At 40.1% G+C, this 72,089-nt stretch overlaps 2 pseudogenes; one reads left to right on the top strand and one right to left on the bottom strand.

Moving 5' to 3' along the window:
* Positions 1–14,642: 14,642 nt before the first annotated feature.
* Positions 14,643–16,652, bottom strand: LOC101426332 (alpha-internexin pseudogene; annotated as a pseudogene).
* An 11,645-nt stretch (positions 16,653–28,297) lies between these two features.
* LOC101425900 (translocon-associated protein subunit alpha-like) lies at positions 28,298–29,192 on the top strand (annotated as a pseudogene).
* Positions 29,193–72,089: the final 42,897 nt, after the last annotated feature.

The raw sequence follows: 72,089 nt of genomic DNA, 5'->3' as shown, positions 1-72,089 counted from the left end.
AGCTTTGATATAGCTGAGAAGTCCTGGAACAAGATCTTGGAGTCATTTCCTTTAAAATCACTTATGGTGATTTGGCTGACTCACATTGAACTTTGAAAGCTATTGTAATTTCTTGTCTGGCCTGAAACTTTGATCTTAATATAGTTATACATGTAAAATTCCATCATCTAAATATAATAACTAAAAATATATGGATGTATATCATTTTATATTTTTTCTCTTTATTTATTTTTAACTGTTACATTCAAAACATATATGAGGTTCCCATATACCCCCCATCCCCCCTCACCCTACACCTCCCACATCAAAATCTCTTTTATCATTGTGGCACATTCATTGCATTTGGTGAATACATTTTGGAGCATTGCTGTACCACATGGATAATAGTTTATATTGCAGTTGATACTCTCCCCCAGCCCCTTCAGTGGGTTATGGCAGGATATATAATGTCCAGCATCTGTCCCTGCAGTATCATTTAGGACAACACCAAATCCTGAAAATGCCCCCACATCACCTCTTTTCTTCCCTCTCTGTGCCCTCAGCAACTACCGTGGCCACTGTCTCCACATCCATGCTACAATTTCTCCCATTACTAGTCACAATAGTTCTATAGTAGAATATCAGTAAATCCACTCTAATCCATATTTTATTCCTCCATCCTGTGGACTCTGGGATAGTGATGTCATTTTATATTTTTAAAGTATATTTTTCTTAACAAAATGGAATTTTTTAACATGAATTTTTAAAAACTAACAATATGTTCTGAACATATTTCCCTGTCAATAAATATCTACATCAACATTTTTAACAGTTAAAACTATCCCATTGCATGGACTCTACCATTATTTATTCAATTGTTTCTTAATACAGATTTTGGTTGTTTCTTTTTTCTATTGTGATAAATGATCCTGTGAAAGACATCTTTATTTATATACTTCAATTCACTCAAGTATAACTAATATTTATTGAGCACCTATTATAAAAGATTACTATGATTTCCTTGTAATAAATTTCTAGATGCAGAATAGTAGAGTCAAATTTTATGCATGTTTTAAGGAATTTGATATTTAATTGCAAATTGTCCTGCAGCTATGTGTTTGTGTATGTGTGTGTGTTTGGGTGTCACTGAGAGAGTTCATTTAGTCCCTGGAGAAGACAAGTATTGGAAATTATACTTTTCTTTTTGGAGACTTCTGCACCATTTGAGAGAATTAATGTAATACAATTAACACAACTCACAAATGTATTTATTTAAATCTAACAAGCTATTGGAAATGCCTTCTCTTATTCTAACCTAATTGTAGACTTACAGAAAAGTTTCAAAAATAGTACAAAGAGTTCCTTTATATCCCTCTCCCACTTCTCCTAATGCTTACATCTTAACCAGAGCACAATTATCAAGAACAGGAAATTAATACTGAAACAAGATTATTCATGCAACTATAGAACATATTGAGGTTTTACCAGTTTTTCCTTTATTTTATTTTATTTTTTTCCATGGCTATACATTTTTTTATATTTTTTTAAAATTCATTTTTAAAAATATTACATTCACCCCCCCACCCCCCTCACCCCACTACTCCCCGCATAGCAACATTCTCCTCCATCATCATGGCACATTCATCGCATTTAGTGAATACATCTCTGAGCATCGCTGCACCTCATGGTCAATGGTCCACATCATAGCCCACACTCTCCCACGTTCCATCCAGCGGGCCATGGGAGGATCTACAGTGTCCAGTAATTGTCCCTGCAGCACCACCCAGGACAACTCCAAGTCCCGAAAACGCCTCCACATCTCATCTCTTCCTCCCATTCCCCACACCCAGCAGCCACCATGTCCACTTTTTCCACACCAATGCCATATTTTCTTCGATTATTAACTACAATAGTTCATGAATAGAATATCAGTTAAGTCCACTCTAATCCATATTCTATTCCTCCATCCTGTGGACCTTGGATTGGTTGTGTCCATTCCACATCTATGTCAAGAGGGGGCTTAGATTCCACATGGATGCTGGATGCAATCCTCCTGCTTTCAGTTGTAGGTACTCTTGGCTCCCTGGTGTGGTGGTTGACCTTCTTCAACTCCATGTTAGCTGAGTGGGGTAAATCCAATAAACCAGAGTGTAGGAGCTGAAGTCTGTTGAGGCTCAAGGCCTGGCTATCATATGATCAGTCCAGAGATTCAGATCCCCTAGATATATCTTAAACCCCAGCACCCAGTTTTTCCTTTAATGCAGGGGTTCTTAACCTTTTTTGTTCCACGGACCCCTTTGCCAGTCAGGTGAAAACCACGGACCCCTTACTAAGTCCACACTACACTGTGCATTATTTAATAAATAGATCACACCCACACCAACTTGTCCCCACAAGAATAATGCTTTTTTTTAATTTTAATTTGAATTCAAGCTCACAGATCTCTGGTTAAGAACCCCTGCCCTAATGTCTTTTTTTCTGTAGGAGCTTATCTAAGGTCACACTTTGTATCTGGTTATTATTTCCCCTTGGCCTCCTCTAGTCTATAATAGTTCTTCAGTTTTTCCTTGTCTTTCATGACCTTGACACTTCTGAAGAGTACTGATTGGTTATTTTGTAGAATGTTCGTCAATCGGGGGTTTGTCTGATGTTTCTAATGATTGGAATGAAGTTATGCATCTTTGGTAAAAGTGCATCATATCAAGGGGTCCGTGATATGCCTTATTACTGGGATGCTTACCTTGATCACTTGGAATTGTAGCCATTCCAATGCTGTGGAAGGAGAGTGCAGATGGCATGTGTTGGGCATCAACCATATAATGTGTGTATTGCCTTCATTCTTTCTATGATCCTCATAAAAACTCTGCAAAGTAAATCTCATTATCTCCATTTTATTGAGTCTCATGGAGATTATGTAGCTCATGCACAGCCATGAAAGACCTGTTCAACTCCAAAGCCAGTGCTTTTTCCAGCACAGGATAAGCATTTCTTCGGTGTGGGAAACCATTAACAGCAAACCTGAGCATGTGGTTATGAGTTGGTATACTTCTAGGCTCCATTTTGTTATATCCATTTTGATATCCTCTGTAGAGTCACATTTTCAGAAATAGTCTTTTGTTGTGGATTAATAAGATCAAGTATTTAGTATTAAAATTTGTGGACTATGCCTCCATCTTACACCAAATCACAGTGCCTTTGCCTATGCAAGATTTGTGATGTTATTGTCTTTTAAGTTATGGTAATTGTATTAGTCAGCAAAAGGGGTGCTTATGCAAAATACCAGAAATTGGTTGGTTTTTATAAAGGGTATTTATTTGGGGTAGGAGCTTACAGATACCAGGCTATAACGCATAAGTTACTTTCCTCACCAAAGTCTGTTTTCACGTATTGGAGCAAGATGGCTACCAACATCTGCAAGGGTTCAGGCTTCCTGGGTTCCTCCCTTCCAGGGTCTTGCTTATCTCTGGGTTCAGGGTTCCTCTCTTCCCAGGGCTTGCTTCTTCCTGGGCTCCGAGTTCCTCTCTTCCTGGGGCTTACTTCTCTTTCCTCTGAGAGCCTACTTCCTGGGGCTCCAGCTTAAGGCCTCAGCATCAAACTCCAACATCAAAACTCCAACATTAAGAACCTCCAACTCTGTCCTTTGACATGCCCTTTGGTGGGTGGGGACTCAACGCCCTATTGACACAAGAGGTTTATCTGATTATGTAATCAAGTAAACCCCTGAATCTGATATAATCTAATATGCTCAGACGAAAAGATCAGTTCACAAATATAATCCAATATTTCTTTTTGGAATTCATAACTATATGAAACTGCTACAGTAATATAGAAGCCAAAAAGCAAGAACAAAGTACTTTCCTAAATTCAATATTGTGAGATGTTTTTGTTATTCCTCAGTCAATGTAGGCAATACTTGCATCAGGCTGAACGACTGCAGGTCAATGATTTATTTCTCCCTTCAGATAATTTGTTTTCTATAGAACACAAAATGCATAATACTTGTGTTGCACTTACCATTCCTGACAATTAATGCCCATGATTTCTGAATGTACCTACACTACCGTTTAAAAGGTCAACATGTCAACCTAATCAGATATGATGGCTGAAACGAAAGAAGAAAATAAAAAGTTGAAACTCTTAAGAAAGACAAAACGAGATAATGCATGGAAAGTACTTAGCATAGTATGTGGTACACAGTGAGCACTCCATAAACTTCAACTCTTCCATCCAAGATGTCTCTGTTTTTTAACCTGGGGAAAAAACATGTAGCTTTCTTATCCCCTGCTCTCTGAGGCAGAAGATGATATTGCTATAAATTTAGAAGTGAAGATGGCTGGTCTTTGACCAGTTTTGCAACTGTTCATCTTCTGTAAGCCCTCATTGTACTGTTCTCTTTTTATATTGCTAACTTTTTTTAGCTATTTTATTGAGATGTATTCATATACCATACAAACCATCCAAAATGTACATTCAATGGGTTTTGGTATAATCACCAAGTTGTGCATTCATCACCACAATCAATATTAGAGCATTTTTCTTACTCAAAAAAAAAGACCCCCCTGCACCCCTTAGCAGTTACCTTTGAATCCTTCTATCCATCCCCTGCCATATATATCTGCTAGTCTATTTTCATCTATGTAAATATATTTATATGTACAATTTATATAAATGGAGTCAAACACAATTCAGCATTTGTTTTTGGTGTCTGTCACTTAAGATAATTCTCTTTTTAAAATTGATGAAAAAATATTAATATATTACTGTTCACTAGAGTCCATAGTTTGCTTAAGGTGCATTTTAGTTCAGATACTACTTTATTATTAACATCTTGTAATATTAATCTGTATTTGTTCTGGTTCATCGAAGAACATTCTTATATTTATATTGTTAAATATACTCATCATCCACAACAGGGTTCACTATGCTATACAGTCCCAGGTTTCATTCTTTAGCTTTTCTTCTAGTGACATTCACGACTCTAAACTTTCAACCACAATCCTACCCCCATATTGGCGCTGCTAATTACATTCACTGTAGTGTGCTACTGTTCTCTTGAAGTACCATTATGAACTCCCATTTAGGAGCAAGGGTGAGAGTTAAACCAAGTTGACATGTCAAGGAGTTGGTTAACACAGGTAAACTGCTTTTGCAATTATTTCCCTTTTGGCTTCCATTCTGAGAAAGTGGCTTTAGCATCCAAGTCATCACAATGCCCCCTAGCTATGTGGCAGGGTTTCTCAGCCTCTGCACTATTGATGTCTGGGGTCTGATCTTTCTTTGTTTCTTTGTTTTGGGGGGACTATCTTGTGGACTGTAGAATATTTAGCTACACAGTATGTTTAGCAGTATCCCTGGTTTCTACCCACCAGATGCCACAACCAAAAATATTTCCAGACATTGTCAAGTGTCCCCAGGAGAGCAAAGTAACCACCATTGAGAACCACTGCTAAAAGTTCATGAGTAATTCCATACTCAAGATAATGATCAGTGATTCAAACTGGAAATACTTGGGTGATGGGAAAGAATAATTATTAAGCAGCAAGGGCTTTAACAGATATTACCTCATGTATTTCATGTAGTTTTCACAATAGCTCTATGAGATGGTTATTAGTCTCCATTCATGGATGATAAAACAGAGGCTCATAGGAATCAGGTGATTTGCCTAATCTCCAACAGAACTGCTCAGTGGGGAGATAGAGATTTGACAACAAAGTCTGTGTTCCTTCTGTTATGCCCTCATGACTCTCAGCCCAAATGGAAAAGACAGGAGGATTTTCTAGCCTCATGCAATTTTTTTCCTGCTCAGGGATAGGAGAATTACATTTACTAAGTACAAATGATTTTTAAGCTATTGAATCTCAGCTCTAAATCCACTAGTCTTGTTCTGGTTGTGAAACTGAGGCTGGGATTTTGTTAAACTACATTTATACTTTACCAGTTAGCTTTTTATTTTATTTTGCCAAGAAGGGGAACTAGAGCGAGATTGTCAGGTAGGAGAAGGGGAGAAAGACTTCCTTCTTTCGGTTTGCTAGTTGTTCCTGTCACCAGGCTTGATTTGGTGACTGCCCCTGCTGAGTGCCTAAACTACTAACAGCAGAGACCAACACTACATCCCCATCATGGCACCATTCTCCCAGGGGACCAGCCAGCCACCTGGTGGCAGGTTGATTACATTAGACCTTGTCCATCATTGATGGCGTAGGGATCTCTCTTCACATGGTGTAGACATGTTTTCCAGATATGGATTTGGCTTCCCTGCTTATAATGCTTCTGCCAGCACCACCATCTGTGGACTTGTGGAATGTTTTATTCATCATGATGATGTCCCCCAAATCACTGCTTATAACCAAAAAACTCAGTGCACAGAAAAAAAGAAGTGTGGTGATGAGTGGTGTATGCTTATGGAAATCACTGTTACTATTAATACATACTCCAACACCCAGAAGTAGCTGGCCTAATAGAAGAAAGGAATGCCCGACTGAAGGTTTAGTTATGATCAGCTGGGAGTCAGATAAGACAAAAAGATTGAGTTCTATCTCACAGGTGGTGGAATATGCTTTGAATGAGCAACTAATATTTATTTCTGGCTCCCATAGGCAGAAATCATGATTCCGAGAAGCAAGGGGTATAAGTGGGAGTGGCTCCTCTCAATATCACTCCTAACATCCTATTCAGAGAATACTTGCTTTAAAGCCCATTATTTTAGTTCTGCTGGTTTGTAGGACTTAGTTCCAAGCAAGGAACAGACCCATGGTTCCATTGGATTGGAAGTTGAGACTGACGTGGGCCATTCTGGCTCCCCTGAATCTAGAGGCAAAGAATAGTAAAACTTTGTACTGTTTGAGATTATTGATCTTGATTACTAAGAGGAAATTGAGTTGCTGCTACTGAGTGGGGTCGAAGTGGAATACATCTGGAATCTAAGAGATTCTCTGGGGATCCTTTTGGCAGTTTCTATGTCTGGTAGTAAAAGTTAATGAAAACCTTCAGCAACCATAAAAAATGTGACCATTTATCAGCCTTCAGCTTTCATCCTTGCCTGCTGCTTTGTGTGTATATACATGTATATGCATATATAGGTATATGTGTGTATTTAACTTTTTTCTCTCTTCCCCTTTTCCCTTATTATTTTATACAAGTATGGTTAGTACCTTCAAAATTTAGTCTTTTTCTGTAAATTGGAAGTAATTTAGACAGACTTAGAGGTTGCAAAAATAGTTACAATTTAGTCTTTAGGTTGTAGAAAAATCAAGTGTGATTGTGACTAAACTCAAGAATAAACATTCTCCAGAAAGAGAAACAGTATTGCTAACCAGAGATGACCACCATGATGATTGGAACTTTGTCTCACACTCATTAGATAATATTAGAACATTTTTGTTTATGCACAGGATAGCTGTATATTGTTCGGTGGAATAATAAATGTATTGCTTTTGTTGAATGGAATTTACAATATGTGTAAAAGAGTGTGCATGGATCCTGAGGTGTCAGAGGTCTGGATTTTGTCAGTTATTAGGCCATTAATAACTCACACCTTCTGTTCTATACTCTGCTTTGGGGCTGGAATTCAGCAAATGGCATTTACCTTTTGTCATCTGGCTTCTTTGATTGTCCAAAGATAGGGGAAGCTAGACAGAGATTGGAAGGCTGCTTTTACTGTGTCATCCCAACAGCAATGGACCTTTATTCCAGCAGTGCCATTGGTTTCAATCTCCAGCTTTTCTTTTCCATCCCAGAATCAGCTTTATCATATCTCCTCAGAGATACCAGAAACTGCCAGGTTGGCCCATTCATCAGTGGTGTGCACCCTAGCTCCATAGAGCCCCTCTTGCAAGCTCCTATTGTCACGGCTTTATTAGTATATAATCCACACGTCATTGAATTCCCCCACTGAAAGTATATAGTTCAGTGGTTTTCAGTATATCCAGAGTTCTTCAATCATCAATACAGTCTAATTTTAGAACATTCTCATCATCCCCCCTCAAAAAAAAAACCTTGAACCCAGTAGTCACTTCTCATTTTCTACCCCCTTCTAGCCCTAGGTAAACAAGAATCTACTTTCTGTCTCTGTGGATTTGCTTATTCTGGACAGTTCATAAAAGTGAAATCATACAATGGGCGATCTTTTTCTTTTTTTTTTTTCTTTTTTTTGACTGTTTTTTTCCTCCACTTACCATAAGGTTTCCAAGGTTTATCCATATTGTAACCTGCATCAGTACTTCATTCGTTTTTATGGCTGAATAGTATTTCATTGTAGGGATAGACCATATTTTGTTTAACCATTCATCAGTTGATATTTCAGTTATTTCCACTTTTTGGTTATTATGAATAAATCCACAATGAACATTTGTGTACAAGTTTTGTATGGACACATATTTTCATTTTTCTGGGTATAAACCTCAGAGAAAACTGCTGGGTCATATGTTATATTCCAAGCTTATGACTTCTGATAATCCCTAATGTTTCATTTTATTTCCCCAACTTCAGACATACCAGCTCTGCCCAGCAGTAATAATCTTTGGATTACCTTAACATTCCCTTTTAGATCTTTCAACATTTCATAACCATCAGATCAATTTCCTGAATTAAATTTCAGTTGAACTACCTAGTATGGCTTCTGATTTTCAGACCAAACCCTGGATAACATAATCATATGAAGGATTATAACCATTTTTATCCATCTTCACTGAGCAAGGAACAGAAACCTCTGTGACCCTCAGCATGTCAGGTAAAAACAACTTTCTCACAGTAAAGGCAGTTAAAATTTGACATATATCCTGCTAGTTAGTACCTGAGGATTCATTAGGAGTCCACTATTAAATTTTGGAGGAAAACTCATTCCTTCATCCCTTCTCTCCTTCCTTCATTCATTCATTCATTATGTATTGATCACTTAATCTGTGCCAGTCACTGTTGTAGGTGCTGGTGATAGAGTGGCAAATAAAATAGATAAAAGTCTTACTACACGTAATATTTATAATACAGTGGAAAAGAGAGGCAGTAAGTGTGTAAGTGTAAATGTCAGATGGTGATTAGTGATATGGAGAATTTTAAAGCATGCAAGGAAGATGGGGAGGACTGGGCTTGGAGATGCATTTTTAAATGGGTTAATCACGAAAGGCTTCAAACCGTAAGGTAACACTTAATCGAACTCTCAGGGTAGATGAGGGAGAAGGCATGTGGCTATCTGGGGAAAGAGTGTTTCAGTCAGAGGGAATAACAAGGGTTCCCTCTCAAGACCTTGATTTGGGAGGATGCCTTCTTTGTTCAAGGAATAGGAAGAGGCCAGTGTGGCTGAACTTGAGGGAACAAGTGGGAAAGATAGAGAAGAGGAGGTGAACGAGGCAGTGAAAGGTCGATTTTGTAGGGTCTTGTACAGATCGTTATAAGGACTTAAGATTTTAGTGTGAGTGGGAAAGAACATCAGTGGAGGATTTTAAACAGGGGAGAGACATGGAATGACAAATTTTCACCTGGTTACTACAGCTTCTGTGCTGAGAATTGATTGTGGGAGGTCAGAGAGAAGGCAATAATTTAAAAGAAAGAACATAGTGACTTGAACTAGTATGGAAGCAGTGGGGAAATAAGTAGTTGGATTCTGAATTTGCTGACAGATTGAATGCACAAGTTGAGAGAGGAGCCAATGATGATTCCAAGGATTTTAGCCAGAGGAACTGGCAAAATGAAATTGCTCATTACTGAGACAAGAAAGACTGAAGGAGGAGAGGGTTTCCAGGAGAATGATTGTGAATTCAGTTTTGCTTATGCTAAGTTTGACGTATCTGTTCAACATCCAAACAGAGATGTCAAAAAGGCAGCTCGATATACAAATCTGGAATTCAGGGGAAAATCATAGCTAGAGATAAGAATTTTGGAGTTGGAAATGTATATATGCTATTTATAACCATGAAAATAAATTAAAAGATCAGGTGAGGGGTTTATGTAGAAAAGAGAACAGAGTTAAGGATGGAGCCCTGGAGCATCCAGAACTTCAGAGTTCAAGGAGATGAGAAGAAACCAGTAAAAGAGACTTACAATGAATGGCTACTGAGTGTGCAGGAAAAGAAGAATGTGGTGTTCTGGAAATGAAGTGACAAGCGTTTTAAAAAGAGTTACCAGATATGGTGGTACCTTCCATCCCAGGGCCTCATGAAGCTATGGATATATAGCAATATGCATGGAGCAATTACATCTCTTTTTGGGGTCTACAAGGATTTGCTATGGGCAAGCATGCATGGCATAAAATAGGTCAATTACTCATTTCCTGTAGAGTCACTATAAATATGATAAACTAGAATGATGTCATAGGAATATTACATAGATGATTATAATTACATCCTTGTACAGTAAAAGATTTTTGTTTATTTGTCTTCAGGTGGTTGTACATTATACTTTGTATTGTTCTCTTAATTATATCTCAGAGCAAAATATAAAGAAAATAATAGAAATGAGTTGTATTAATTGAATAGCTAGGCTAGGTTATGGTGACCAAAAAACTCAATGGTTTAACCAAGGTGTATTTCTTCCTCACATTACAAGTGCAACACAGATGGTCAGGGAGGCTCTTCTCCACACAGTCATTCAGAGAGTCATGCTGATGGAGTCCCCACTATCTTAGAGCTGCACCATCTGGAGCACATGGCCTCGAAGATGGTGACAGCAGAAGAGAAGACTGGACAACTGGAGAACTGGGCTGGATGCTTCTAAGGACTTGACTTAGGAATGGCTCAGACCGCTTCCACTAACATGTAACTGGTCAGAACCCAGTTATATGGTTTCAACTGAATGGCAAAGGAGCCAGGAAAATGAGTCTTCCTGTTTGCCCAGGAAGAGGAAAACAAAACAGAGTTCGGTGAACATGTAGTTTTATCTCTGCTACAGGAGTGGAGAACAAGGAAAAGAAAGATGTCAGTAAAATAGATTTCTCTGAGATTTCTGATTATTTTGGTTTGCAACTGAGCCTTATATTTCATCTAGTGAATTCCCTTCCTACTTTCTAAAGAACTTGAGAGAAACTTTCTTTTCAAACCATATGACTTGAAGAGACTTAAGAAGAATTCTGACATTATTCACAAATACAGAATTATTTGAGCAAAAGGAATTTTCCATACAAAATTCTTAGGCATACATAAATTATTTATAGTTTTGCATATATTCAGACACAATCAGGCATGGCCCTGGAAACTGCAGCATAATCAAATAGCTTGAGAAAGACTGGTGGCCTGGAACTAGAACTGCCATCAGGATTGAGAAAGGTGCTGGGAAGGTAGGCCAGGGCTGAAAGGCAGAGTATGATAGCCTGTGTGCTAATGGGCAAAATAATCGGTGCCACTCAGGCAACACTGCAACATTGTATGTGATATGTGTGTGTATGTGTGTGATTCGTGTGACTTTTAATTCTTATTTTACTAATGTCTTACAGCAAGTGTGAGGAGTAAAGGCAGGGATGGGGTAAGGGAGAGTAGGAAAAGAAAAGTCTCTTTTGAGTTTCTTGAACTATTGAGGCATGTGATAGAATAAGTTCAGGAAAAGCAACATGTCCTCATCACTCCAGAGCTCTCAATGGGGATGTGTAAGAGAGACATGGGACACTCTTTAGCTCTGGTGGAAGTGGCTGCTGACAGAATAAATCCTGTGTCAAACGTGGCACACGTGGAGGACTGTGCAATACAAATGCTACACAGTTAGGCAGATGAAAAGGTGGCTCCCCAGAATCTACTTCCTAGCAAATGACTAGGGGCATGAATTACCTTTCTTTGGGCTAAGTGTTTCTTCCTCTCTAGTAGGAGAGAAAGACTACACCAATGGTGCAGCAATTTGGAAAATGTTGTGGCAGAGTCTCTTAGAAAAGAGAAAAAAATATATATATATAGATATGTATATCTGCTGGTGGTGTGGATTGACCAGATGCCACTTCTTTTACTTTGGGAAAGTAGCATTGTGTCCTAATGATAAAATATCCTCCATTTAGCACTCTTAAAAGACATAAGAAAGTGAAAACAAGGCCTCTTTAGGAACTAGACTAGTGGGAAGGGGGAAATGTGGATTCTGAGGGTGGGGCATGAAAAAGCTCATTCTGTGTCACCACAAATGAATGAACACACATGAGACTTTGGCTTTTTCTATTCATAGAATTACTGACCTCTTCTAGCTTATACTACTAAATCTAAGGTCACCTGAAAACAGTTTGGGTAACTATTACTGTACTTCTAAAGTTAAGGTGATTTTGGATCACAGAGTGGTTCAACAATGGCGGCGGAGGAATACTGGTATGGGATGTTATTGACAGGCTATATAGGGTTGACAGGGAGTTATACAGGGCATATGTCCAGGGTACATGGTAATGTTTGGATATACTCATAGTGGAAACAATTAAAAACAACAGCTGGGGGGGGTACTGGGTTCCTGGCTAGGGGGGCTATGTCATGGTCCCTAGGGGAGCAGCAGCAGTCCCCCAGGTGCAACGGTAAGAACCAAGAAGGAATGAGGGTCCAACAGTGGGCTCCTGATACTAATGACTATGCTTGTGAGCCTATACGCCTGCAATAAGAACAAGGCCTAGAGCAGCATTGTGCCTGGGAGTTTCCTCCTGATAGCCTTCATGTTACTCAAATGTGGCCAGTCTCGAAGCCAAACTCAGCATGTAGATGCAGTGCATTCCCCCCAGCGTGGGACATGACACCCGGGGATGAGCCTCCCTGGAGCCGAGGGATCACTACCAAATATCAGCTGAAGATGCAACTAGAAAATGACCTTGAATTAAAGGTTCAATGTGGATCAGCAGAATATCCCTGTCTACATATAATAACATGACTTTAAAATGCTGTTTGACCTAATATAAGGGGGAAATGGAAAGGAGAAATGAGTTTATATGGCTATGAGTCTCTAAAAAAGAGTCTGGAGGTGGTCAGAAGGATTGCCCTTATGCACACCTGAGCAGAGTCTCAGAGACAGATAAAGTAGATACAACCCCAGGTATTGGTTCTTTTGAGGGCTAAAGAGACCCACAGGTTCTATGGTCATGGCAGATGGGGTTCACTGCCATGTCAGATGGCCCTTCTTTGGAGCTGGTGTTTCTGTGTGATGGAACTGGACTCAGATGGGATCTCTTTTCACAAGACTTTCATGCTCCTTTACTGGAATTGTAGTTGGTGTTGGGGTTTAAGATATATTTAGGGGATTTGAATCTCTGGACTGACAATATAATAGCCAGGCCCTGAGCCTCAACAGACTTCAGCTCCTACACTCTGATTTACTGGACTTACCCCACTCAGCTAACATGGAGTTGAAGAAGGTCAACCACCACACCATGGAGCCTAGAGTGCCTACAACTGAAAGCAGGAGGATTGCATCCAGTATCCATGTGGAATCTAAGCCCCCCACTTGACATAGATGTGCAATGGACACAACCAATCCAATGTCCACAGAGAAAATGTGGCATTGGTGTGGGAAGGATGGCCATGGTAGCTGCTGGGTGCAGGGAATGGGAGGAAGAGATGAGATGGGGAGGCGTTTTCGGGACTTGGAGTTGTCCTGGGTGGTGCTTCACAGACAACTACGGGACACTGTAGATCCCCCCAGGGCCCACTGTATGGAACGTGGGAGAGTGTGGGCTATGATGTGGACCATTGACTATGGGGTGCAGCGATGCCCAGAGATGCACTTACCAAATGCAATGGATGTGTCGTGATGATGGGAGAGAGTGTTGCTGTGGGGGGAGTGGGTGGTGGGGGCAGTGGGGTTGAATGGGACTTCATATTTTTTGAATGTAATATTTTTTAAAAAATGAATAAAAAACAAAGTTAAAAAAATTTAAAAAAAAATAAAGTTAAGGTGAAAAGCCACATTCCTAGTTAAGTCATTTTTTCCCTCTGATTAAATGGACTTGGAAAAGGTGAAAGCCTAAAATCTAGGAACTCTGGCATTTTATTTTTTGAGGGCAACTCTTAAAACTCATCATTTTTTAACTACAAAATTGGTAGGTTATGAAATAAGCAGAGATAAGTCATTGCACCAATCATAGAAATGGTTAACATGCATCTGATTTTACCCATTGCTGAGGAGAGCTCAAGGGATAAGCTTTTTTTTTTGAGAAGAACCTAAACATTTAAACGTTTAAAAGGAACGTTTAAAAGGAACGAATATTATGCTAGCCTTTTTCTTTTCATGGATGGAAGAAAAGAATGTATGGAATTTAGGGGGATGAGAGGGAAGGTGTCCATTAAGCAAACACCTCTCATTTATGAATCAGTTCTATCAGAATGGGGACAGATGTGGACGATTGATTTGTCTTTGGCAGTGAGTGTATGTTTAGTTATCTAGGGTCCAATTATATAGCTGGGTATAGGGAGCAAAATAGGTTTTAATATTAATTCTCAGCAAAATGATGAGCACAGATTTAGCACCTTAGTTTGTCCTTCCTCTGCACCTGAATCATCTGCTGCTGTGAAGTCAGCTTTAGGTGAGAAGGCTATATTCTTAAATAAATCCTCCCTGATTTCTCCATGACAGCTATTTGCTCCAGTCTAAAGGGTGGTTCTCTTATTAGAGTAGGTATTCAACACTAAACATAAGACTGAAGCCTTGAAGATATTTTACAGTGGTGGCAGGTGTTTTGGTTCAGGAATAGACTGTTTCCCAAGTCAAATACATATTATTTCCTCTTAAGTATTAACTTTTTTTAAGCAACAGAATTGTATTTTTTGGCTTGAAATAGTGCTTTCTTCTATATTTGATTTCTCAGTTTTCTTAGTAGATATTACTCTCTCCTCCAATATTTCTTCAAAACTTTTCTCTATCTGGTATGCATTTTTAGCTTAAAAAAATTCTTTTAGAGTCATCTTAGAAGCCTCCTCCTCCTCTTTCTTAAGTGACAGCCCAGTCTCTCAGACTTTGGAGGCCATAAAACTGAGGATTCTAGGTGGGAACATATGGTCCAGACTGGGAAGTAGATTCAGGCCTAAAATGCTTAAATCCATTGGTGCTGAACTCTCCACCTTCCAGCAGTTTCCTATTAACTACCATCTTAATGTCAAGAGCCATTTTGACATTGTGCAAGCCCTGGTATTCCCAAAGATGGTGCCTCATCTCACTTTGGTGTTCCTCAATCATTCTCTAGCTGCCCAAGGCTATCCTGATAGCCAGCCAGCTCAGCACTGTGCCACTCCTTTAGCTCCAGGGAAGATAGCTCAGGAGTTTTGTGTCTTGCCAGTGTGCCCTACTTTGGAATTTATGCTCCCCAGAGTGACAGAGTTGGACTCAGTTGTGGTTTCCCTACACATGGCTCTTCTATCCTTCTATTTGAACCTAAAATTAGTGCTAGAGTTGGTAGGCACTTTGGGACTTGGGATTGTCTTGAATGACACTGCAACAACAGATACAGGCCATTATAAATCTTGTCATAACCTACAGAATTGTGTGGGAGAGAGTATAAACTACAATGTAAACTGTAATCCATGCTTAGCGGCAATGCTCCAAAATGTGTTCATCAATTGCAATGAATGTACCACACTAATGAAGGATGTTGTTAATGTGGGAAAATGTGGGAGGTGTGGGAAGCGGGGCATATGGGAACCCCTATATTTTTTATGTGACATTCGTATTAAGTATCTTAAAAAAAAAAAAAATCCTTGCACCATGGCTGTTGAGATCCCTCGCAGCCTCAGTCTCACAGGTGCAGGCCTGCGGCTGCCATGGGTATCAGTGAATCTCCTCATGGAGGGCCCAGATGGCCTCAGTGCTGTGCGCCCGCCTGCTCATTCAGTTGGGGAACTTGGGCTTGTACCATTCCTCAGCTGTCTGCAGGTTCTAAGCTGCCAGGAACTCATACTGGGCACGGATCTCCCTCAATGCTCAATGCAGATCTGGCTTAGCCACAGTCACATCCACCTAAGTCACGGCCTGTGAGGACGCCTGCAGAGTGGCCAGCAGCTCGGCCATCTCCTCGTCCTGCACCTGGCGCACGAAGGCCAGCTCGTCCAACAGCGCCGCCGCCTTCTTCTCCAGGTCCCGGCGGGTCACAGTGGCGCCATGCAGGTCCTGCTCCTGCGCCTTCAGGGTGCGCTCTAGGCCTTCTCGCCCAGCCTCGCGCAACAGCGGACCTGCGCACGCGCAGAGCATGCCCCTTCCAGCTGCGTGCGCAGCTCGCGCCGGAAGTGCTGGCCGAGGTGCGAAGGCTGACGTGGCATGCTGCCACCGGCCCGCTTGGCCTCGAGCGCGCGCTTCCGCGTCTCTAGCTGGTGCACCTTCTGGAGGAATACGGTGAAGCAGTTTCTGAGGCCCTGATTCTCATTGGTGCACGCCACCGCCTGACTCAGGTCCAGCCCATCGATGTTGGTCGTAGGGGTGGCCGAGGAGGCCACATAGCAGTGGGACAGTGATTGCTGGATAGGCACAAACAAGCAGGAGCCGTCCCGGAACACCTTGCGGTAGGAGAAGGCGGTGCACAGGTAGTTTTCGGAAGTGCACCGTGTGGGGCCCAGGCACGAGACTGTGACTGGAGCTACAGAGGAGAGGGGAGGTGCACCTATCTGAGCCAGGAGGATATTTTCACAGATAGGTCCAGCAAAGACTCCACGAACAGCCCAAACTCAAACTGTAGGCAGATAGCATGATGGTTGACAAGCAAGTGAATGACCTCAGCCAAAAGACCGCTTGCCTTTGTACAAGGCCATGTCCCAGTCCTAGAAGGACCTTTGTAGTGGGTGGGTGGAAGCAAAAGGGTTTTGATCAGAAGGCCAGGATATCCAAACAAGACATCAGGTAAAGGTTTTCAACCTTGTTTACATATTAGAATCATCCGAGGAGCTTATAAGAGGAAGCCAAGACCAATTAAATAATCTGGGGGTGGGTCAAGCCACCAATGATAGTTCACACCCGCCAGGTGTTTCCATTGTTAACCAAGCCTGAGGACCAGTAAGCAGGTGAGCAGTTGGAGTGATGATACCTTGTACATCCGTGATCTTCCTAAATAAAGCCAGAACTAGTTTAAAGATTGGGGGTCTGGAGATTCCACAGGGGAATTTAAAAGTCCCTAGGTACTATTAGCACAGCCCTTAACTGTGCAGATGTACATATGTATAAAATATCCAATATTCAGAGAAACTGGTATGTTATTTGGCAGCTCTTCTGTGGTCCAGTAATTGCTACGGAATCATGTTAATGGGGGAAAATACAATAGAAGTTGCATAGTTTCTTTCCACCCTTGATATCACTTTTAAAATCTCAACTATTTCAAAACATTTAAAAAATATTGTTATTCAAAGGCAGGACTAAATGCTGAGTGTTTCTAAAATAGGGGAGTTTGGTTTCTAAGACATTCAGTATAAAGTAATAGGGAAGCCTTGGAATATAAAGCTTTGGCGCTGTTTGACTTCTCCATAATGAAATTCAGGTGTGAGCCCTACTGCAAGCATAGCTGCCATTCCCAAGGCATCAGTCTTGGTGCCTGGAGCAATCCAAGAAGACGAAACAACATTACCATCTTTAGTATTTATACCTCCCCAGTTTCCCCTTCAGTTAACACCAGTAATACCATAAACACAGTTACCATGGAAACTACAGTCGCTGCTGAGTTTTTGAGAACTTTACTACTGTGACTGTAAATAAGAATGGTGAGAATTTTCCAAGTGAGGCCTAAGGAAATGAAATGGGCATTGGGTCTTACCCTGATTTAAGGGTGTCATATAAATTGCTTTTACCAGTATCCTGAAAGAAACTAATTCATTAACAAAGGCTATTATATCCATGATAAAGTATGCATGATGACTTTATAGTAGCTAAGCCTAGGTATAATCTCAATTGTATGATGGTTAAGATTTCTATGGCGATTCCTTCCTACTTTTATTCATTCTCTTGTTCATTTCTTTAACAAATATTTATTGATTATAACTTCATGTCAAACATATACTAGATGCTGGATGCACAAATTTGAATAAAATACCAATGTCTTGGTATAGAACATATTACCCTAGACCAGTAAATGCATAATGGCCTTCTTTGTACATGTACACTTGTGTTCTACTTTTTCAAAAATTTGCCATATGAAAATCTAAAATTATGAAAGATAAATGAAGAAATTTGTTTTGTTTCTAAAAATTGGTTTATGAAATCATGCACCTCTGGCTTCTTTCAAATAGTGAATAACCATAGAAATTTTAAAAGTTACTTATCATTGATCACTTGATTAAGAGATTGGTGGGAGTCTAAGCAATGGTTCTCAACTCTGCACATTCAAATCACATAGAGAGCCTTAAAAACATGGTAAGGCCCAGGCCTTATTTCAAACTGATTGAATATTACAAGCTCTGAAAGTTGGAATTGGGTATCAGTATTTTTAAAGCTTTTCAGGATTCATCTAAATGTGCATCCAGGGTTGAGAATCACTGCTCTAGAGCACGGTTTGGCAAACTACAGCCTGTGGGTCAAATCCAACCCATCACTTGTTTGTGTAAAGTTTTATTGGAACATAAGACACACCCATACATATTGTCTATGGCTGCTTTCACACAACAGCCTACTTGAGTAGCTGTGACAGTTACAGAGTTGAGTAATTATGGCATAATGAAGTAGTGTGACAATGACCATATGGCCTGCAAAGCTGAAAATATATACCAACTGGCTCTTTATGGAAAATGTTTACTGTCCCCTGGTCTGAAGAAAGGAGAGATACTCCTTTTTGTCTGGAAATATAGCCGAAGCAGCTCTTGAAACTATTCTGAAATTTGATAGGAAAATTTTTAATGAAATTTTATTTACATGTAATTTTTTAGAAACAAACTCTTAAATAGTGTGCCAGTTGTTAAGCTCTTGACTCAGCCGCAAACCCACCCTTCCCTACCCTGGTGTGTGATGCTAGAGCTGGGACTCTGCACACCACAGTTCTCTCCACTAGGTTCTGTCTATAGGGGGTGCTTAAGGAACATTGCAAGCCTGGAGGAGGAAGGAGGGATTTTCTCCTTCCCGTTTGCTTTTGTTTCTGTCTGCATCACCCTAGCAATGCTTCTTCACCCTAGCAGTGGCAGTTCATTCCCGTACCAACCATTAATTCCAGTTTGCAATTTTGCTAACACACTCAGAATCAGCTCTACAGTACACCCTTGGAAATATTACTTGCCAACAAAAGTACACTTCTTAGAGGTCTGGGTCCCAGCCATATGGGCCCCTTCTCTGAGCTCAGGGACCACCAGCATTAGCCAAGCACCGCTGCCTCCCCAGAGGCCTGAGTCCTGCCTCTATGGGCTACCTCCTTCAAGATTCTAAGTTTTAACCATGGCAACCTCCTCTCTCTCTCTCTTTTTGTCCCCCTAGCCATAGTGGTAATTGTGTTTCCTGCACTTGTTATCTCCATGATAACTTAATGTTTCCTCTTCACCTTTTTAGTTTTCCAATACCTAGGAACATTATTTATATTCTTTCAGTTATTGTTACTGGTGTAGTTTCTGTCTCCTGTGTAAGAGCTAGTATCTACCAAGGGGCTTAGGAATCATAAATTATCCTTGTACCCTGTATTCCATAGAGATTGATAGATTCAGGCTGTTGCATGGGAAATGGAATGCTAAATTTCAAAACATTATATTCTGTCTAATATAATCTGCCTACATATTAATAATATTTATGCACTACTTAAAAGAATGGGCTTTGTCACTGTGCATAATATGGATTGTGGCTTCTGAGGAAATGCCTCTTTTACTCTTGTTGGGAATTAATGACTAAGTGTCATTGCATATTTATAATCATATATGCTGCAGAGGTGTAATTTGGTGACTCTGAAGAACATCCCATCGAGCCTAGTCATCCCCAAAAGGTGAGGGTCACACTGAACATGCACAAATCAGGTAACGTCTCCCTTTTCACTGAACCTGAAATGTAGCAGTTAATTACATCCTTGTAACTAAGCTGAAAACTGGACTTTGTTAAGATGGAATTAGAGCCAAGACCTAGAGACAAGCCCATCATGGCTTCTGTTTGGTCCATTATTTGCCCTCTAACATTTATCTTCTAAGCTGATTTTTGTGGGATAATTTGCTTTCATTTCTCAGTTAAGTTTCCCTTTAAAAATAGCTGCTTTACCATCACTGAATACAAAGAAAAAGGGGGCAATCAATCATTGGTCAGCAAATGAAAGTCCACAGGCCAAATCTGGTCTGCTGTCTGTTTTTGTAAATAAAGTTTTTTCCTTTATTAAAAGAACAATTTCAAACTAGTAGGGCAGTTTCAAAAATAATAAAAACCTCATACAGAGAACTCCAAAATACCCCACCCCCCGATCCACCAATTTTAACATTTTGCCACCTTTGCCACATCATTTCATCTATATATCTATCAATACATCATCTATTTTCTGAACATTTGAGAACAGGCAGCCCATACTCCTTGAACACAGTACTTCCATGTAAGTTTCCTATGAACAAGGATATGTACCTTAAATGCAATTATCAAGTTCAAGAAATATAACTTTAATATAAAACTTACCTTCTATATTATAATTTTTTATGTCCCAATAATGTCCTTTTTTAAAATTTTTTTTAATTTTTTATTTAAAAAAAAATTTTTTTAAATGTTACATTAAAAAAATATGCGATCCCCATATACCCCCCACCCCCCTTACCCTGCTCCTCCCACATCAACAACCTCTTTCATCATTGTGACACATTCATTGCATTTGGTGAATACATTTTGGAGCACTGCTTCACCACATGGAAAGTGCTTTACATTGTAGGTTACATTCTCCTCCAGTCCACCCAGTGGGCCATGGCAGGACATACAATGTCCAGCATCTGTCCCTGCAGTACCACCCAGGACAAGTCCTGAAGATGTCCCCACATCATATCTCTTCTTCCTTCTCTCTACCCTCAGTAGCTACCATGGCCACTTTCTCCACATCAATGCTACAATTTCTTCCATTACTAATCACGATAGTTCCATAGTAGAATATCAGTAAGTCCACTCTAATCCATACTCTATTCCTCCAGCCTGTGGACCCTGGGATGGTGATGTCCACTCCCCCTCTATATCGAGAGGGGGCTTAGATTCCACATGGATGATGGATGCAATTCTCCTGCTTGCAATTGTAGGCACTCTTGGCTCCCTAGTGTGGTGGTTGACCTTCTTCACCTCCCTGTTAGCTGGCTAGGGTAAGTCCAATAAACCAGACGGTAGGAGTTGCAAGTATGCTGAGGCTCAGGGCCCAGCTGTCACATGGCCAGTCCAGAGATTCAGGTCTCCTGAGTATACACCAACCCAAACATCAACCACACGTCCAGTAAAAGTAACAGAAGAGACATGTGTAGAAAGGTCATATCTGAGTCCAACTGAGCCTTTCTTCCTCCATTAGATCCTATCCAGGATCATGTATTACATTTAATTATCATTATGTATTTGGTTCCTCTTTTTTAAAAATTATAGAAACACATATACAACATAAATCTTCTTATCACAACCCCTCCCAAGCATACTGTTCAGTGGGATTAATCATAGTCACAATGCTGGGGTACCCTCATCATCATCCATTACTAGAACTTTCCCTTTACCCTAAACAGAAACCCTATACTCATTCTGCATTAATTCTCCATTGTCCCTTCTCCACCCACACACACACCACCACCACTGGTAACCTGCACTCCAGCTTGTATGTCTGAGTTTCCATACTCTCTGGTACTTTGTGGTTATCATGCTTAAATTTAGTACCCTAAATCTAAATCTCATTTATTTTCATACCAGTTTAACTTCAGTAGCATACATAAACTATGTTCCTTTACTCCTCTGCCCCCCCCACCTTGATGTAGTTCTTGTCAAAAATGATGTATTTGTACATTGAGTCCAAAACCTTCAATTTATCATTACAGTTTATGCATTTGCCTTTTAGATCCCATTGGAAATAAACAGTGGTGTTACATATAAAAAATATAACAACATTGGTATTTATATTTACCCATGTCATTATCTTTACTGGAGATCTTTATTTCTTCATGTGTCTTCTGTCAATTGTTTAGTGTCCTGTACTTTTAACCTGCAGAACTCCCTTTTCATTTCTTGTAGGGCCAGTCTAGTAGTGACAATCTCCCTTAGCTTTTGTATATCTGGGAATGTCTTTATCTGTCCCTCAATTTTCACAGTTTTTTTAGATACAGAATTGATTTTTTTTAAAATTTCAGCACTTTAAATATGTCTTCCTACTGCCTTCTTGCTTCAGTGGTTTTTGACAAGAGATTGGCACTTAATCTTACTGAAGTTTCCTTGTACATGATATGTTGTCTCTCTCCTGTGGCTTTCAGAATTCTCTCTTCTGGTATGGCATTTGAAAGTTTGATTACAGTGTGCTTCAGTAGATGTCTGTTTAAGTTTATCCCATTTGGAGTTCTTTGAGTGTCTTGGATGTGTATATTCATATCTTTTGTTAGATTTTGGAAGTTTTCAGACATTATTTCTTTTCTTTCTGCCTTTTCTTTCTCTCTCTCCTCCTCCTAAGATGCCCACAATGCATATATCGGTATGCTTGTTGATGTCCCACAGGTTCCTCAGGCTCTCTTCGTTTTTCTTCATTCTTTTCTCTTTCTGCTCTTTGGACTGGATGCTCTCATTTCTCTTATCTTCAAGGTCACTGATTCTTCTGCCAACTCCAATCTGCTGTTGAACCCCTCTAGGAAATTTTTAATTTGTTACTGTGGTCTTCATCTCTGATTGACTCCTTTTCATAATTCCCCTCTGTCTGTTGATATTCTCTTTGTGTTCATCTGTTGTTTTCCTGATTTCCTTTAGTTCTTTGCCCATGTTTTTCTTTAGCTCTTTTACATTTTTTTAAATTAAATTTTAATTTAATTTAAAATCCCAGTTTTGATTCTTCTCATTAATTGTTTCTAATGTTTTAATCTTCTTTTTCTGGACCATCACTTCATTTCCTGTTTATTTGTATGTTCTGTGATCTTTTGTTGAAACCTGGACATTTTGATATTTTAATGTGTTATCACTGGAATTTATACTCCGAGGCCACTGTTCCTTAAGCTTGTATCCTGCTAGCTTTATGAGAGTGCTTTCCTTGGTTGCCAGGTGCTAACCTGGGGGAAAAAAGAAAGAAGAGAAATTACCTTTTCCTGTCTTTGCAGATTGACCTAAGCAGGTGCTCTCCTATACAATGAGTATGGAGAACAGCTCAAGGCTAAAGTGTAGAGGCCTCCCTGATCCTTTCTGCACATTCTTCTTGTCTTAGTCATGCTGGGCATACCCTTAGGAATTCCTCCTCGTACAAGGATAAGAATAATCCCTATTCCCTGGGAAATAGTTTCCTTAGTCCTGGATACTGCACTATATGTTCTTCAGCAAGCTGTCCCTTGCCCTAGGTAGCCAAGACCTGTGTGCTCTCCCACAGTGTTCTATAGGAGGGCTTGGTGAATTGCCTTCTATATGTCGGGCAAGTTCTGGGATGGTGTGTCCTTCAGTCTACTAGTAGATAGGTTGGGCCAGACATAAATGCACTCAGTACGTGCACTAGGGTTCCTCGGCACCCTCTGGAACTGGAACCAGGAACCTGCACTGGGAGCACAGGCCAACTCCTCATTGAGCCAGTGAGGGGATGGGGAAGGAGTCACCTAGGGCACCCCAAGATCCTACTGCTTTTAAGTTGCCTCTTTCTTGATTAGGCACTTGCCCTGTTACTTCATCCCTTTAACTGTTTACCTGGAGCTTTGAGAAAGATGCTTCTGCTAATTCTTACTAGTCATTCAAAGCTTCTAAGGGAGCACAGAACCCTGAAGCTTCTCACTATGCCATCTTGATTGGAGTGAGGCCTGTAAATAAAGTTTTAGAGGAACACAGCCACATGTAATCATGTACATATTGTCTGTGGCTGCTTTCCCTACAGTAGCAGAATTGAGCAGTTGCAACAAAGACTACATGGCTTGCAAAGCCAGAAACATGGACTTCTGGCTCTTTACAGAGATGTTTGCTGAACCTTGTTACAGAGTGAAACAGGTATCTGCAGGAACACAATATGGTCCAGTTATTACCATGTTAGCCACCTATCCCAGGGGGAGCTCTGGTTCTCCAGCTTTCCCACGGCAGCTATGTGCTCACATTAGAATGCCCTGCCAGTTCCTCTGCATTTACCCATCTGCTAGGCAGCTTTTAAGACCCTGTCTGCATCCCTCCATTTCATTCAAACTGCTTTTACTAACTGGTTGGAATCATGCTTCTCTCCCTACCAACCATCTGTCTCCAACTGGATCTTAGCATCTTTTAGGACTAGGATGGAGTTTGAGTCATCAATCCCCTGCACTGCACTTAGCAAGAGCCTTGCACAGAGCAGCTAATCTGTAATAATGTATTCATTGATTGACTAGATCCAGAGGGACCCATAGAGCTGTCTGAGGCACCAATGCATTTATTTGTTTTGGGAAAGAGCACAAAGAGTTATCACCAGCTATTGGGCATCCCATATTTTAAGAATGTCCTTCCGGAATAAATCTGGTAATTATTGGATAAAATACCAGACTATATAAAAATGAAGACTAGGGAAAGAGGCTTTTCATATTTGTAACCCTCATATTCCTACCTACTATCTTTGTTATATTCAACATAAAGGAATATATGTGAAAACAAATAAATAAGCTATACAGATGGATGAATAGAGAGCAGTAGATACACAGATGAAATTGTTAAGGTTCTAAAGCAGCCTAAAGATTATTTTATTTCTTCCAAATGATTTCCATTTTGTTGGGAATGTTCTCCTTAATAGCACAATATAATCCATCATAAGTGCTACGATTTCAGATGCCATTCATTCTGAGAATGAATACAACATACACAAAATATTTAGTAAAACTCCATCTTCTTGAAGATCAAGCAAGATATACACGGGGAGAAGAAAAAGATGAAGGAAAAATGCAATTTATGCAATATTGTTCGGAGAGTCTTGAAATGACAAGCAGTCATCCTACTAAATTATCAGCATGAGTGGACTCCTTAAAGTATGAATCCATACAGCTGGAGCACCACTGGAACAATGGGACATGTCCAGCCCTTGATGTGCCCTCCCACTCCATTGAGGTGTCACTTGTTGTCTTTCATTTTTCCCCCTTCTATAACCTGGTAAGAGGATGGGGGGAGAGTGTGGACTGCAGTGTAGGCTATGGTCCATGCGGTGTAGCAGTATTCCAGGATGTGTTTTGTCGAGTGCGGTGGATGTGCCACACTGATAGAGAGGTTGTTGATATGGGAAGAGTGAGGGTGGGGTGGGGAGTGGGGTATGTGGGAACCTCTTATATTTTCTAGTGTAACTTTTTGTGTGATATGTGTCTTTAAAAAAAAAAGACCAAAAATTTGATTAAAAAATAGATAAGCTCAAAAAAAAAAAAACCTTATCAACCATCTCCAGTCAGACTGCTTGTAGTGTGCCAGTTGCCAGAGGTTCAATGCCTTAAGGCGCTTGTGAAAACAAATATAGGCAGTGGCCTCTGATTCTTTTGTCCTACAGCACCAGCTAAATAACAGAGTGGTAGAAAAACAAGGGAATGAGAGGTAAAGCTATTGGTAGTAATTTGTAAAATAAACTGTTCTTAGCCTTAAAAGTAATTTTGCCATGTCTGTTTTAGTAGTGTCTGACTTTCAGGAGGTATTAGCCTACAAATTAAATAATATTCAAGGATGGCTGTGTATGTGCATAGACACAAATATATTTATAGGAGATATATAAATATAAATTGTGTTTAAAAGTTCTACAGGGCCAAGCTTACTGTCATTGGAGAGTATGGCATTCTACGTACCATGTTATAAGGAATTCCACTGTGATTCAACTCAAAAATTTCTTCTCTACAAATGCCTGAAATTCTAACATTGATAATTTTCTCCCCTTTGGTAAAGCGAGGTCCATAAGAATGTCACTAACATGAGGCCAGGGCCAATACAGTGCCTTGTTTATCATTGTGTTAATAGTCATTGGCACAGTGCCGAGAGAAGGGAGTCAACTATTGTGTAAATGAATGGAAGCCACTGCCTTCTGTATGCAAATATCCTTGGGATATCACCCAGTGAGAGTCTTAGCCCTTCAAAATGAGTGAGTTTTTCAGATTAACTTCACTCCTAAAAGACATATTACATCATCACTAAAATGCAAGGGACATATCACTATCTTCTAGAGATTTTGCAGAATATGCATAGGTGAACAGGTCCTTAGAAAAATGAGGTGGTCTAAATGGGACAAGTGATATTTTCTCCTGATGATGGTCTCAGAGAGCGGGAGAGGACAGCAAACTGCTGAGATCTCAAGAAGTGGCCACTAGCAATGAGAAGCTCCAGATGGCTACTTCTAATCTCCTATCTCAGTGAGCTATAGAAAGCAAGGCCAGGATAGGATCCTGGCATTCCAAAGTTCTGTGCAAATTTTCCTCCCTGGTAGGGAGCCACATGTTTACCATCAGTGTTCCTTGAAAGGCTGGCATTGTCATACTAAATGATCTTCAATTTTGAGGACTGAGGAAATTTGGTAAATTTAATCTGGTAAAATCACAGGCCCCATTCATCACAAATAGGATATGAGAGTTGATCATGTCTCCACCGTTTTGCCTTTGGCACGAAACATTAGCACGAATTTTAGGCTCCTGATCCTCCCTTTAGCTGCATGTTGAAATCATCTGAGTCCCACCCCCAAGAGTGTCCCCTGAGCATTTTCAAAGCTCCTCAGGTGACTGTTGTGCAGCTAAGTAGGGCAACCAAATCATGCCAATTTGCCCAGGACTAAGGGGGTTCTTGGGATGTAAGACTTTTAGTGCTAAAACCTGGAAAGTCCCAGGCAGATGGGAGTAGTTGGTTACCCTAACCACTGTTCTACAGAGTGGGTGTGTGTTGTGGGGTGGGGGGCAGCAGTGCACGTGTTTTAGCAAGTCCAAAGTTGGCTGCAGAGCCAGTTACCTACTACAGAATCACAGAAGGCACCTGAAATCGAATTGTGTCAGATGGCATGTTCTGAACTTTATCATGTGCAATTTCTTGGAAGTATCCATACTTTTTATATTTCCTTCTTCCTCTGACTTTTGCAAGTTGATCTTGTTCCTTTCTTCTCTTAATAGAAAAAAATTTTGTGTGGCACCTGGATTCACTGCTATTAATCTCTGCTTTGGGATGGTAAGTCCCTTCCTTTCTCTTGGGTCAATGGTAATTTATATTTGCCAATACTTCAGTCAGGGGAGTCCTCATATCACTCCTTTAGGAGTCTGTATAGTCCAGGTTTTGACAAGCTTCAGTGGCAATTAGTTGATGACAGTGACCCATCAGCCAGGTCACACTCTTTGGGAAAGTCACCAAGTAAGGGGTTCATCGTCCCTCTCTTTGGAAATCTCCAGGGAAAGATTGACAGAAGTGCTAATAAAGAAAACCCAAATGCCCAAAATACTCCTCTTTTAGGTCCTAAATAATGAATCTTTCAAAAGACCCACAAAACAAGAGCCTGATTTTAATTCAACCTAATATGGTAAAACTCTAGGGCTGCAGAAAGTTGTGGGAGCAGTAAAGCCAGGATAGTCCTCCTGTGGACATTTTCAGAGAAATGAGTTTGCTGGCCAAAAGGGTCCATCCCCAGCTGCAAAGTGTAGACACACTCAGAGGTCTCCATTGCATGACCTTTTGATAATGAAGACTACTGTGAAAACAGCCTTCCTTTTATTCTTGAGAAGTGAGAACAATAAGTCCTCCCATATTGTTAGAAGGTTGCTCTTTTCCAGTCTGGAGCCTTCATTTCTATGAGTATTCTTTCTAAGACTCATTATGTGATCTGTTCCTCTTTGGTCATCCTGAGATGTGCTTTTAGGCTGGGAAGACTGGCTCTGAAATAGTGAAATGAAACATGAGAATTTACTCTGCCTTTTTTGAGATTAAGCACATCTTCCAGAATGAACAGTGCCGAGGTAGTGGCAAGGTTTAGCTGCCATATCCTATGTGATCTTTCTGGATGCTGCTACTGCAGCCTTATATAAAGAGAAATAAATAATCTATGTTCCTCAGCTAACCTATGGCACTACTTGATTTTATATATAACTGCTAGAATGTGGGTAAATTTACTTAGCATAATGCTGAACTGGAATTAGCTTTTTGGGCTTCTCACTGGGTCGCATCACTTTTCATAGCAATCAAAGAAAAGCATGGCTTCCCACCATGTATGCTATGCCGTCACCTATAGCGTGGCAAAGTGACTTTTATTATCTTTTTTTGAAAAGATACATAGATCACACAGAATGTTATATTAAAAAATGTAAGAGGTTCCCATATACCCTACTCCCCATACCCACAAAAAAATGATTTTGCCCAGGCCCAGATGAAGAGTAATACCATTATGTCTGAGCCTCAGGGAGTAATCACTATCGGGCACTGGACACCCAACCAGCCACACCATGTGACTCCTTCCCTCCTGCTTGTGTTCTCTGCCACTCTCTTGCTCAGAGATGGTTCTGGAGGCTCATTTGCAGAGGTCCAAGATCTTATAGAGGATGAAGAAACAGTGGAAGATTCAATAATTGAAGGTGAAGATGATGAAGCTGAGGTAGAAGAAGATAAAAGCCCACAGATTTGGCAGAAGGTAAAAGAGGAAGAAAATGTATATGGTAAACCTGAAGTGTCACCATGTACAGATACAGCTATCCTATTTGTAAAAGGAGATTTTCTAGTAAATAACTTCCTGAAGTTCATGGTAGGCTTTACAAATAAGGGTACAGTAGAATTTATTGTTGAATCCCTAGTGCCTCATTCCGTTACCCTTAGGACTACCAGTTTTATATCCAGAATTTCACAGCTCTTCCTCTGAACCCTGTAGTGCTACCCCAGAGACAGGCAACATTTGAGTACTCCTTCATCCCTGCAGAGCCCTGGGTGGGTGAACTTTTGGTCTAGTCATCAATCTGAAGTACAAAGATCTGAGTAGCAGTGTATTCCAAGATGCTGTCTTCAATCAAACAGTTACAATTACTGAAAGAGAGGATGGGTTAGATGGAGAAACAGTCTTGTTCCTTATCAGTCTTAGGCTGGCAGTTGTTGCTGTGCTGGCCTTCATCAACTCTTAGAATCTAAAATGCAAAAGACTGATACATAAAGTAGAAATAGGTACATCAAATCAGAAAAATGTTGATATGAGTTGTATTCCTTGGAAAACTTTGAATCAGATCAATAAAGTTTCACCAAGAAGATTGCCCTGGAAACAGGCACAGGAAAAACCAGTGGGATCTGATGAGTAAATGTTCCTTTGTGCAACAATTCAGTCTCTTTTTTTAAAAATTTATAGATTGAGAATTTATTAAATAATTTTTAAGTTTGCCCCTTCAATTCGAGGCGTTTATGTGAAACTCCAAGACTAACTCTCTACTTTGGTATGTATACTGAGAAAGGAAAGGCAAACTACCAAGTGTAGAGGAGACTACTAAGGATATCAAAAATAAAGAAAATGCAGTGGACACTTACCTTATGAAAATGTGGTGGGTTTTTTTTCCCAAAAATAGTACTAAGAGCAAACACATTTGCTCAAACTGTGTCCTTTCCAGGTTCTATCTCCTCTCGATTATTTCTCTGAATTTCACAATGGACTCAGTTCTCTCTAGGGCTCAATTTCTCCACAGGATCCCAAGTTCTCCATATAGTAAACAATTCAGTCTTGACTTAACCTGCCCTATGTTTTTCAGCCTGATGCAAATTAGTACAGAGAAGTCATTTCACTTAGGAGGCAACTCCTGTTTGTGCATGGACTGAGCAATCAGAGTCTGTGGCAATAATATTGCTGAAAATGTACTGCATTCTTTTTTCTAAGGTAACAAATGTGATTTTTTGTAAACTATTAAAATCTTTTTAAAAATATTGCTCATATATAGGATAAAGAAGAATTTTTTGAAAGTGTGAAGGTTTTATATTACTTTACATTTAGGTCTGTAGCTTCAGAACATGATTGGCGAGGAGGAGGGAAGGTGGGGAGCCTTTAAGCCGTGCCCAGTGTCTGTACAGGGTGAATTGTGTCATACCTGAGCAGAGGGAATTTTCTAGATCATGACTCAGAGCCATGGGGCTGGTGTAAGCCGGGCTCCAAGGGTGAGAAGCAGCATTGGCCTGGCAGCCTGTCACTACCACTAAGCATCACCTGCCTGTGTTAACATGGAAGAGCCCCCAGGACAGTGGGGGAATGTGAAAAATGCAAAGAAAGCAGCAAAAATAAGAAATAAACAGAGGAGAGAATCTAATTAAAGTAGATGACTGAAGAGATGACTTCCATTGCATTAGAGATATTTTTAGAAGCACCATGCTTGCATTTCATCCCTGAAAACACCCACTGCTCTCACCAATATATTAAAAATCTCTAGGTGCCTTCTCAAGATTGGACTTTGGCCAATTCCCGCCTGCTCTTGCTTAGAATAGGAACAGGATGTGCTGTGTCTGCTATTTGAAACCTGATATTTTTCACACGTTCCAAAGAGTCCAAATCGGGGTTTATGATGTCATTTCTGCTGTCTAGGTAGGCTTCTATTTTGTTGTTACATTTTTTCCCAGTTATTCTAATTTTTATTTCTAGGCCACCAAAAACAAAATTCAGCCCACTGACACTTGAGAAATATATCTGTTTGTTGGCTGGGAAGAATCCAAATCTGATTATACTAGTTCTCCATGAAGAACATTTCATGAGGGAATAGAAGCTGTAATTAAGTGTTCTTTCCCACTTATAGCAATTTAATTAAAAAGACTAAAGTTATTGATTTTTTTCTGGGAAAAAAACATTGAAAGGCATCCATGATGCTTGTTCCAGGCTGTTGCTGGCAGACCATTTGCTCACTGAGTATAATTTTCCTTTTCCTCCAGTACAGTGAAACCCTTTATTAAATAATTTCTCACTGTGGACAGATTGGTTTATAGTTGGAGCAAGCAGGGATTTATAATCCCTGGCTGCTATTTGCTCACCCTTCAATTCAGATCTTGCCAACACCATACAGATTTATCTCCTTAGCTTTGAAGGGGCTTTGGATTTGTTTTTTTTTAATTTCCCAGATTGAAGTGGGCTGAACACAAGATTCTGCGCCAACCAAGTGGAGTTTGGAAGGACTAATCATACCCAAGTCAAGCCAGATGAGAACGAAAGAAGTATCACCATCAGGCTGCTTGAATATCCTTCTGGCATGGCAGCCTGCTTCCCCCAGAGTGAGTGATCCAAGAGAGAAGTCAAAGAGGAAACCACAGTGCCTCTTATAACCTCATCTCAAAAAGCACACATCATCATTTCCGCCATGTATTCTTTGTTAGAAATGAGTCACTAGGTCCAGCTCACACATATGGGGCAGGAAAGAAAACTTCATATCTTGAAGGGAGGATATCAGGGATTTGTGGATAATACTTTAAAACCACTGCACACTGGCCTTTCCCTCTACCTGAATTCTTCCTTCCATAAACCTTCCCATTTCACTTTGTCAAAGCCTTGGGTCAGATATTATCTCTATAAAGAGGTCTTTCCTGATCTCGTTTATCTGAAATAGTGTCTAAGCCCATCTCTACACTATTACCTTGCTATACTTTTCTTTGAAGCACTATCATCACCTGACATTATCTTCTATATTCATGTGTCTTTTTATAGCCTACCTCCTCCTCTAGAATGGAAACTCTATGAAGGTAAGGGGTTTTGTCTCATTCACTGCAGTATCTTCAGTTCATAGAACACATTAATTGCTCAGTACATTATTGAATGGATAAACTCATTCGTTGCCTTGTTTAACAAACATTTATTGACGATCCATTATTTGCAACAAGACAGCAAGCTATGGGGAAAGGCTTTTTTAGTGGGAGAGATGATGAATAGATTATTAACACAAGTTCTTGAACTTGCAGATGTTCAACTAGTGTTTTGCAAAATTAGTTGCCCAGAGTATTAATAGGTGTTGCTCAAAGAAAGGAACCTAGAGTTAATGAGAAACACTGGTTGAAACAAAGTTAAATGTGTTTTATTACTGAACGGCTTCTCAAAGCTTTTCCTATGCTAATGTGCCATGTAAATCTCCAAAAGGAAGATTATAATGTGCTGGACTTCCTAGACCTGTTTGGTTCTGGTTTTGTTTTGTTTTGTTTTTCACTTAACCCTTTTGGAAGAGTTAGCCTTGGAGAGAAGAGATGGGTTCTTGAGACAGAAGAGGTAAAGTAACAGAAATTTAAATTTGGAATAGTGAGAAGAATGTAGGAAGAACCTGGAGGAATGGGGAATTGGTAAGTCCAGCTCTATGTTCTAGATATTCTACACAACATAAGATGCAAGGTCATCTGCTCAGACTGAGGGAGATGAAAGTGATCCTAAGGCCTTGAGAGGTGGGAAAAATATCTGCAGATATTACAAAGGATATATAAATAAAAGGACAGTAGAGCTGCAGCAAGACCAAGCAGAGACCACATAGGATGAGTTTGGAGCAGTCCCAGGCAATGCATTTTCATGATTTTCTTCACCCCAATGACTAGTGGCACATGAATGGAGAAAGCAAAGGTAGTAACCCCAAGGCTTGAATTGACCTGATGATGTCCACATAAGTTCAAGGAGAAAAGAAATTCTAAAGCTTGAGAAAGAAGTATTGAAAGAGTGCACCCAGATTGAAAATGGGTAAAAGGACAAGCAAGGTCCAAATCACCCATGAAGCATAAAGAAAGGGAATGGCAGGAAGAGATGAGATGTGGAGGTACCTTTGGGACTTGGAGTTGCCCTGGATGGTGCTTCAGGGGCAATCACTGGACATTGTTAATCCTCCCAGGGCTCACTGGATGGAAAGGGGGAGAGTGTGGGCCATGATGTGGACCAATGACCATGAGGTGCAGAGATACCCAGAGATGTACTTACCAAATGCAATGGATGTGTCATGATGATGGGAGGGAGTGTTGCTCTGGGGGGGGGGGGGGGGGGAGGGATGCGGTGGGGGAGGTGGGGTCGAATGGGACCTCATATTTTTTTAATGTAATATTTTTACAAAATCAATAAAAAAAAAAAAGGGAAGCAAAGAGATGCCAGCCTGAGGTGGGAGTAGGTGAGGGGGAGTTAGAGATAGGGCAGATAAAGAAGGATATCGGGGTCTAAGGAGGCAAGGTCATGAGTTTGGGGCTGATCTGATTGATGGTAAGATCTGAATTGAGAATATAATTGGGGATGGCTGTAGTGGAGGGAAAGTGAAGGTTCCAAAAGGAACAGCTTGCCCCTTTCTTTTGTTCCTCAGACATGTTGTCAAGTATACTGACAAGACAGTGGTGCAGGTGAACACAGGGCTGTGTGCAAATGCAAATTGATGCTTGTGTTGTCATGTCTTCATTTAGGGAGCCATGTTGACAATCTCAAAGTGATTTTCATGTCACTGCATTCCAGTTGCTGATGTCTTCACTTCACTGACTGGATTCCTGACCACAGTTCCTAGGCCATTTCTCCTTACCTTGCTTTTCTCGATTTCTCTTCTCCTTCCTGGGAAACCTCCATGACTTATGGTGAGCTTATAGCCTTAAGAACTGCTCTGGTTTTTTAGCTGCCTCAAGCCCTTCCATAGGCTGGTGTGGCAGTTTGGTATTGTTTATGAATTCCAAAAAATAGATTGTGTTTGTAAACTGGTCTGTTCCTCTGGGCATATTAGATTGTATTAGACTCAGGTTTCACTTTTACTTTATTAAATCAAGATTAGGGCTTTTATTCGACCATGTCATTAGGGCGACTAAGTTTGAGGCCCTGCCTACAGCTAGCTACAGCTGTGGGCTATATAAATGGATGCTGAATCAAAGACAGGGAAGTAAATACACAGAGAAAGGAGAACAGAGTTTAGTTTTGGATGCTGGAACCCTGGGGAGAGAGCCAAACCGTTCGTCTGATAGTTTGCAGCTGAAGAGACCAGAGCCCTAAACAGCTGAGAAAGCCCAGAAAGAAATGAGCCCTGGGGAAAGAGACAGACCTTATGTTAGCCTACAGCCAAAAATGGAAGAAGCTGGGATCACAGAGCCTTAGGAGGAAGACGAAGGCTGAACCCTCGCAGAGACCGGCAGCCATCTTACTCCAACACTTGGCAACAGACTTTGCTGAGGGAAGTAACTTATGCTTTATGGCCTTGTGACTGTAAGCTTCTACCCCAAATAAATACCCTTTATAAATGCCAACAGATTTCTGTTACTTCGCATCAGCACCCCCTTTGGCTGACTAATACAGCTGGTAACCTTTCCATTCTGGGAGTACTAAGTAAAGAAAAGTCGAATCCAGGAGAGGTTCATGCTTAATAGTAGGGATCTGGCATAAACTGAGCAAACCATGAATTGGAGGATCACAGCTGTACTACATATCAAGTCTCATGTTCCCAATAGTCCTAGCTGTAAATGAAACTTCATGACATTAGGAACCCAGTCAGGCATTTTTCAGGTTTTAGTGGCTATAAGCCTGATATAAATACCCCACCCTCAGATTCCAGGTCGGTAGGACTTGGAGGAACCTGGTAATCTGCATTTTAACACCCAACCCCAGTGATTGTCATGCGGTCTCAAATAATTTGAGAAATGCCACCTAAGGTTTTGCCAGTGCATTTCAATATTACAGAAACATAGGGACTACAGTCTGACTGAGAAGCAGGGATGAGGGACTCATCTTAAAGCTAAGTGAGCACTGCAAGCATGCTGGTTTCTTTCCTGGGATGGTAAGAGTTTATGAAGGGGGTTTGGGTTGATGAGACTGAGGAGGCAGACTCAGGACCCCAGCACACCTCAGAGTGTCTCTGTCCTTAATGTACTGTGACCTGCCCCTCCAATTACAGCTAATGACATTTCTGAAGGCCACTTTAGGGAGGGACCTAGAAACCTGCAAGTGAAGAAAAGCTTTACATGATCCAGGACTTAGCCACACTTCAGAAAGCACCTCCTGGCACTTGGGAAGTGTGTTTACCATCAGATAAAATGAACTGTGTAAATGCAAAGTAATATTGAGAGTATCTTATTATGATCACCATGCGAAAATTGCCTCAACTGTTACTGACTCAAAATGTTGCACAAAAAGCAGAATTCTTCGGCTCTTTCCCAAGGAATCTGCTTCACTGTTCTCTGGGCTCCAACTACTCAGAGGACAGAAAGCGCCTCTGGGCATATTCACCAGCTGTTAAGAATCCATACCGGGACCCTGTCCACCAGTTAAGTTTCTTTTTCCCAGAAGCTCATAAAGTACCTTGGCTGACCCTTCTCCATCACTTCCTAAAAGGACAAGCACACTGTCACCAGCATAGCCATTAGCAGGGACACAATCAATTCTTTGATTTTCTTTAGAGCTGGTTTATAGATGAAGGTGAGAGGAATTAACCACCGTGTTCCAGGGGGATTCTCATTCCCTTTCCATCCCTCTCCCCACAAGGAAACCCCTCTAGGTCCCTGCATCCATTTGCAAAGTCACAAAGTTTCTGGTATCCTTAAAGTTTGCCCCAACACTCCTGTAACCCAAATCTTGAAAACACTAATGGGCCATTTTTGACAGGAGCTGTATTTCTTTATGAGGACAGAGCATTAAGAAAAGAGGGAAGCCCTCCTCTGGGGAGAGGGTTTCAAAATGTAATGAAATCTGCTCCTGCTCTCAGACACAAAAGCCCAGAACTAGCTACAGTCATCTGCAGAGGACGCCTCCTTTTTGTCTAAGAGGCGAGCAGTAATTGATTTGACCTGCTTAATGGGGACAGTCTCCCAGGCATGAATGAGTGCTAATTGCTACTAATGAGGAGGCATTTTAAACTAGTTGTAGTCTTGAGCTTCCTGTCCTTTTTCCTCCAAGCTGCATTGCTGCCACCAGATTTTATGTAAAGCTTCCGGGGAGCCCACACCCATAGCAAGCTCCACTTCCCCAGCTGCTGAGGGTTGTGGTAAATAAGGGCAAAATCCATTGCCTTTCAAAAGGGCGATCTGGCTGAATGAGCAGCGTCTAAAGATGCACCGAAGCAATGCAGCTCTTGAGGAAATGAACTCTAAATATTATAGGATGACTGGAAATTACTTTCATAATAACTTTCACTGGTTCAGTCCATATCCCAACATCCATCTCTCTCACCGAGAGGAAAACCCACAAGCCCCAATCCATGAAAGAATGATTTCTTGAGAACAGTTACTTCGGGGACTCAAGTTTTGCAGCAATGCCCTTCTGTCTTAAAATTAACACACTGTGTCGCTTTGTAAATTATCATCAGTTGTCAACTTATTTTTAGCTCTAGAAAAGCAAAACTACAAGCCCCCTTCATCTTCTGTGGAATGAGATATCTTAGATGATAAAACTGCGTAGAGCAGGGGTCAGCAAACTCTTTGTAATGGGCCAGATAGTAAATATTTGTCTTTGCCGGTAATAGGACCTCTGTCACAACTACTTTACTACCATTGTAGAGCAAGAGCAGCCACAGACAATATGTATGAGAGTGGCTGTATTCCAACAAAATTTTATTTACAAAATGAAGTAGCAGTCCAGATGTAAATGGCAGGCTGTCATTTGCCAACCACTGACCTAAAGTAAGCTTTCCAAAAATACATCAAATCTGGATGCATATAAAAGTATCTGTATTAGTCATGGTTCTCTGGGGAAACAGAATCAACCAGAGATATCTGTCAATAGTATGGGATTCTATAAGAGTCTCTCCTGCAGCCATGGGGATGCACAAGTCCAGGTTCCACAGGCAGGCTACAACCAGGGGCTGCAATGAAAGTCCAGTGAAGGTTCTTGACGAGTTCTGGGAGACGTTGGCTGTCCAAAGATGAGCTGGGAAATTCTCACTCAATGCTGGAATCAACTTCCCCTTTTAAGGCATTCAACTGCTTGGGTTAAGCGTCACTCTTGCTGATGGCAATCTCCCTGATCAATGTAATTATAACCAACTATCTATGATTTACCACTGCAGTAAAGTCACTGGTGACTGAAGTCCATAAATGCCCTTGTATTACTGTTAGCCCAGTGCTTACTTGACCAAACAACTGGGCACAATTACCTGGCCGAGTTGACACAATAGCCTAACCATCACAATGTCCTAACCACAAAATGGTCTAAGAGAACTGAATTACTCTATAATTACTCATCTTAACTGATATATTCCAGGTACCATCACAGCTATGCTTTGTTCATGAATTTCAAGTTTCCTTGTTTGTGAAATAAGGGGTTGGACTCTCCTATTCCTAGATTCTCTTTCAGGTCTAGCATGTACAACTCCCTGCAATTCTAAAATTTTTTCAAAGTTCTGGTCATGTGTGTTACCTTTGTAAGACTATTACAGATTTGACCACATGGATTCTTCCTCTCCTCGGTTCTTTTTTTTCGCCCCCATCAACCACAAATACCACTTAGAACGTCTTCTACAGGCCAAGCCCACTGTGCAATGCAAATGTAAGACCATGATGTCTCCTGCCGAGGATTTCACAAAGTGCCCCCAGCACCAAACTAGGAATTCATTCCTACTTACTCTCTTATCAATGTGCATATTCCTGTCTGTCAGTTTCTCTCCCCCATGAATTCCTTTCAAGGCTAATTGCACTTTTGGGCTACATCTTAAAACAGCCTTACCTTCTTCAGTAAGGAAATTAGAGTTCTTGAATGTGTTGTTTTTGTATCTTCTGCTTGTGGCAAAACAATATAAGTACTTCTAAGTTTCTGTGAATGTGGATGTACTATGTGTCCAACCTAGTTAGGTGGAGACAAAGGAACTGGAGTATAATTGAGATGCAGGTGTGCAGTTGTTTTATGTTAATGTAGAACAAGAAGAAATAATAGCTTGGAAATAAGTGCCTTGGGTAATTCTCCTGTTGAGTAGAGTAAAGGAACTCTGTGACTAAATTAAGATTGTGTGCTTTGGGTTGTTTTTACTTCCTGGTTTAATTTTACTGTTTTAGCTATCTCTACTCATAAATTCCTGGGAACAGGGTGCAGTAAATTTGTCTGGGAACCATAGGCCTCTTAGTGTTAACCGAGTGTATATCTGCTGGATGTAAGGCAAGGGGAAATTCCTGTGTGAAAGGTTGGGAGACTTCCTTGGTATCAGTGGTATGAATGAGGATGAGAATGTGGTGGAATTTATGAAAACAGCTTTTTTGAAATATGAGGATTCAAAAACAATAGGGGAGCTCAGGAAACTAGAAAATCAACAATATAGTAAACCCGAGAAAATAGAGGGAATAAAATAAGTAAAAAAGGGCAGAAATTAAGAAAATAGACAATAAAGAAGCACTAGAAAGATTTAACAACAAAAAAGTCTAGTTTTGTGAAAGAAACTAATAAAATAAGCTTCTTTCAAGACTGATAAAGAGAACATTCCAGCAAACACTAAAATAACTGTATAATCAAAGATATAATATTTATAAAAATCATAAAGTATACAATGAACTACTTTATGCCAATAAATATAACAATGTAGAGGAAATGGCAAGTTTCTAGAACAATGTAAATTACTGTCACATAGAGTGCTAGTGCCCACCAATATCTGTGTTCTTTTCTTCCAGGGCACACAGCTAGATTGTATTTCCCAGACTCCCTTGTAGTTAGGTGTGGCCACGTGACTGCATTTGGCCAATGGACTGGCCCATAAAAATCTCCCAAACATGATTCTCAGACTCTTATAATCCACCGGTTGGATATAGAGGATGCCAAGGAGCCTCAGTCCCTGAGTGACCACATAGAGTTAGAGGAATCCTTCACCCTATTGCCACTGTAGACCCATGCTGGACTGTGACATAAATGAGAAGAAACTTTTATTGTGTGAATTAACTGGGATTTGGAGATTATTTGGCACAGTGGTTAGCCTACTTTGACTAATGCAGTAAATAAAAATTGACTCAAGAAATAGAAAACCCAAATAAATAATAATCGTTGAAGAAATCAAATAAGCATTCAAAATGTCACTCTTGCAACAAAGGATATTAAGCAAAATGATTTTTATGGGCAAAGTTTATAGAACTTTCAAGGAACAGATTATTCCTATCCTATATGTACTGTTACAGTACTAGTAAAAAAACTGTGAAACTCATTTTACAAAGTTAGTGTAAAATTAACCAAAGACTGTACAAGAAAAGAGGATTACAGATTACATAAAGAGTTCTAAATAAAATGTTAGCAAATAAAATCCAGCTGTGGTTTTAAAAAGTAATACATCACATTTAGTAGGATTTGTCTGCACTCAGGAATGCATGATTGACAAAATATCAGAAAAACACACTGATGTAATCTACCACATAAACAACTTACTTGAGAAAAGCCCTTTGATCTCAGTAGGAAGAAAAAGAAAACACTTGAAAATTCAACACGCGTTCAAGATAAAATTCTTAGAAACTTGAAAAAAAGGTCATCTTCCTTAACTTTAAAAATAGTATCTTTTTAAAAAGCCTTTATCATGCATCATATTTAAAGATAAAACATTAAGAATGACCTGTTGAAGTCTTCTTCTCTCCTCACTAATATTAAACATTAACTGGGTGTTCTGGCCAATGAAATAATGTTAGAAAAGGGAATGAGGGGAGGCGGGGCAAGATGGCGTCTGAGTGAGTGCATCTTACGGTCTCTCCTGTGAAGAGGCGGCCGAGTGGGGTTGGAGTCTTGCTGGAGCGGTCTGTCTTGGGGGCTTGGAGGGTGGAGGGTGTTTGGACATGGATTTGGAGAGACAGTGACGGAGGTGATGCTTGCTAAAGGTAGAATTGCAGCTTACAGGTACAGAGGTTGGAGGCTGTGGGCTGGTGGCCGCGCTGTTCTCTGAGAACTGTCGGTTGTGCAGCGGTGTTCCTGGGCCCTGTGGTCCCTGGATGCATGGTCCCCAGGTCGGTGTCCCCTGAGCCCACATAGCCGGTGTTCCACGGACGTACGTACCCTGGGTCTGCAGTGTCTTGGACTTCCCTTTCTTGAGTCCAGTGCTCCTGGAGGTCTGAGATTGCCCTAATCCTCCAGTTTTGGACTGATTCCATGGGTGGGAGGGATTCAGTGGGGGTGTGGCAGGGGGGCCCCGCTAATACAGGTTTGATTTTCTGGTGTTCTTCCCCCCCCCCCTTTTTTTCTTTTTTTCCCCTTGGAGGAGCATACCAGCTGGCTTGGGGAGAGCCTGGGAAGAAAGGAGTGGCGAATCTTCTGAGAAAGCCAAATTCATCTAAATAGCCTGGGATAGGAAACTCTGTCAGGGAGAAGGTGGAGTCAGAAAATCTACCAGCCCTCTCGTAGCACACCTAAAGGAGAGGGACTGTAGAAGGCGCTTTCCAAGCTTCCAGTAGCATACTTGGGGTTCCCAGGGAGGTGTGGGTGCTCTCTCTCTGGAAATTAAGAGTCACTGTTTTCTTTGTGGAGCTGGTTCAACAAGGACCTACTTGAATCTCCTATCGGAACTCTCAGGCAGCTTTCCTGCTGCCCTGGGAGAGAAAGAAGTGAGGAAGGGAGAAAGGGGGAACATCAGATCCCTAAGAGTTTTATTTAACTGCAAAGCAGATTACTTGCTTGAAACTTTGTCTGGTATTTTGTTGGTTTGTGTTCTTGTTTTCCTTCCTCTTTATCCCCCCAAGGCCCTTTTTTCTTTTTTTTCTTTCTCTTTTTCTGTTGCTTGCTTGTTCCCCCCTCCCTTTTGTCCCTTTTTTCTATTCTCTCTCTCTCTCTCTCTCTCCTTTTTTATATTAGGTGCTGCAGGGAGCACTTCACATTTGCTGTATTTCCTCATCCTCCATTTCCTCTCTTCTGTGTGTATTGATTTTGGCCACCAACACTATCCCCTTTCCTCTACATCTTTCTATCCTCCATCATTGATTGTTTTTCTTACATTACACCTCTCTTTGTTTGCCCCCCTATTTTTCTGACTTTTTATTTCTAATACCTTTGTTCTGTTTTCTGTCTTATATTCACTCTTTATATTATTGTCCTTTCTTTTCTCTTTCCCTCTCTCCTGAACACACTGGCCTTTTAATTAACATTATATTCCTCCCCATATTCAGTTTACTGTCTCATAATACATACTCTACTTTTCTTACTGTTATAACTCTACATACCTTACATGAGTCTAATAGCCATTCTCCTAGATCACACATGGTTCCTCTGTTAATACTTACTATCAATACTATTATCATTCATTTTCTTTTCTTACTCCTTTTGCTTTCTCTGGCCCTAATATTTTCCTTCAAGTGAACTTAGCCAACAACAAGAAAATAGAATAAGAACAAAGTGACAAAGAGTAGACTTAACATGCACGCAAAAACAACTAACTGAACCCCAAACTAGACAAAGAAGCTAAGCAACTGGCTAAATCTGTCAAGATAAAGTGATGACCAGACAGCAACAAAAAACTATGAACCAAACCAATAATCAGGAAAACATGCCCCAATCCAATGAATAAACTAAAACCAGGAGTAAGAGCAGAACATTGAACAAGTAATTAAAGCTTTCAAAACATATATTAGGGATCAATTCGATGAAGTGAAGGCAGAGATTAAGAATATGAAGAAAACACTTGGAGAGAATACAGAAGATCATACGCAAAAAGATAACGGATATGATGGTGATGAACAGCACAATTCAAGAAATCAAAAATACACTCTCAGCAAATAACAGCAGAATAGAAGAGGCAGAGGAGAGAATTAATGATGTGGAAGACAGTACATCTGAAATCAAACAGATAGTAGAACTGATTGATAAAAAAATAGAAAAAATCCATCAGGGACTTAGGGACCTGAATGACAATGCAAAATGTGCAAACATATGCGTTATAGGCATCCCAGAAGGAGAAGAGAAGGGAAAGGGGACAGAAGGGGTGTTGGAGGAATTAATGGCTGAAAACTTCCCAAACCTATTAAGAGAAATGGATGTACATGTCCAGGAAGCACAGCACACGCCAAACAGCATAAATCCTAACAGGCCTACCCCAAGACATATACTCATGAAATTATGCAATGCTCAAGACAAAGAGAAAATACTAAAAGCAGCAAGAGAAAAGAGAACCATCACATACAAAGGAGACTCCATAAGATTAAGTGCTGATTTCTCATCTGAAACCATGGAGGTAAGAAGGCAGGGGTATGACATAGTAAAGGTACTAAAAGAAAAAAATTTCCAACCTAGAATACTCTATCCAGCAAAGTTAGCATTCAAAAATATGGAGAGTTCAAAAGATTCACAGATAAACAGAAACTAAGAGAGTATGCCAACAAGAATCCTGCCCTTCAAAAAATACTAAAGGGAGTTCTGCAGGAAGAAAGAACAAAATGAGACAGAGTTGGAGGAGAGTGTAAGAGCAACTAAAAAGACAAGAAAAAAATCAAACAAAATATAACAAACACAAATCCAAAGAAATATGGCTAATATAAGTAATTCCTTGAAAGTAATAACACTGAATGTCAGTGGATTAAACTCACCTGTCAAGAGACTCAGATTGAAAGATTGGATAAGGAAACATGACCCATCTATATGCTGTCTGCAAGAAACACATCTTAGACCCAGGGATTCAAGGAGGTTGAAAGTGAATGGCTGGAAAACAATCTTACAAGAAAACAATAACCAAAAAAGGACAGGAGTAGTTATATTACTATCAGGCTAAATAGACTTTAAATGCAATTGACAGACAAAGATGGACACTACATATTAGTGAAGGGGATAATCTTTCAAGAAGAAAGAACAGTCATAAACATTTATGCTCCTAACAAGGGTACCTCCTAATACATGAGGCAAACACTGGAAAAACTAAGTGAAGGAATAGATGCCTCTACGATTATAATGGGGGCTTTAATACACCACTATCAACTTTGGACAGAACATCTCAAAAGAAAATCAATAAAGAAACAAAAACTTTGAACAATATATTAGATGAACTGGACCTAATAGACATATACAGAACATTACACCCAAATACAGCAGGCTATACATTCTTCTCAAGTGCACATGGATTATTCTCCAAGATAGATCACATGCTAGGCCACAGAAAAAGTCTCAATGAATTCAGAAAGATTGAAATCATACAAAATAATTTCTCTGATCATAGTGGAATGAAGCTGGCAATCTGCAAGGGCCAGAGACCCAGACTTGGCACCAAGATTTGGAAGCTAAATAACACACTCTTGGAAAAACAGTGGTCAAGGAGGAAATCCCAAAAGAAATTAATAGCTACCATGAAACTAATGAAAATTATAACACAACATTTCCAAATTTACGGGATGCAGCAAAAGCAGTACTGAGAGGGAAATTTATAGCCATAAATTCATACATCAAAAAAGAAGAAAGAGCTAAAAGTGAAGAACTAACTGCACACTTGGATGAATTAGTAAAAAAACAACAAACTAACCCCACAGGAAGAAGAAAGAAAAAACAAAGATCAGAGCAGAACTAAATGAAATAGAAAATAAGAAAACACTTGGAAAAATAAAACCAAGAGCTGGTTCTTTGAGAAGATCAATAAAATTGACAAACCCTTAGCTAGACTAACAAAGAAAAAAAGAGAGAAGATGTAAATACACAAGAAATGAAAAAGGAGATATCACTGACCCCATAGAAATAAAGACTATCATAAAAGGATAGTTTGAAAAACTATATTCCAACAAGAAGGACAATTTAGAGGAAATGGGCAAATTCCTAGAAACACATAAGCAGCCTACATTGACAAAAGAGGAAATTGATCATCTCAACAAACTAATCACAAGTAAAGAGATAGAATCAGTCATTAAAAACCTCTCAGCTAAGAAGAGCTCTGGGCCAGACGGCTTCATAGGTGAATTCTACCAAACATTCTGGAAAGAACTAACACCAATCCTGCTGAAACTCTTCCAAAAAATCCAAACAGAAGGAACATTGCCTAACTCATTCTATGATGCCAACATTACTCTAGTACTAAAGCCAAACAAAGACACCACAAGAAAGGAAAATTACAGACCAATCTCTCTAATGAACCTAGACATGAAAATCCTCAACAAAATACTTGCTAATCATATTCAACAACGTATTAAACAAATTATACACCATGACCAAGTGGGATTCATTCCTGGTGTGCAAAGATTGTTCAACATAAGAAAATTAATGTAATATACCATGTAAACAGATTAAAGGGAAAAAAAATCACATGATCATATCTATAGATGCAGAAAAAGCATTTGACAAAATACAGCACCCTTTCTTGATAAAAACACTGCAAAAGCTCTGAATATAAGGAAACTTTCTGAACATGATAAAGAGTATATATGAAAAACCCACAGCTAACATCATTTCCAGTGGTGAAGTCCTAAAATCTTTCCCTCTAAGATCAGGAACAAGACAAGGATGCCCATTATCACCCCTTCTATTTAACATAGCCTTAGAAGTACTTGCTCGAGCACTGAGGTAAGAACCAGACATAAAAGGCATCTAAATTGGGAAGGAAGAAGTCAAAATTTCACTATTTGCAAATGATATGATCTTGTAAATAGAAAACCCTGAGAAGTCTATAACAAAGCCTCTAGAACTTATAAATGAGTTCAGTAAAGTCGCAGATTACAAGATCAGTGCGCAAAAATCAGTAGCATTTCTGTATACCAATAGTGAGCAATCTGAGGAGAAAATCAGGAATCAAATACCATTTACAATAGTAAATTAAAAAATCAAATACCTAGGAATAAATTTAAAGATGTAAAAGACTTATACACAGAAAACTACACAATACTTTTCAGGGAAATCGAAGAAGACCTAAAAAAATGGAAGAATATTCCTTGTTCATAGATAGGAAGACTAAATACTATTAAGATGTCTATCCTACCAAAACTGATCTACAGATTCAATGAATCCCAATAAAAATCACAGCATTCTTTAATGAACTAGAGAAACTACCTATGAAATTTATTTGGAAAGGAAAGAGGCCCCGAATAGCCAAAGACATACTGAAAAAGAAAAATGAAATCGGAGGAATCACACTACCTGACTTCAAAACATACTACAAAGCAACAGTAGTGAAAATGGCATGGTATTGACAAAAGGATAGACACACTGACCAATGGAACCGAATTGAGAGTTCTGATATAGATCCTCATATATACAGCCATATGGTATTTGACAAGGCCACTAAACCCTCTCAACTGAGAGAGAATGTCCTCTTCAACAAATAGTGCCTGGAGAACTGGATATTCATATGTAAAAGAATGAAAGAGGATTACCAACTCACACCTTATACAAAAATCAACTCAAGGTGGATCAAAGACCTAAATATAAGAGCCAAGACCATAAAGACCTTGGAAAGCAATGTAGGGAAGCATCTACAGGACCTTGTAATAGGAAACAGCTTCATTAACTTCACACCCAAAGCACGAGCAGCAAAAGAACTAATAGATAAATGGGACTTCCTCAAAACTAAAGACTTCTGCACCTTAAAGGAGTTTGTCATAGAACTGAAAAGAGAGCCTACCCAATGGGAGAAAATATTTGGTAACCATGTATCTGATAGGAGACTTATATCCTGCATATATAAAGAACTCCTATATTTCGAAAATAAAAAGATGAACAGCCCATTTAAAAAATGAGAAAAAGATTTAAACAGACACCTCTCTGAAGAAGATATACAAATGGTAAAAAACACATGAAAAAATGCTCCAAATCACTAGCTATTAGGGAAATGCAAATCAAAACTACAATGGGGGAGAAATAAATAAATCTTTTTTAAAAATCAGAAGACTGCAGCTGTTGGAGAGGATATGGAGGAATGGGAACACTCATCCACTGCTGGCGGGAATGCAGAAGGATCCAGCCATTCTGGAGAACAGTTTGGCGGTTTCTCATAAAACTGGCTATAGATTTGTCTTATGACTCAGCAATTCCACTGCTGGGTAAATACCCAGTAGAACTGAAAACAAGGATACAAACTGATATATGCACACCAACGTTCATAGCAGCACTATTCACTATTCCCAAGAGTTGGAATCAACCCAAATGCCCATCAACAGATGAATGGATAAATAAAATGTGGTATATACATACAATGGAATACTACTCAGCTATAAGAACAAATACAGTACAAACACATGTGATAACGTGGGTGAATCTTGAGAACATGATGTTGAGTAAAATAATCCAGGCATTGAAGGACAAATACTACATGACCTCAATGATATGAAATAAGTAAACCAAGCTGTCTCAGAGAGCTAGAGACTGGATGATAAACTTAAAGGAAGTTGGGGGGTAGAGGAAAGTTGCGAGCTGCCACCTACCTGGGTGAAATCTATGATAAGCTGGAGGTAAGTATTTGTACAGGGAAGGGATAAAATGGGGGCATAGGGATAACTTTGGGTGGGACTTTGTGGGCTTGAGGGGGGGTGGGGATGGGAGGATGGGTCAGATGGCCCAAGAAATTGGTGGGGATGGTAGGGGGAACATTTGAACATAGGAGATTGTCAGGTATGTGGTTGAGAGTATAATGCTGAGAAAGCTTTTTCAAAAATATAATAAGGAAGGCTACCTGTTTAAGATGCTTAAAGGGGAGAATCTGACACAGGACAGGCTTCTAGGGAGTGTGTGTGTGCTCATTTTGTCATAGTGGGTTATAGCATTGGATGGAGACCCATACAATGAGAGTGAAGGTATCCACATCCTGGAGAGGAGTGATGTTCTCATATAGAGGGCACTGTATCTCTTGAGAGAATTGGTGACTCCAATGGATTAGGACAGTCAAGTATGTCAAGCCTTCAACATTGTTGCAAATACCTCTGAATATGGTCCTTCAAGTAATGAAGATTGATTGTCGTGGTGGGCCCTGAGGGGAGGGGTAAACAAGGGCTGAATAGATGGAATCAGTGTAACTGTGGGGCAGTAGAAGTGTTCCACAAGATCATGCAATAATGGCTATAGGACATGTTAAATTACACCAAAAATGTATAAAAGACTATAGGCTAAAATGCAAACCATAATGTAAAACATAAGATAACTGAAAATTTAGAAAATTGTATAGTTGAAAATATAAACCATAATGGAAACTCAAATAGAACCACATTTGAAAGCTATTGTTTGAATATCTGTACATCAGCTGCAGCAAATATAATATGAACATGTAAAAAGATCATTGCTGGGGAAGGGACAAAGAGTTTGATGTTGGATATGTAGGAGTACCATATATTGTATATGTGAATTACTGTGTTTATGTAATTTAATTTTCAGTAATGGCCATGTTTAACCACTGGCTTACAAAAGCTTTGAAAATTTAACAATTGGCTCTCATGAGCTGGCTCCAGTGCACCACTGCCTGATATTTGCATGTAGTACAGGGATACTGAATATCAGCATTTTAAAGATTTTATGTTAAAGTCTAAACTTAGTCACCATTTGTTACTTCTTGTCTATTTCTGTGCCTGCAATAGGAATGCTTAGGCCTCAAAAAATGGAGAATGAGAGTTTATTTTGAAACTCTATGAAGGGGAAAATTTGGAAAACTGAGCCAGGCTTTTGAAGCCAGAGCCGGAGAAAGGAACTAGGCAGGAACTGGGAGCCTCCCCAAGATTAGAAAGGAGATTTAGAGCCTGAAGCAACAAGCAGGAAGGCCTTGTGCTCCTGGCCATATTCCCAGAAGAATTTTTCTCATTGCTGATCACCAATGTGTTTTTTCCTTGACAACTCACAGATATATATGCTGCTTTTATTTTAGTGCTATAAATTGCTATAGACCTATTAGAATTTCACTTCCCCTTTTCCCAACTCCCTGGATGACTTGGAAGTTTTAAGTTCCACAATGAAAGATCATTTGAGCTTTATTTTTGGATGACACCCAACTCTTCTCTCTAGCACACAACTCTTGACTGATACAAGTTGTGAATCTCCAGCTGCCTGCAAGAACAACTCCAGCAGGGTGGTCCTAAGCCTCAATATGGCCAAAATAACCTCACCATACTCTGCCCAAATAAGCTGAGCCTGCCGACCTTTCTGGCTTGTTGGTGGCCATGCTGTGCATTTAGTCATCCAAGCTTAAACTTCTGAGTCATATTTGACTTTTCTCTTTCACCCCAGTGGCTATGTCTAGTCAGTTCTACCACTGAATGGCCTTCCTAACATGTTTCTTCCTTTCTGTGGCAACTGCCCCCATACCTCTTCTAACAAGGCCCTTCACTCCTTATACTCGGACACTGCAATAATCTCCCCTCTGGCCACTTTGTTTCTGATTCTTCCATACTCTTCATTTCTGTCAGTTTATCTTCTTCAAGCATTTACCTAAATTTTGTCATTACCTCCTGAATCAAGCCCAGGGGCCTTCTCCTTGCTTCAATGTCTTCCTTTCCAGCAGTCTCCCCCACAACTCCATTCCCTACTATACACCAACCAAAATCATCATTTGCCAAGTATGCCTTTCCCTCTTCTGACTCCAAACCTTTCTCCATTCTTCTGATTCTGCCTGAAATGACCTTCTTGCCAATAATACCACTTCTTTTCTGACCTCAGATTTCCATCCAAACTCCATCCTTCCTCTCTCCAAACCTCAGTGGAATTGCTTCTGCTTTTATAGGAGTCATTTGGGAAATTATTTTATCCTTCCTACTAGGCAAGGAAGACCAGGTCTTACATTTATTTTGTATTTTTGCAATGCACAAAATTGGAATATTTGCTGATTTATTGAGGTGGGCAGCCAGCAGCATTTCAAAGAGTTCCTTCCAGACAATGCTAGGGATGGAGAGAAAAAAATACTATGGTATGCAGATGGTCAGGATGGGAACAGAAACAATAATGTAACAATATTAATAGGTATCATTTGTAAGTGTCTGTTCTGGTAGACACTGTGCAGGGGTAATGTACACATATATCCCTTTACTACTCTTTACTACTGAAAAAGGGATGCATTACATGAGTAAACTGCACCTCAGAGAAACTAAGTGACCTTTGCTAAAATTTTTTAAATTTTTATATTTTTTTCTTTTTTTTTTAAATTGATTTTGTAAAAATATTACATTAAAAAAATATATATGAGGACCCATTCAACCCCACCACCCCCACCCCAGCAACACTCATTCCCATCATCATGACACATTCATTGCATTTGGTAAATACATCTCTGGGCACCTCTGCACCTCATGGTCAATGGTCCACATCATGGCCCATACTCTCCCCCATTCCATCCAGTGGGCCCTGTGAGGATTTATATATATTTTTATTAGAGAAGTTGTGAACTTACAAAATCATCATACATACTGCGCAGAATTCCCATACATTACCCCTTCATTGCAATGCAATGCAAGGGTTCACCCTTGCATTGTTGGGAACCTTTGTTACATATTATGAAAGAATATCATCAGACAATTACCACTATGGTCTATAGCATACATTTGGTATATTCTTTCCATACCTCCATTATTAACACTATGTATTAGTATTGTACATTTATTGTAGTTCATGAGAGAACACTCTCATGTTTGTACTGTTAACCACATTCCATCAGCCACCACATGGCTCACTGCATTATACAGCCCCATACTTTGTACTATCTATCCAAATCTATGAGTGACTTTTCCTTTGCTAGAATTTTAATCCAGGACTCCCTATCATGAAAGTACACATTTTCCCAGTATGTAGTATTTGGGAGGGAGGCCACTACTAGAACAGAAATACCCTGGAATGGGAAGAAGACACTACCACTCTATGCCCTATGCCAACCCACAATCAATCCCTTTGTACAAACATTTAAAATTTGCCCAAATTGCATATCCACATATCACTTGATTTCAAGGATGAAATACCTGTGACCTCCTCCTGTGAAAGGCCTACAACCTGTTGGGTGTGCCTAAGGTTGGTTCTTCTTGTTTAGCCCTTTTCACATCCTCTTTCATATACTGGCATGACCTCAAAGAAAGTTCTTCATACTCAGAAGTGTGATGAAAGATTAATATTTATAAAAAGTCCAAGAGATATGTAAATATCAAATGTGATAAAATCAAGCCATCCTACATGTGAGAAAGTCTGAATGATGAACATAAACAAACATCTATAAATAAAACTCCAAATTGTGACCGCAAAGGGTGTCTTTCAGGAGTGTTCTTACTAGATGTTGGACAGTTGGATAACCAGCTTCTGGGATGAAAGTGGGAGCTGGGGCTCAAATGACACTTCCCCATGTTGGCTAGTGAGGAACATGATTGACTGCTTTCTCAGGAAAGGTTTAAGATCATACAGAAGTTGAGAACTCTAAATTTTCTACTTCTTTTTGTGCCTTTTACTTTATAAACAATATGATATAGGACAAAAAGGACTTTGTTATCAGGCCGAGTTTTATTTCTGGCTCCACCCCTTCCTAGCTGGGTGTCCTACACTGTCTGCAGGTGAGTTTCCTCATCAAGGAAATGAACTTAATAATACCTATCTCTTTGCACTAATGCCAAAATAATGAAATATGCAACCACTGCCTATTGCTGTATAGTTTAGTGGCTTATAAAAACAACTGCCATTTATTATTGTTAACAAGTCTAAGATAAGTAAGAGATCTGGATCAGGCTTGGCTGATGTTGGCTAGGCTCACTCGTTTATCAGCAATCAACTGGCAGGAAGCTGGGGTGGGCTGGTCTTGGATGGCCTCACTCACGTTTGGTGGCTGGCTAGCTATTGGTTGGAGAGAGCTGACTGGGCCACAAGTGTATCAACCAGCAGGCTAACCCGAGCTTATTCACATGGGAGCTAAGTAGGGTCCCAAGGGAGCTAGCTAAATCAAGTCAGATTCAAGGGTGGGGGAAATAGATTCCACCTCTTAAAACTGGAAAGGGACATGGATAAGGTAGAGAATGATAGCCATTTTTGCAATCACAAGAACACCTTGAAAAATTGTCAATATTTTCTAAAATTTAATACATGCATTTTGACCCATAGATAGCGTTCCTAGATATATACCTAAGAGATGTGTTCATATGTATTCAAAATACACGTACTGGAATGTTTAGAGTGGTGCCATTCATGAAAGCCCCAAACTGTAAATTACTTAAATGCACTTTAGCATGCCCATTTAGAATAGACAAAATACACTGTGGTATAATCACACCATGGAATACTAGTTGCAATGAGAACGAACAAACTACAGCTACATGTAACAAAATCGATGGATCTCCTGAGCATGATGCTGAAAGAAAAAAAGCAGGACACAGAGCAGTATGTATTTTCTGATTTCATTCACATAAATTTCAAAAACATGCAAAATTAACCTGCTCTATTAGAAATCCAAATAGTGGCTACCTTTGGGATAAACAGGACTGAAAAAGGGCACAAGGTAGACAGGAGTCTTGATCACATTCTGTTTCTTGATCTGGGTGCTGACTATACAGGTATATTTAGTTTGTGAAATTTTATTGAGTGGTTTACTTATGAGTTAAATACTTTTCTGTATACACGCTTTACATCAATTGAAAAATTTATAATAAGTAACATATTTCAAAGTACCTATTCATAGCAGGCTCTCAATAAGTATTTATCTTTCCCCATCACATGCCCAAAGGAGACTGTGTGTGTGATAACCATTTCAACTGGTATATGTTTAGCATAAAATGATCACTCATTTCTGTGAATGTAAACAGGATATACCCAGAGATAATAAAGCAATGGAAACATTAACTAAAATCTTGTGCTCTTTAGATACTGATCCTGCCTGAGAGATGATGCTGGCATACAAATGGCTGAATGTGGTATATGGCTCAGAGGTATACTAACTGGAGAGAATGAACTCAGGGTTACAGCTAATTATCAGGTTGATAGCCTTATCTCCATTTCTTTCTTCCCATTCAAAAAACATAACTTTGCAGAGATAACTTTGGATCTCTCTAATTTATAAGAGAGGGGAAAATCATTCCAAACTTTGCAAATACAATGGTAACTAGATAGAGTAGGTCCCTGTCCTAAAAGAACTTTATATCATGAATAGTGACAAAAATTTTGCAACATACCCATAATTAATCAGAAAAACCAGTGTATTATGGCAGTGACTCAACTGCTAAATCAGAGCATGGCACTAATAAACTGTGTTAATCAGGATAGGGTTGGGTTTTGCTATGGTAACAATTATCCCCAAAATTCAGTGGCTTAAAACAATGAAGATTTATTACTTGCTCATTGAGAGTTGGCTGAGCAGAAAATTCTGCTCTACCTTATCCTCAACTTGAGAACAGTTTCTTTTTGGACCCCTGTATATCATGATGTAGGGCAGAAAACTGCAAAGAATACGCTTGCTCTTAAAACTTCTACCTGGAAGTGACACATGTCACAGAGGCTCACATTTCACTGGCTAAAGTTAGTCATGTGGCCACACTTAACTTTAAGTGGATAATATAGTTCAACCCTACTATGTGCCCAGAAAGCAAGAGAGCCAGATTATTGATGAATAGACTTAATGACTACCACATATGGTCAATTTGCCGGTCTTAAAATAGCTTCCTTTCATCCTTGGTCACAGAGTAATGCCTTAACCTACAACCCCAAAATATGTTCTGATAATCACAAGAAGGACAGAACTTGAACACAAAGTAGTATGAATCCACTCTTATATTAATCATAAGATATTGGAGCTGGAAGAGACCTGCCATATAACATCTAACTGTAACTCAGAGGTGACTTTCTTTGCATCAAAGAGCTATTCATGGTAAAACCGGCACTTAAACGAAGTCCAATGCTCCTAATTCTGTCAGGTTTGTATGTAAAGGAAAGTAACTGTATATTATAACAGTATTTCAAGCAACTATAATTTTGGCCAATATTCAGTCTTGTTCAAGCTCTAAGTATTAATCCAGCAATTATAGGCACTGAACTAGGCAATCTAAGGGATAAAAGATGAAATAGCCACAGAATCTGCATACAAAAAGACGAGTCTGGCATAACAGAGCAAAGTAATGGGATAAATACAGTAAGAATTACGAGGGGAATAGCAAAGAAAACTTTTGTGCAATAAATGATGAATTGTTAATGATAACTGGTCAAGAATCGATATGCAATCAAATCTAGAAATACTAGTAATTGCAGTTTCAGGCCATGAATTTTAAATTATAACTAGGCTCAAACACGTCTTTATTAATCAAAATTGGAAACATTACAACCAACACATTTTTGCCAATGAGAAATAAATTTGTTTATTCCTGTAGTGTAAAAATCCATGCTTCAGGATTCAACAAACTCTTGGAAAGCATTTTCTGCATCCTGCTGGTTGTCCGCATCCTGCTGGTTGTGGAAGCATTTTCCCTGCAAAAAGTTGTCAAGATGCTTGAAGAAGTGGTAGTCGGTTGGTGAGGGGTCAAGTGAATATTGTGGATGAGGCAAAACTTCATAACCCAATCTGTTCAACATTTGAAGCATTGGTTGTGCAATGTATGATCAGGCATTGCTGTGGAGAAGAATTCAGACCTTTCTGTTAACCAATGCCAGCTGCAGGCACTGCAGTTTTCGGTGCATCTCATCAATTTGCTGAGCATACTTCTCAGATGTAATGGTTTTGCTGGGATTCAGAAACTTTAGTGGATCAGACTGGCAGCAGACCACCAAACAGTGACCATGACCTTTTTCTGGTGCAAGTTTGGCTTTGGGAAGGGCTTTGGAGCTTCTTCTCGGGCCACCCACTGAGCTGGTCGTCTCCGGTTGTTGTATAAAATCCACTTTTGGTTCCATGTCAGAATCTGATCGAGAAATGGTTCATTGTTGTTGCATAGAGTAAGAGAAGACAACATTTCAAAATGACAATTTTAAAAATTTTTGGTCAGCTCATGAGGCACCCACTTATCAAGATTTTTCACCTTTCCAATTAGCTTCAAATATGGAACGACTGTAGAATGATCAACCATGAGTTCTTCAGCAATTTCCTGTGTAGCTTTAACAGGATCAGCTTCGATGATTGCTCTCAATTGGTCATTGTCAACTTCCCATGGCCAGCCACTACACTCCTCATCTTCAAGGCTGCAGCAGTTTGATGTAGTTATGAATTCCAAAAATAGATACCGGCTTATGTTTGTAAACTGGTCTGTACCTGGGCGTGATTAAATTATGACTAGGGCTTTGACTGGGCCACTTCAGTAGGTTGTTAAGTCTCCAGCCCTTGGTGGGTGGGGACTCACAGATAGAAGGTATGGCAAAGGACAGAGCTGAAGGGTTTTTGATGTTGGAGTTTGATGCTGAAGTCTTATTAAGTTGGAGCCCCAGGAAGTAAGCACACAGAGAAAAGAAAAGCAAGCCCCAGGAAGAGAGAAACCCTGAGCCTGGAGAGAAGCAAGACCTGGGAGGAAAGGAACCCAGGAAGGCTGAACCCTGGCAGACGTCAGTATCCATCTTTCTGTAACACATGGAAACAGACTTTGGAGAGGGAAGTAAACTATGCTTTATGACCTGGTTATCTGTAAGCTCCTACCCCAAATAAATACCCTTTATAAAAACCAACAGGCTTCTGGTATTTTGCATCAGCACCCCTTTGGCTGACTAATACAAAGGTACTCATCTCCTTTGCAAAACTTCTTGAACCACCACTGCACTGTACATTCATTAGCAGTTCCTAGGCCAAATGTGTTGTTGATATTGCAAGTTGTTTCCACTGCTTTATGACACATTTTGAACTCAAATAAGAAAATCGCTCAAATTTGCTTTTTAATATCATTTCCATAGTCTGAAATAAATATGAACAGCAATAAGTCATTAGCAAAAAAAAGCGAGAAATGCACATAAATGATGTATAACATAACCACATTTAAGAATGTATTCCTATATCAAATGGCAAATTTCAACAATACAAAGACCGCAATTACTTTTGCAGCACCAAGAGCTATTGCTAATAGTTATTATCAATTGATTCCCTTCTGTGAACCCAGTGCACCCAGCACTCTGAGTACTTCCTAGTTCCACCTCTCAGATTGCTTTCAGAAGAACTAACCTTTGTAAATATCTCCAAAAAGGACTTGCATATTTATTTTTAAATTTTTCCTAAGTATCTCCCAGTATTTGGATTTTATTGAATAAAATATTTACATACATTTTCTAACTGGTTTTGCCTATGTGTAGGAAGCATACTGATGCTTGGTATGATGCTCTTCTCTCCACTAATCTTGCTGAGTTCTCTTATTAGTCCTAAAAATGGCTTTTCATTATTCTCGATTTTCAAGAAAAACATCTACAAATTAGGATCAGTTTTCTCTTCCTAATACTCATAACTCATTCCTTTTTTTCTTCTTTATTTTCTTTTAAATGTTACATTCAAAAAATACGAGGCCCCCACATACTCCCCACCCCCCTACCCCATTCCTCCCACATCAACAACCTCTTCCATCATCGTGGCACATTCATTGCACCTGGTGAATACATTTTGGAGCACTGTGGCACCACATGGACAGTTGTCTACACTGTAGTCTACACTCTCCCCCATTCCACCCAGTAGGCCGTGGCAAGACACACAATGTCCAGCATCTGTCCCTGCAGCAACACGCAGGACAACTCCAAATCCTGAAAATGCGCCCACATCATATCTCTTCTTCCCTCTCCCTTCCTTCAGCAGCTACCGTGGCCACTTTCTCCACATCAATATTACAATTTCTTCCCTTACTAATCACAATAGTTCCCTAACAGAACATCAGTAAGTCCATTCTAATCTATACTCTATTCATCCATCCTGTGGACCCTGGGATGGTTAAGTCCAGTCCCCCTCTACATCAAGAGGGGGCTTAGATTCCACATGGAGGATGGATACAATTCTCCTGCTTGCAGTTGTAGGCACTCTTGGCTCCCTGGTGTGGTGATCTTCACCTCCCTGTTACCTGGCCAGGGTAAGTCCAATAAACCAGAGGGTAGGAGTTGCAAGTCTGCTGAGGCTCAGGGCCTGGCTGTCACATGGACAGTCCAGAGTCAGGTCTCCTGAGTATACACTAACCCCAGCGCCAACCACAGGTCTGGTAAAAGCAACAGAAGAGGCATGTGTAGAAAGGTCATATCTGAGTCCAACTCCATCACACTCAGGAACACAAATTCCAAAGTAGGGCCAACTGACATGGCCCCAAACTCCAGAGCCATCTGCCATGACCATAGAACCTGTGGGTCTCCATAGCCCTCAGGAGAACCAGTACCTGGGTTTCTATCTACTTTAGGCTGTCTCTGGTACTCTGCTGAGGCATGCATAAGCATTACCCCTCTGATGACTGCCTCTTTTTTGGAGACTCATAGCCATGTAAACTCATTTGTCCTTTCCACTTTTATCCCAAAAGCAGTTTTTAAAACGTGATATTACATGTAGGCTAAGATATTCTACTGGTCTGAGTTGACCTTTTTATTCAAGGTCTTTTTCTAGTTACATGGTCAGCTGGTGCTTGGTAGTAATCCCTCGGTGCCAGGGAGGCTCATCCCCAGGAGTCATGTCCCATGCTGGGGGGAAGGTAATGCATTTACATGCTGAGTTTGGCTTAGAGAGTGGCCACATTTGAGCAACATGGAGGTTCTCAGGAGGTAACTCTTAGACACCCTGCAGCTCTAGGTCTAGTTCATATTTCAGGCACACAGGCTCATAATCAGAGCCATCAGTATCAAGGGCTCATTGCTGGACCATCCATCTTTATTGGTCTTTGCCACTGTACTTGGGGGACTGTTGCTGTTCCATGGGGGAATGTGATAGAGGTCCCCTGGCTAGGAACTCAGCACTCAGTTGTCATTTTAAACTGAAACCACTATGAAAATATACAAACATTTTTATGTACCCTGTATACATGCCCTGGAGAACTCCCTCCCAACCATGTGCCCCCTATCAATAACACCCCACACCAGTGTTCCTCCCTGCCATAGTTGAAACTCTCTGTAGTCCAAAACTTCTTCAAAACAGAAGCCAGTATATTGCCAGGTTTCATTAAGAGTAAAATGGAATATAGTGATGGGTTTAAAGGTTAGATATACAATACATAGTAATTTAGAAAAATTAAATAAATGAAAAATAAATTGGGGTATCAAAAAATGAAAAAATGAAAAAGCTTTGTTTTTAACATTTTACCTTTCATCACTGCTATAGGTATTGCCCTGTATGTACAGTGGCAAGCCAATTTCTTCCATTTCTTCCTCACTGTCTACATTCTTTTTTTTATTCTAATTAAGTTTGTCTTCACATAAGTTTTAGATCAAATCAAATAAATTGTATTAGAAATAAAGGTGATAAACGCATCACTTCCTGATTATTTTACTTGTTATGTGCTTGAGGTTATTTGCACTTATTGAATCTGTATGGTAGAAATACTATATAATGGTGTGCTAGTTTGTATCACTTCCCAACTGCACTTCAGTGACATCAGAGTGGAGTCTTGAAATCAGACTTGGTGGGAGAATTTATACCACAAAAATTGGAAAATACTGCAAATGAGGTTTTTTAAAGCTCTTTATCTTCCCTCACAGGGATTCATTTATTAAACATCAACCAGTGCACCATTGCTGTGATAGCAATGTGTAATGCCAGAGGATAAACAAGATATCATGGGTTGAAGCTGCCCAACTCAGGTTGGAGTAACAGTTCCATTTCTTGTGGATAGATGGACCTCGAACAAGCTACTAAACTGCCCTCGAGTGTCCCTATGAAAGGGTATATTGAAAACTACTCACATAGTCCCATATAATCCATCTCCACCTCTTGTCTTGAGCTTTAGCCTGCCCAACTGTGTCTGGGAGGGACAGTTGACCAGGCTTTGCCTAATGTAGGCCGAGTACATTTGGGTTGTCATCCAATTGGATGTTTGATCCTTCTAGAGTCAGTGTTTAACCTTCTCCCTGGTAGCATATACTAGTAGTCAGGAATGTTATCTTACTCTAATTACAGGGGAGGATTATGGCCTAGATCAGATCAGTTATGTTAAGGTATAACCAAGACACTCTCATTTCCTTCCTCACCCTAGGAGAGAGCTTCCCTTAAATCTGTCACTGAAACATTACAGTATCAAAATACTTTAAAATACAATCTCAATAACACACATGCTTTTTAGCAAGGGAAAAAATGGGTATACTTATGTGTTTTTCAGGTACCATCATAGAATACATACAATAAATGTATTTTTCTAATTCTTGGTAGAGTTAGGAGCTAAAAGAAACCTCCAAGATGTAGTTTCAAAAACCAGAGAGAAAATATGCATTGAAAAAGTACAGAAAATTATTTGAATCCCACATGATGACATTTTGTCAAACCATCTGTAAAATTTATTTTGATGGGTTTCTGAGCCCATGTTTTGAGCCTGAAAAGTACATTCAAGTGATTTGTGTCAGTTTGTATGATTGGATGGTTGGCCTAGTTAATTCTACCACCTGTCTCAGTCATCAGTTCTTATTAATTCTCATTTGATGAGGAAAAACAATCTCTTGAATACTGTCTTCTTTGCAAACACTAAATGTTGTTTCATTTTAATTTAGATATCAGTATATCTGTTTCTTGAAGCCTGCTGTTGTAAATTCAGATTCTCTACCTTTGTTCATATAATCCATTGCTATTTGTATAACAAAAAATAACTTATTATTAAAACAAAATAGTCATGGAAGTCAAACATGTCTAACAACTTGTGCACATTCAAGGGATAGATCTAAGGATGCAGATCTTGGGTTTGCATGTTGCTTATTTCAGATTCCTAAAATTTTATACAATGATTGTCTGATTCTAGTATTACAGGATTGGGGCTAATAAGTGGGTAAAAGATGAAGCAAATGGCATGATTGAGTCCATTCCAATGCCACAAAGAAATTGAAAACTAAAGGGCCATTCTATTGCATGTTATGTTAAAGAATAATCCCAGATGTCAGATATGCCAGAGTGACCTGGAACCACCTAAAGAAAAGCTAAGGGATCCTGAAAACAAATATATCTATAAGAAATTTCAGAGAAAGTTTCAAAGTACTTATATATAGAAATGAATGCAGAGATTCCAAAATAATTGCATTAGTTAGAATACAGGTAAACACGGCTATGGAATGTATCTTCAGTCATGATACTTCAGATGATGGGCTATAATTAAAACTGGAAACCTAACATTGCTTTTAAAACCTAGCATAACCAGATAATCTAGGATACTGGCCACACACTTGGATTCTTCTTCAGGAGATCAACATGCATGTGAATATACGGATTTGTGTGTGAATATGTGGGAGATCATTACAATTAACCTTTCAGTCTCTTCTTGTGGCATCTATTGTTCGTATTTTCAAGAGATGCTTTATTGAGGGCCTTATTTGTGTGAAACATGGAAGATCATGCAATGAAAATGAATAAGATCTTTCACACAAGTTTCACATTAGGAAAAAAAAGACACTTTCATAATTGTGGTGTAAGGTAAAAATGGAGAGAGATAAGAAGTCCTCCAAGAATACCTACCTACCTTTAAATTCTAATCTAAGAGCTGAGTACATTTTTTTAAACCAACATTAGAAAGATATTTTAAGAGATCTCTAAACTGAGGTTGAAATTCAAGTTGCCTTTTCAAACTGTTTTGAGACTTTCAAAAGTAAAAATGCTATGAATCACAGGAATGGAAGGAAGTAAGGAGAAAGGCATCTGGGTAGACAGATGGGACCTGAGAGGGGAAGAACTAGGCTATGGGGGTCTTTGGAGCCAACCGTTCTCCCCACCATGCCCTTATTTCCCTCTACAAGCAGCAAATCAACTGGTTTTGGGCTTTGTTCCAGCAAAAGCAAAGTTAGTGTTTTGACAGAGTTGGGCATGTTAATCAAAAGAGATCAGCACAAATAAGTCCATTTAGAGTTTCCATTTTGTTTAGCATCAGAACTAAGTCACCTGATCATCCATCAAATACAGACTTAGTACACTGTCAGTTAATAATTGTCTTCATAAGTTATTGGAAAGTTACTCCATTTTTTAAATGACTTCTTTTTTGCTATAATTACTTGTTCACCTGAAATTACACTAAGTAAATAAACTATAAGAAGTAATATGTCAGGAAGCGGATTTGGCTCAACTGATAGAGCATCCGCCTACCATATGGAAGGTCCAGGGTTCAAACCCAGGGTTTCCTGACCCGTGTGGTGAGCTGGCCCATGCACAGCACTGATGCGTGCAAGGAGTGCTGTGCCACGCAGGGGTGTCCCTTGCATAGGGGAGCCCCATGTGCAAGGAGTGCGCCCCTCAAAGAGAGCCACCCTGTGCAAAAAAAGCGCAGCCTGCCCAGGAGTGGTGCTGCATACATGGAGAACTGATGCAGCAAGATGACACAACATAAAGAGACACAAATTCCCAGAGACACTGAGAAGAATGCAAGTGGACAAAGAAGAATACATAAGGAATGGACACAGAGAGCAGACGGGGTGGGGAGGGCAGGAAGGGGAGAGAAAGAAATAAGTCTTTTAAAAAAATTAAGAAGAAGTAATATGAAAACAGTAATCTTTTCAGAAAAAGACACATTCCATGGTTTACTTGAAACAGTAGTCTCCTACTGTGAGAAAGTCATATGGAACATATTTGAATTGCATGTCTTATTGGGATGAATCCAAATGCTTTGCTTTGGGTCAGTGTACTTGGTGAGAGAAATTGTTTACAGATCTTCAGTCTGTAGGGTGTATGTGCTATTTCCATGTTTCCAGTGCCTCTCAAAAATTAACCTTTATTTTGACCTACAGGTGGATTTCTGTGCTACAATATTTTTAAGGCCATTTTGAGTACAAGATAACCATCACCTCCTAAAACGTTGAAAAATTAGCAGAGTAAATTGGGCAGAAATACAAAATATGTCTTTTGTACCACTCCCCACCCCCACTCTGAAGACTTCCCTTCCTTTGCCAAGTATAGTAATCTTTTATTATATTTCATGTCAAATAATATTCATTTACTTTCATATTAATTTTTTCTTATAAAAATACCACTTTCATTGTTCAGTTGAAATAGTTTTCTATTTGTAACAAATAAACTGGGTATTTCAGGTTGGGATGGAATGCAGCATAATTTTTCCCATGAATATGAATGGAAATATATCTCCATTAAAAGACTTTCCATGTTGCAACCAAGCTTTCAGGCACATTTTAAAGTCACTGAGGGCTAAATGTATTTATTGAGGAACTACTATGTTTCAGAAATCATGCTAAGCACTGAGGGAATGTTTGCAGAAAAGACTGACATGGTCTCTGCTCTCTTGGTATTTACAGTCAAGATGGGAAAATGATTGAAATCGTTTTCAGTTTTCCAGAGTTATGGCTCTACTGCTTGGTGTTAGTCAAGACCTGCACTCTGAGAGTATTTGAGCATTAAGCTGGTGAATTCATGAAGCCAGATTCAGGGGAAAGTATCACTCTAAGAGCCTGAACTCTTTCAAAACGTTAACATCTGCCCTCATGGTCTTCTGAAATATCCATTTATCTTAGAAACCTAAGTTAATGAAGCTTCTGAGACTGCATAGTCAGAATTACAACCTAAGAAAATCTTGTTCAATATTTAGTAATCATAATAATTGCCTTTATTCAGGACCTTTTATGGATCCATGACCCTGAACCTCCTAACTTGCTCTGAAGCTCGTATTTGAAGTTTGAAGCCTGTAACCCCAGGCACTTGCAGTCCTGATGTGGCTGCGTAAAGGGCTTTCTGAAGCAGTCCACTTAATGTTCTGGCAGCCCAGCCTCACAGGCTGAGGGTACAGCCAGAAGGGAAAAGGGCAGCGTGCCTACCGGGGTGAGGGAGACATGGAAGTGAAGGCCCATACCTGACCCAGTCAGCTGAAACACCGATGGGGAAATCCCCCCATTGCCTCCACTGCTCTGCTATATGTCTGGGGCTCTGTCGGCTGCCAGATGAGGATGAAATAAGATGCACACCTCAGACAGCCTCTGGCACGTTATTGCTCTCACAAAGCAGTAATGTGTCATCTGAGCTGTCTTCCTAGACAAGGCAAAGATAGGCAGCTTCTAAATCACAGCTCTTTCACAGATTTCTGAGTTCCCTGACTGATAAAGCCACTTAATATGCTTTTATTTGTCTTTATATAAATCCTCAAGGTTAAGAGAAAGGAAGGAGTGGTCACTGTGAGTCAATAAAGAGGTGCTGGGATTCCGTAAGAATGCCCAAGTAACCTCATGTTCTTTAGGAAAGGGATGCTGGGCTAGGTCAGGAGGAGGCTGTTGACTCCAGGATGCAACTTGGCAAGCTTTTATGCTATCTTTGTGGAAGATGTGGAAATAATGAGCTAAATGGTAGTTCCAGTAAAATGATTATACAGCTTCACCCATCATGTGATGAATGGGCTGATATTGTCCTGAAGGAAGGTCTAAGGCTAGAATGTTCTTTTTTCCCTTTGCTCAAATTTTGGTCAATACCAAGGTCTACAGTTTTTTTTTCTGTACAGGCCATATAGTAAATAATTTAGGCTATACAGACCTTATGGTCTCTCTCACAACTTCTCACCTCTGCTGTGGTAGCATGGACACAGTCATCATTTTCAATACTTAAATGGATGGGTCAGACTCTTCCAGTAAAACTTTATTTACAAAAACATGTGGCTGCTGGATTTGGCCAGTGGCTTGTAGTTTGCTGACCCCTAGTCTATTGTATTAATCTGTTTTACAGTCCAGTAATACACATGTGTTGAAAGAAAGGGGTCTCCTTGGAGTAGAGAAGAGAGAATTACTCCAAGAGAGTGTTGTAATGTAGGTGATGGAAGAGAAGTCATTTTGGGGAACAGAAAAATGAGGAAAATATTTACATTATCTTCCAGTCCTAGAAGGGCTTTTTTTAATTTTTGAAATTTTATTTTGAAAGAAGCTTTAGATTGCAGAAATGTTACATCGAAAATATTGGGGGATCCCCATATACACCACCCCCTCCCCCTCCCAAACTTTTCCCCATTAACAACATATTTCATTAGTGTGGCACATTTGTTACAATTGATAAACACATATTAAAGCATTGCTACTAACCATGGTTTATTGTTTAAATTGTGGTTTACACTTTACACCACACAATTTTATAGGTTTTGACAAGCTGTATAATGGCCTCTATCTGTCATTGCAATGTCATGCAGGGCAATTCCAGTGTCCCCAAAGTGCTCCTGTTACACCTATTCTTCCCTCTCCCTCATCTCAGAACCTCTGGTGCCTGCTGCCTTTATAATAATGTTCCAAGTTCTTCTGTAGCTATAATAATGTCTATTTTAATTCATAGTTGCATTTCCACCTTATGTTTCTTCATTCCTCAATCTTGAGGTGATGCCCACTCTGTCTCTGATTGAGAGGGGGCTTAGAACTAATGGGGCAGGTGGGCAGAACTGTCTTGCTTGTAGTTGTAGATACTCCATTTTTGGGGATGAGCTTTGTCCATCATCATCTTTTTGTTGTCCTGGGTGAGTCCAGTGAATGGAGAGTAGGTACTGCAACTCTCCTGAGATTCAGGGCTCATCTGGTATATGAACAGACTGAAGATTTAAGTCTCTGGGACGTATATTTAATGACTATAGTACTAGTTATAGGTTCAAATAAAAGGGACGGAAGAGCTATGTGTAGGGAAATTATAAATGAGTTTAACTCTGTTACATTAGGAATCATATATTCCAAAGTAAGGCCCACTGACTGAATTCCTGAGATTGTCTGCCTTGCCTGTAGTATCTAGATGTCTCTAGAGCCCTCAGGAGCCCCCCTGTGTGAGACACTGTTTACTTTGGCTGTCAGTGAGATCCTGCTGAGACGTGCATAAGCGTAACCTCTGGAATGACCTGACTCACTTTGAAATCTCTTAGCCATAAAAATTCATTTGTATTTAGTATTTCCCCCTTTTGGTCAAGTCTTTTTCCAAATGCATTGCCTAATTGGTCCTTGGTAATAATCCCTCAGTGCCAGGGAGTCTTATCCCTGGGAGTCATGTTCTCCTCTGGGGAGAGGGTACAGGGGCGGGGAGGAGGCAGTGTGTTTTTATGCTGCGTTTGGCTTAGAGAGAGTCAACATTTGAGCAACAAGGAGGCTTTCAAGAGGTAACTCTTATGGAATATATAATACTAGGCTGAGTTTCAATTTCATAAGAACAAAGTTCATAAGTACAACCATCAATATCAAGGGCCTGGTGTAATGGTCTCTCCTCCTTCACAAGGCACTGCCCATTACTTGGGATTCTTGTTGATCTATTAGAGAATGTAGCAGGACTTCCCAATATGGGAATTCAATATTCTTTCAGTTATTGTGTGGGTCTCCACCCACCATGTCAACACCCTATGACCACTTGAACATATTCATATGCCATAGAAGCATGCCCCAGGTGAACCCCTCCCCATACATTCCCCCATCACCAACACCCTGCATCAGTGATCTTCCCCTGCCACAGTTGTGACCCTTCTGTGATCCAAAACCTCCTAAAAAAAGTGCCAAAAAAATAAACATAATAAGAAAATAATTTTTTAAAGATTTATTTATTTATTTCTCTCCCCCCGCCCCGCCCTGGTTGTCTGTTCTCTGTCTCTATTTGCTGCGTCTTCTTTGTCCACTTCTGTTGTTGTCAGCGGCATGGGAATCTGTGTCTTTTTGTTGCATCATCTTGTGTCAGCTCTCTGTGTGTGCGGTGCCATTCCTGGGCAGGCTGCACTTTCTTTCGTGCTGGGTGGCTCTCCTTAGGGTGCACTCCTTGCGCGTGGGGCTCCCCTACGTGGGGACACCACGCATCAGCACTGCACATGGGCCAGCTGCACACGGGTCAAGGAGGCCCAGGGTTTGAACCGCGGAACTCCCATGTGGTAGACGGACGCCCTAACCACTGGGCCAAGTCCGTTTCCCAAGAAAATAATTTAAAAATAAATAAAATACAAAAAAGTAAAACATAAAATTTTTCTTCATTTTGTCTTTCATCACCATAAGCTCTGTTACCTTTTGTGTGCAGTAACAATTTCTCTAGAAGGGCTTTTGAGATACTTATTTTACAGTTGAAGAAACTGAGGTTCAGAGAGGAGAGGGACTTGGCCTGAAGTCACATAGTGACTTACATCCATAAATGGATATAAAATACAGATATCCTGACTCAGTACTTTTATTTATTTTTATAATAACCAGGGTTTTTTCCTTCATGGGTTTTCTTTGTACAAACTTAGATTCACATCGTACAACCTTCAGCAGCATCTCACATTGCTAAATGGTAAATCATTGAAATATTTTGATAGTTGTCTTAGTTTGCCACAGGGCTGCCAATGCAAAGTATCAGAAATGGACTAGCTTTTATAAAGGGGATTTATTTGAGGTAAAAGCTTACAGTTCCGAGGCTATGAAATGTCCAAATCAAGGCACCAGTAGAGATGCTTTCTCACCAAATTCAGCTGCCACATGGTAAAGCAAGATGGGTGATTTCTGCCAAGGTCTCTGCCTTCCACTCCAGAATCTACCATCTCTCGGAGCCCAGCTCCCAGAGGTCAGCTGTGAGCAGTCAGGCATTGGACTGTCTCTTCCCGGGCCCCTCTCTCAGGTTCAGCTGCTCCGCTTTTGTCCCGAGTTAACAGATATTTGGCTCATCTCCTCAACTTTGTGCCGCCCTGTGGGCCCAGCCTCTTGGGGGCTTCGTGCTTCAGCTTTGGCTGCTAGGGATCCTCAAGTTGTCCTTTCACATGCAGAGTCAAAAATGGCAGAGTTCCCTTTTCCAGTGTGTTTCTCTGTCTCCCTTTTTTCAGTTCCAGTAAGAGGGCGGAGACTCAGTCTGAGTCACACCTCCTGAGACAAAAGGGTCTCATACCCACAGGAATGGATTAGGTCAAAAACATAATCGAAATCTTTTTGGGATTCATAAAAGAACTTCAAACTGTCACAGTCATGATTTATTGTCCATCTGAATTACAGCCATTTTAAGGCAAGATACTTGTGAAAAGGGAAAGTGGATATCCAGAGGTCTTTGACAGTGACATTTTCCATACAACCATAAAAAGGGAGGTTAGAGAATTAAACTTTATTGCCTGAACCTTCAGGTTGCCTGACTGTGAAGACTTGTTCTAGTATGGGCTGATGGAAAGTAATGAGCAAAAATTTTTCTCTGTCTTCTGGCTGTTGGGAGTAGGAAGCAAGAAATAGTTAATATCATTCTACTTGACAGTTGGTAATGTGGACCTAGAAATTGCAGTCTTTTATCTATCTATCTATCTATCTATCTATCTATCTATCTATCTATTTATATAAAGAATAGGATTGAAATTACCAGAATAAAAAAGTTAAATCCTATGTACAAAAATGATGGAAAACTCTTATACCAAAATAGCATCTGTGCACATACACAAGCTGCCCCACATCTCCAGATAGTCTGACCCAAATAACAAACTTGCCGTCCCATGCTTCAGGTTTAGAAGGACATAAAAGATGAGTGTGCCCAAGGCTACTGGAAAATAATATTTGTGGTTAGACCTCTTCTGAATTTGTCCACCCTAGGCAAACTGCAGCCAGTTTGGCATCTTCTAAACAGTTGTTATATTGAGGTGTGTTAGGTTGCATTAATGGCCTCAATTCTTCATCACCCCATTTCCACCCCGTAGCTAATGTTGCTGTTCTTTTCTCTAAAGAGATAAAGTCTGTTTCTCTACCTCTTGGATCTGGGTTCTGCCATGTACCTTGTTTCGGACAAAAGAATGTGGCCAAGCCCAGGTTTCAAGAGGCCTTGAGGTTATCTGCTTCCTTTCTCTTGCTTTTGCTATAACCATTCAAAGGACATGTCTATACTTTTGTACTGCTTTCAGGAAGGGGATAAGAAACTTGGAGCAGGCCTAAATCAACCCATTGGAGTCCAACCTGGATTGGCTGACCCCCAGCCAATCCACAGGTGCTCAAGAGAGTCAACTGGAGTCAGAAGGAACCCCCAACAAAGCCTAGCAAAGATTCCACTGAACACCATAGGTATTGAGACATAAATATTTATTGTCGCATGTCTGTGAGTTTTGGGATGGTTTGTTACATAGCAGCAGTGTGTAGCGATAGCTTCCTTGTACTGTAAATGTGTTTAACCATATCTATAAATATCATTGCAGATGTTACCATTGCTACAAATAGTGCAGCAGTATTTCCACAGCGGTTTGGCATAATGTTGAGAGCCTAGATTCTAGAGCTTGACTACATGGATTTGACTCCCAGCCCAGCCACTGACTAGCTGCATCTTCGGATATGGCAGACACACCCGAAGGTGTCACACCCTTGTGTAATCCCCTTCCCTTGGGTGTAGGCAGAGCCTGTGACCTGCTTTTAACCAATAGATTATGGCAAAGGTGATAGGATATCACTTTTTTGATGAGGTTATGTTATATGGCAAAGTTACATGGACTTAGGTTACAATATATGAGATTATAGTTTAGCAAAAAGTGCATAGAGACTCCTTTGATGGCTCTGAAGAAATAAATTAACATGTTGTGGAAGGGCCACATAGCAAGGAATACCAGGTGCCTCCTAGGGGCTGGCCAACAGCCAGCAAGAAAATGAGAACCTCAGTGCTTCAACCACAAGGAAATGAATTCTGCCAGCAGCAGAATGAGCTGGGAAGTGAATTCCTCCCTAGTGAAGCAGAGCTCCCCATGACAGTGCAGCCATTTGACATCTTGATTTCAGCCTTGTGAGACCCTGAGCAGAAGATCCAGCTAAGCCATGTCTGGATTCCTGACCCATGGAAACGGTGAGATGATAAATGCATGTAGTTTTAAGCTGCTAAGTTTGTGGTAATTTATTAAGCAGCAATAAAAAGCTAACATACTGGGAAGGTAATTTGTTTTGTGCCTAATTTCTTCATATGTTAGAAAATAGAATATAATCCCCATGAGGTTGTTGTGGGAATTAGATAAATATGTATAAATCACTTAGAACACAGTTTAGCTCATAGTAAGCACTTTATATGTGTCAGCTGTTATGAATACTGTTATTATTTTTATCAATTCAAAGTTATTAAAATGACTTCAGTCCTTGGTTTGGCAGCATACTCTTTCAGTCACTAAGTAGCAGAATTTTGGAGCCATAATTTTGCACTAAATTAGCACTGGATGATTGCTCAATTAATTAATCTCCTCCCCCAAAATGGAAGACTCCATATGGAGTTGTGAATAGGGAAATAGAAATCTTAAAATAATAAAAACAGATATATGAGGAGTCCCCAAGAATGAATAAACAATTTGTGGTGTATGCATACAATAGAATACTATTTAGCATTTCAAGCAAATGAACTAGAGCCACATGTGTCAATATTAACAATACTGAGAGAAATATTGTTGAGAAAAAAAAGTTGCACAAAAATGCCTGGCCTTCAAACTCAGCATGTAAATGCAATGCCTTCCCCCCAGCGTGGGACATGACACCCGGGGATGAGCCTCCCTGGCAACGAGGGACCACTATCAACTACCAACTGATGATGCAACTGGAAAATGACCTTATACGGAAGGTTCAATGCGGATCAGCAGAATATCCATGTCTACATAAAATACCATGACTTTAAAATGCTGTTTGACCTAAAGTAAGGGGGAAATGGAAAGGAGAAATGAGTTTATATGGCTACGAGTTTCTAAAAAAGAGTCTGGAGGCTGGCAGAAGGTTTGCCCTCATGCACAACTGAGCAGAGTCAGAGAGACAGATAAAGCAGATACAACCCCCAGATATTGGTTCCTTTGAGGGCTAAAGAGACCCATGGGAGTTATGGTCATGGCCGATGGGGTTAACTACCAGGGCAGATGGCCCCTCTTTGGAAATGGTGTTTATGTGTGATGAATCTGGACTCAGATGGGATCTCCCTTCATAAGACTTTCATGCTAATGTGCTGGAGGTGCAGTTAATGTTGGGGTTTAAGATATATTTAGGGGATTTGAATCTCTGGACTGACAATGTGATAGCCAGATCCTGAGCCTCAACAGACTCCAGCACCTACAATCTGATTTATTGGACTTACCACACTCAGCTAAGATGGAGGTGAAGAAGGACAACCACCACACCATGGAGCCTAGAGTGATTACAACTGAAAATGGGAGGATTGCATCCAGCATCCAGGTGGAATCTGAGCCTCCTCTTGACATAAAGGTGCAATGGACACAACCAATCCAGTGTCCACATAGAAGAGGTGGCATTGGATTGGGAAAAGTGGACATAATGGACAAAGGGTATGGGGAAAGGCAGGAAGAGATGAGAGGTGGAGGCGTCTTCGGGACATGGAGCTGCCCTGGATGGTGCTTCAGAGGTAATCACCGGACATTGTAAATCCTCACAGGGCCTACATGATGGAATAGAGGAGAGTATGGGCCATGATGTGAACCAATGTATATGAGGTGCAGAGGTGCCCAAAGATGTACTTACCAAATCCAATGGATGTGTCATGATGATGGGAACGAGTGTTGTTGGGGGGGGGGGGGAGAGGGGGGGTGGGGGGGTGGGGTTGAATGGGACCTCACATATATATTTTTAATGTAATATTATTACAAAGTCAATAAAAAATAAAAAAATTAAAAAAAAAAATGCCTGGCCTAATACTGTTTATTGTTTTAAAATAAGCACTATAAATAATTATGATACATGCATATACTAAAAGTGTAAAGATACACAGCTAATTCTAAATGAGGGAAAGAGGTTATATAGATTGGGGCTGGACCACAAAAGGGCTTTACTTTATGCAAATAAACCACATGGTTAACATTGGTTAACTCTGGGTAGTAAATATGGACATTTGTTAAATTATCCTTCTGTACTTTTCTGTATGTTTAAAATACTTTTTAAAAAATCATATCTGGCTACTGGCCTGTGAATTAGGAGACCTAGGTTCTCATTTCTGCCCTGTCAGTAGCAAATTGCATGACCTGGGGCAAACCATTTTGCTTTTTCAGGTTCTGGTTTCCCTGTTTGTCAAGGGGTGGAGAAGGCAGAAAGTTAAATGGGTGATTTCATCCATTCCTTCAAGTTACAGGGTTCCAGATTCCTTTATTCCTTGCCTCTAGAAAGAGCTATATGCAAAAGCATCGCAAACTTGTATCATTGATGTGGAGAAAGTGGCCTCCCTGAGGACCGGGAGAGGGAAGAACAGATTGATGTGGGGGCACTTTCGGGACTTGGAGTTGTCCTAAATGATATTGCAGGGGCAGATGCTGGACTTTATATATCCTGCCATAACCCACTGAATGTACTAGGGGAGAGTGTAAAGTACAATGTAAACTATTATCCATGCAGTGCAGCAGTGCTCCAAAATGTATTCACCAAATGCAGTGAATGTGCCATGATGATGGAAGAGGTTGTTGATATGGGAGGAGTGGGGGGTGTGGGGTATATGGGAACCTCTTACATTTTTTAATGTAACATTTTTTGTGATCTATGTATCTTCAAAATTACAGTTAAAATTAATTAATTAATTAAAAAATTCCTCTGGAACCACTCCATCCAATATGATGGCCGCTCATCACATATAGTTGTTTAAATTAATTGAAACTAAAAATTCAGTTCCGGAGTCACACTAGCCCCATTTTAAGTGCTCAGTGGAGCTAGAGGCTACCAAACTGTACAGCACAGATAGTCAAACATTGTCGTCATCAGAGAGAGTTCTATTGGACAGTACTGTGGAAGGAACTTCAGAATGTGATCTAATAACCCTGTTCCTGCATGTTTAGAGCCTTCATAAACAGTTTTTACCAAATATATATCTAATAGGTTGGATTATCCATCAGAGTCAGCATTTGAGAGGAGAATTCAAGCTCCTTTAATCAAGAAGTAAACTTAGATAGCAGAGAGAAAAACTGAGAAGGATTACATATTAAATTTTCCCAAACTGGAGTCTGTAGGATGCTGTGGTGACAACTTTATCACTTTGTTCATTCCAAAATCTGTTAAATTTCACTTCCAGTTCTAATTTCTATTGATTCCCTCACTCAACCATGCTCATGTTATATTCCCTCCTTCCAGACACACTTAAAACTTTGAAACTGGTAAACCAAGTGTAATCAGTTTTTAAATTATGTCCACTTTAAATCTGAACATTCTATGTAGCCATTCATTCATTCAAAAGGTACTTAAGGATTCCCTACTCTGTGACAGGTACCCTTCTGTGCATGGGAAAGAAAAAAAAGACCTAAGCCCAGTGTCAACTTGCACTCTATACCAGAAAGTGGACTGGGAGCCAGGTGTGGTGTGTTTGCATTAAAGTCTTTGCCCTTTTCTATGGTCTAGTGGTTCTCTAACCAGGCATCCACTCTCCTGGAGGACTTGTTAAACCAGACTGCTGAGCCCCACTCCCAGAGTGTCTGACTCAGTAGGTCTGGGGTTGGGGCTTGATAATTTGTATTTCTGACAAGTCTGGGGAGCACATTTTGTGGAACCCACAGATGTAGGCTATCTTACCTTGTCCTCAGGAGGCTGTGCATTAGGTATTATCACCATTTTAAAGACAACAAAGCAGAGATTTTAAGTAACATATGTAAGCTGTTAGAGTTGGTAGAGGTGGCATTAGGGATCAATTTTGGATCTCCTCCTTACAAACCCAGTGCATTTCTCCCTTAAATGGCTTGACCTCCTAGAGTGGTCAGAACTGAGCTGGTAGAAAGAACAGGTTACACAGAGGACATCACCCAAGCTCTTCCTCTATCCATTCTACTCCTGCCTTGTTTTAACATAACAGTTGTGGACTTTGAGTGATAACTTGTCACTGTCTCATCATAAAGAACAAAACATGAATTCATCAGTCAGAAATCATTGTCTTTTTTGCATCATGCACCATACAAGAAATAATGAAGCTAAATTTTAGCTTCTCAAATTTTTTCAATAAGCCACTTCCACCTAATAAAAATTTGCATTGTTAGAGTGATTTCAAACCTTCAAAGGAATGCCTAGCCTTCTAAACCCAAGCTTTATCTGCCTGGAAAACCTGAGTCTAGTTTACCATATAAATCAACTTGAGGTTAATGGAATTTCAAGTTAGGCATGACAGTGGAATCTAGTGATCTGATCTTCCCCCCAAGCTCCAGAGCAGTAATTCACAACCAGAGCGATTGTGCAAGCACTGCCGTTTGGCAGTGTGGAGAAATCTTTGCTTGTCACACTTGGGAGGTGGGAGTGGTACTGGTATCTAGTGGGCAGGGGCCATGGATGCTGCTGAACATCCTATAGTTCACAGGACAGTCACCCACACACACACACTACAAACTTATCCAGCCCCAAATGTCAATTGTGCCCCACCCCAGTCTCCCACTGTGACAACCAAAAGTATCTCCAGATAGTGCCAGATGTCCCCTGGAGGGAAAAAATCAGCCCTGAAAGAGAGCCACTGCTCTAGAATTGCCATGAAGTCTTGCTTGGCATCTTTCGTTAAAATGATTTT

This window comes from Dasypus novemcinctus, chromosome X (genome assembly GCF_030445035.2).
Source record: "Dasypus novemcinctus isolate mDasNov1 chromosome X, mDasNov1.1.hap2, whole genome shotgun sequence".
Classification (NCBI taxonomy): Eukaryota; Metazoa; Chordata; class Mammalia; order Cingulata; family Dasypodidae; genus Dasypus; species Dasypus novemcinctus.
The sequence above is the reverse complement of the archived record's forward strand: the minus strand, read 5'-3'. Positions and strand labels throughout refer to the sequence as shown.